General features: G+C 45.3%; 2 protein-coding genes across 2 annotated transcripts in view; one reads left to right on the top strand and one right to left on the bottom strand.

The window, feature by feature from the left end:
• Window positions 1–32,671: 32,671 nt before the first annotated feature.
• Window positions 32,672–64,978, top strand: FAM234B (family with sequence similarity 234 member B; the record flags this gene model as incomplete). The annotated part of the gene is made up of 12 exons (XM_079715714.1): window positions 32,672–32,708; window positions 41,738–42,136; window positions 45,591–45,689; window positions 49,456–49,644; window positions 51,145–51,275; window positions 55,956–56,103; window positions 56,431–56,572; window positions 57,553–57,696; window positions 57,872–57,953; window positions 60,390–60,545; window positions 63,129–63,246; window positions 64,743–64,978. 12 exons carry the CDS (start codon window positions 32,672–32,674, stop codon window positions 64,976–64,978), a joined length of 1,881 nt encoding a protein of 626 aa, XP_079571840.1.
• A 4,637-nt stretch (window positions 64,979–69,615) lies between these two features.
• GSG1 (germ cell associated 1) overlaps window positions 69,616–71,402 on the bottom strand; it is a gene marked incomplete at both ends in the record, with an annotated part of 16,158 nt that continues 14,371 nt past the window's right edge. The window contains 3 exon segments of the mRNA XM_079715214.1: window positions 69,616–69,695; window positions 69,698–69,781; window positions 69,784–69,962. Of these exon segments, the coding sequence (XP_079571340.1) occupies window positions 69,616–69,695; window positions 69,698–69,781; window positions 69,784–69,962 (343 nt within the window).

The raw sequence follows: 71,402 nt of genomic DNA, 5'->3' as shown, positions 1-71,402 counted from the left end.
CCAGGGAATCACCTCCTTTCATTTTTCCTTCCAGATTACAAGATGAAAGTCATCTCCTTTAATTTTCAATGCTTCTTCAGGTCTGGTTTGTGTAGTCTTAAATTCATTTCACATGTTTGTTTGTTTGCTTGTTTATTTTTAAAATTGAAGTATAGTGGATTTATGGTGTATTAGTTTCAAGTGTACAACAAAATGTTATACATATGTATATGTCTATTCATCTTTAGATTCTTTTCCATTATAGGTTATTACAAGATATTGAATATAGTTCCTTGTGCTATACAGTAGGTCCTAGTTGTTTATCTATTTTATATATAGTGTGTGTATCTGTTTTTATAACACTATAAAATAGTGTTTGGTACACACTATTTTATATATAGTGTGTACCAAACTCCTAATTTATCCTTCCCCCAACCTTACCCTTTAGTACCATAAGTTTGTTTTCTATATCTGTGAGTCCGTTTCTGTTTTGGAAATTAGTTCATTTGTATCATTTTTTTAGATTCTACATATAAGCTAAATCATGTGATATTTGTCTTTCACTTAGTATGATAATCTCTAGGTCCATCCATGTTGCTGCAGATGGCATTATTTCATTTTTTTAATGGCTGAGTAGTATTCCATTGTGTATATATATCACATCTTCTTTATCTGTTCATCTACTGGAAGCAACTTAGGTTGCTTCCATGTCTTGGCTATTGTAAATAGTGCTGCTATAAACATTGGGGTGTATGTATCTTTTCAAGTAAGAGTTTTCGTCTTTTCTGGGTATATGCCCAAGAGTGGGATTGCTGGATCATATAGTAGCTCTATTTTTAGTTTTTTAAGGAACCTTCATACTGTTCTCCATAGTGGCTGTACTAATTTACATTCCCACCAGCAGCATTTAAGAGGGCTCCCTTTTCTCCACACCCTCTCCAGCATTTATTATTTGTAGACTTTTTGATGATGGCCATTCTGACTGCTGTGAGGTGGCACCTCACTGTAGTTTTGATTTGCATTTCTCTAATAATTAGCAATATTAAGCACCTTTTCATGTACCTGTTGGCCCTCTGTAGACACGTTTATTTAATACCTGCTATGTTCTCAGGTAGGCTCTGGGGTTATAAACTGTAGCAATGAGCAAAACAGACAAAAATCCTTGCTTTCTTGGAGTTGACATTTCAGTGCAGGAGACAGGCAGGACATAAGTACACTAATAAGTATATAATAGGTCAGGAGGTGTGGGTAGAGACACAGGTGTGCCAGCGTATGCCACTTTAGTTGGAGAGGTGACATCTGAACCCAGACCTGAAGAAATGAGGGTATAATCGAGGAGATAGTTGGGGGAGAAGTTTTCAAGTCAGTGAGAAATGCATGTGCAAGGTCTTGTGGCGGGAGGATACTGGTATGCTGAGGAAAGTGGGGAGGCTGGTGTGGCTGACGTGACAGAGAGGGAGAAGGTAGTAGCAAGGATGGCTAAGCCTGGACCCTGGAGCCTAGCTGCCCGGGAGCCAAGCCCCAGTTCTACTGCTTATGAATCTGGAGACCTCAGGCAAGTTACTTGCCTTCTCTGTGCCTCAGTGTTGTCATCTGTAAATGAGGATAATGATAATATCTTCCTCATGGGCTTGTTACAAGGCTGAATACTTGTAAAGCCCTTGGAACAGTGCCTGACACATCATAAGTCAAGGAAGATCTGTATATATCTATGTATCTCATGTGGGTTCATTTCTCCAGAGAGCCCTGGCTAATACAGATGGGGTGCAGGGCGGATCTTGTAGGACCTTGTGGGTGTGAAAGGAAAATAAACATGGAGTTGGTATTGCTAAGAGAGCTCTCTCTCTAAAATGGAGCCAGGAGGCCATAGAGGAAGTATGACTTATGCACGTCAGCCTGCATGGAATCTGGCCTTTTGACCACTTATTGTCCCAAGGCAGGCATTCAGAACAGCTGGAAAATGTTCCAGAAGCTCAAGATACCTATCAGACCCTTACCCTAAAGTAACTTGTGAACTGTCACAAGTTCTTATGACAACTTATGACAACTGTCATAAGTACCTGCTTATTAGACCCTAAAACAGCTCGTGACAGCCTATCCCTTAGGACAAATATTTCTTTTTTTATGTCAGGCTATAGCTTTGTGGCTTAATAGGCCCCCGACTCTTCTCTTCCCTGGAACACTCTTTCAGTTTTACCCTAATCTGTGTCTCCTGAATTGCAATTCTTAAGACCCCAAATAAACGCTTTTCTTATTTGCAGCTTTCTGTGGGTTTTGGTTTGTTCGTTTCGTGTTTTTTTTTTGTTTTTTTGTTTTGGTTCACATAGGTCTTTCATAAGGACTTTGGCTTTATTCTGAGCAAAATAGGAAACCACTGGAGGGTTTAAAAGGGCCTCCCTTACCCGCTAGGTGGTCGGGGCAAGGGCAGAAACAGAGAGACCAGGAAGCCGGCCCTTGGGTGATGCAGTGAGAGACACTGATGCTCTGACAAGGGTGGGGTCTGTGGGGATGGTGAGGAGTGGTTTTGCTCTGGATGAACCGGGAGGAAGAGCTAATAGGCTATTGCTGGCGAAATGGGCTGTGAGGTGTTGCGGGTGACTCCAAGGTGTTTGACCTGAGCACCTGGAAGAATGAAGAACTTTAAAAATCCAGCAGGTGGGACAGCAGCGGTGGGTGATCTTTACAGCCCTTCCTCAGGAGTGGGTGCCGGTGCTGTCTGTCCGTCTGCCTCTCCTGAATTCTTCTTTGCCTCACATATTCACCTCTGGGTTGCAATTGTTCAAATAAGGACAAATAGATCTCCCCCAAATAGCCATTAGTTCTTAGCTACAGTACAGTCTAAATGGACACTTTTTCCCCCCAAAAGAGATGGCCTGCAGAGCCAGCCTCGGCTCACACACCGACCATGCATTTTGTTAGTGCTCTGACCTCTGGTTCCTGGGAGTCGCGGACCCTCAAACACTGTCATTTCCCATCACGTTTCTGCTTCACATTTGCTAATCTAAGTTGCCCATTTGAGCAGTTTTCCCCAACATAACAGTCTGCACCAGGAGGGCATTTGAGCCTCTAAGGTAACACACACACACACACACACACATGTTTGCAGTGTTTGTAGTGAGTCTTTCAGTATGTACCATTCCTGATAATGGTATTTAAATATTTTACAGTCAGATTTCAGCCAGCATTCAGTCTCTGCTCCACACCAGTGGTCATAGCAAGGAGCACTTTGTCGTGAGTAGCTCAGCCCTGAGGTAATGACCGAGAAGGCCACTTCCTCCCTGCCACTCCCTCTCCATTTTACATCTTTGCCCCCTGAGTCGGTGGCTTGGATACTTCGTGCCGTGAGCACGCTCAGCCCAGGACTTTGGCTGACTCGTGTTCTGGAAGTCTGCCCAAGCTCTAGTCCTCACTCAGGGGTGACATTTCTGAGTCTGGAGAGAACACAGCATAGCCACGACCTGCTGCAGAGGGAGACGATGTGCGTACATGGTTGGAAGTGAGGACCCAACAATTCGAGAAAAGTCGGTGAGCTCGATGTGCCAGTTGCTGGAGTAGAATCACCACCCTGCATGTGTGTCCAGGAAGCTTCTTGATCACGGAATTTCATGCTTGTAAGAACTGGCGAGGATTTATGTTCCCTCGTCATAGACTGAAAGAGACACAAGACATGGCAGCCAAATGCATTGTAAATACTGTCTTTGGACCCTGATTTAAACAAAAAGTTTGAACATTTCCCCAAATAACCCAGAAAATCGAACCCAGGAATTATTGTCTGTTTTGTTGGGTATAAATTAATGTGTTTATGTTTAAAGGGCTCCTTTGATGAGGAGTAAGATATCTACATGCTCTCAAAGTATCATTCCACAAAAAGTAACAAGGCAGTGGAGAAACGAACAATACCTTCCCACAAATAATCACAATTAACATTACCAACACGGGATAGCATGCCTCTGGATTGATGCTCTGAGAACACAAAATCACCCATGGGGCTTTCCAGCCATAGATTTGTAACCTGAATCTAACCATAAAGACATCAGAAAAACCCACATAGAAGCAATGAACTTACTTACCAAACAAACAGAGTTACAGTTGTATCAGTAGAAAACAAACTTATGGTTACCAAGGGGGAAAGGGACAGGGGGAGGGATAAACTGGGAGATTGGGATTGACATATACACACTACTGTATATAAAATAGATAACTAATAAGGACCTACTGTATAGTTCAGGGAACTCCATTTAATACTCTGTAATGGCCTATATGGGAAAAGAATCTAAAAAAGAGTGGATATAGGTATATGTAAAAAAAAATTTAATAAACCCAATCTGAGATAAGCTAAAAAAAGCAAATTCTATGAAATTACTGACCTGTATTCTTTTAAAATGCCAATATCTTAAAAAACAAGTGAAGGCTGAGGAATTGATTCAGGGGGAAGGAGCCTAAAGAGACGTGACAACTAAATGCTGTCTGTGATTTTGGACTGGACCTCGGACCAGAAAAAATGCTATAAAGAACCTAGTGGGATAGTTGTTTACATTGGAATAAGGACTGTGGATTAGAGAAATTATCAACATTAAAGTTCCTCCTATTGATTACTGTATTGTGGTTGTGTAAGAGAATATCCTTGTTCTTAGGAAATACACACAGAAGTATTAAGGGGTAAGAGGGCATGATACATGTAAACTACGATGCAATGGTGTAGAGGTGAGTTATAGTACGTATATACACACGCAGCCGCCTTCTTTTATCTAATATTTTAGTATCCTCCTCCTAGTTTACTGTACTCCACCCGTACTGATCTTTGCACTCCTCAAGAACGTAAGCATGCTCGAGATCAGAGCCTTTGCACTCACCCTTCCTCTGCTTGGAATGTTCTTCCCCCAGAAATTCACGCGGTTAGCTCCTCGTCATTTCAGGTCTCAGGTCACCTCTTCAGAGAGACTTTCCTTGACTACCCAACCTAAAGTGTTCCGTCTCCCCCAGAGCACGTATTACTACCTGAAAATATATAATTTATTTCTATGCTGTTTTCTTTTGTTTGCCCCCTTCCACTAGAATGTACACATCATGGGAGGAGGGACCTTGATCAGGACTCTGTCCCTGGTAACTAGAAGAGCGCCAGAAACATAAGTTCTCGGTATATGCTCGTTGAATGAATGAAGGCGGGACAGGATGGGATGGTGTGGGAGAAGCAGGACGCTAGGAGGAAAGTTAGCACCATGTACTAACATGGTTATTGGAGAGACTCTGTGTGTGTGTGTGTGTGTGTGTGTGTGTGGTGTGCGTGCCGGTGTCTACCACTCCATCCTACACCAAGTACAGTTTTTAGAAGGGAGAAGGAAAAAAGTTGTGCACAGTTCTTATTTGAATCTTAAAGGTTGATTGTCATCAGCAATTTTGGGGAAAAAGAGGAATCCAAAGAGAGGAGCTCTATTGACATGTCTGTAACTTAATTTGTCACATCAGCCATTTCTTTCTGATGACACAGTCTATATTAAAATTGCAGTCAGAATGGAGAAAGGATCTAGTTCTCATTTACATCTGCCTGGATGGATTGTCCTTTATTTTGGAAAATTCCCCTTCCATCTTATCCTATTGAGGACAAGGTTATAATTTCCCCATTCTGAGGGACCAGAGCCTGGAATTCCTCTTTGGCTCTCTTCATCCTCTTTTCCTTGTGCTTCCCCTTTTATAATAATTTTATACGTGGACCTGTGAGGTGGATTTATGTTACTCACAGTGTGCTCCTTGCATCTCCTGTATCACTTGGGAAGCCCGTTAATAATGCAGATTCCTTGGCCCCAAATCAGAATCTCTGGGAGGGGACAACAGGGAAACTAACTTTTAAAATTCCATATATTTTTGGAGTAAAATATATATTTCAAAAATGAAAAACATACTGAAGGATGTGTAGTAAAGCATTTCCATCTAGCCTCTGTTTTCAACCACCCATTTCCCTTTCTCAGAGGTATGTCTTGTTATGTTAGTTTCATATATATTTTTCCGAAGATTTTTTTGTACATAGACAAGCAAATACATGCATATGTTCTTCTCCCCTCTGCCTATTACACAGATGGTAGCCTACTATACTCATGGTTTCTGTACATTGGTTTCTTTCCATGTGCCTATATATCTTAGAAATTATTCCATATTGGTATATGAGAACTGTCCTCATTTTTTCTGCAGCTGTATAGATGCGCATGTGTGGATGTGCCATACCTTACTGAACAAATAGTCACTCAATGGACATTTACATTGTTTTCAATCTTTTGATAATAAGAACAATGCTGTAATGAATAACCTACTACATATATCATTTCCCTTGTTTGCAGGTTTATATAAATAAAAAATTTCCTGGGCTAAAGGATAGGGACATTCTAAGTTTTGATAGATCTTGCTAAATTATCTTCCATATAGGTTGTTAAATTCACCAATGAAGCCATCTGGGCCTTGTGATTTATTTTTTGGAAGGCTACTAACTATTGATTCAATTTCTTTGAGATAGGACTCTTCAGGTTATTTATTTTTTCTTGTGTGAGTTTTGGTAGTCTGTGTCTTTCAAGGCATTGGTCCATTTCACCTAAATTATCAAATTTGTTGGCACACAGTTGTTCATCGTCTTCTTTTATTATCCTTTTAACGTCTATGGAATCAATAGTGATGACCTCTCTTTCATTTCATTTAAAAAAATTTTTTATTGAAGTATAATTTATTTACAATGTTGTGTAGTTTCAGGTGTACAGCAAAGTGATTTAGTTATACATATACATCTATCCACTCTTTTTGAGATTCTTTTCCCATGTAGGTTATTACAGAGTACTGAGTAGAGTTCCCTGTGCTATATAGTAGGTCCTTGTTGGTTATTTTATATATAGTAGTGTGTATTCAATCCCAATCTCCCAATTTATCCCTCCCCTGCTTCCCCCACTGGTAACCATAAGATTGTTTTCTACATCTGTAACTATTTCTGTTTTGTAAATAAGTATGTACCATTACTTATATGGTATGTACCATACCAATAAGTATGTACCATTTTTTTTAGATTCCACATATAAGTGGTATCACATGATATTTGCCCTTCTCTCTCTGACTTACTTCACTCAGTATGACAATCTCTAGGTCCATCCATGTTACTGCAAAAAGCATTATTTCATTTTTTATGGCTGAGTAATATTCCATTGTATATATGTGCCACATCTTCTTTATCCATTCCTCTGTCAATGGACATTTAGGTTACTCTCATGTCCTGGCTATTGTAAATAGTGCTGCAGTGCACATTGGGGTGTGTGTATCTTTTTCTTTCGTTTCTGGTATTGGTAATTTGTGTCTTTTTTCTGTAGGTTGGCTAGAGGATTATCAATTTTACTAATCTTTCAAAAGAACTGGTCTTTGGTCTTGTTGATTCCCTCTATTGATTTCCTGTGTTCAGTATTATTTCTTTTGTTCTTTCTGCTTTAGGATCAAATTGCTCTTCTTTCCCTAGTTTCCTAAGGTGGAAGTTCAACTTATTGGTTTTAGAGCCTTCTGCTTTTCCAACATGGGCGTTCCATTTCCCTATAAGCACTGTTTTTGTTGCATCTCTTAAATTTTGATAAGTTGCAATTTTATTTTCATTTAGTTCAAAATATTTTAAAATTTCTCTTGAGACTTCGTCTTTGACTCATGTGTTATTTAGAAGTGTGTTTAACTTCCAAGTATCTGGGGGATTTTTCAGCTATCTTCCTATTGTTAATTGCTAGTTTAATTCCACTGTGATCTGAGAAATTCTTTTGTGTGATTTTTAGTCTTTTAAATTTGCTAAGATGTGTCTTAGGGCCCAGAACGTGTTCTTTTGAGGTGAATGTTCTTTGTGGGCTTGAGAAGAATGTCTGTTCCTGCTGTTTTTGAAGGCAATGATCTATAATGTTAATTAGATCAAGTGATCGATAGTGCTGCTCAGGTCAACTATCTCCTTATAATATTTTGCCTGCTTGATCTACCAATTGCTAACAGGAAGATGTTGAAGTCTCTGACTATAATAGGCAATTTGTCTGTTTCTCTCTTCAGCTTGGAGTTGAACAGCTTTATGATTGGTATATCTTCTTGGAGAATTGATCCCTTTATCATTATGCAGTACCCCTCTTTACTGCTGAAAATTTTCCTTGTTCTGAAATCTGCTTGTCTGAAATGAATAAGCTCTTCTAGCATTCTTTTGGTTAATGTTAGCATTATCTATATAAATATATCTTTCTCCATCCCTTTACTTTTTTTTTTTTTTTTTTTTGTGGTACACGGGCCTCTCACTGTTGTGGCCTCTCCCGTTGCGGAGTGCAGGCTCCGGACGCGCAGACTCAGCAGCCATGGCTCACAGGCCTAGTCGCTCCGCGGCATGTGGGATCCTCCCGGACCGGGGCACGAACCCGTGTCCCCTGCATCGGCAGGCGGACTCTCAACCACTGTGCCACCAGGGAAGCCCCCCTACAGCCTATATTTTTATGAATCAACCTGTACATCCCATTCCCCACTGTTGTAAACTAATTATTTTGATTTTGCACTTCAGTGTGTTCCCTTAATCTTGGTAAAACGCCTTTGCCAACTCTTTCTGAAACTTGTAGCCCAGGGTGATCTCCCCCTCTCTGAATTTTCTTGAATCCTTGCTTAATCCTTTCTACTTTTGGCATTCTTTGGCCTACTTAGAGGTTCAGGTTTCAAGTATTTCTTAATTTTATTGAATATTATGTTTGTGTTTCTCCTTCTCCTTGCTGTTTTGGGGTAATTTTCTGAGAGTCGATGGATAAATTCTGCTTTTACACCATCATATTTAATTAAAAAGTTGGTGTCCGGGGCTTCCCTGGTGGCGCAGTGGTTGAGAGTCCGCCTGCCGACGCAGGGGACACGGGTTCGTGCCCTGGTCTGGGAAGATCCCACATGCCACGGAGCGGCTAGGCGCGTGAGCCATGGCTGCTGAGCCTGCGTGTCCGGAGCCTGTGCTCCGCAACGGGAGAGACCACAACAGTGAGAGGCCCGCGTACCAAAAAAAAAAAAGTTGGTGTCCGGGGACTTCCCTGGTGGCGCAGTGGTTAAGAATCTGCCTGCCAATGCAGGGGACATGGATTTGATCCCTGGTCTGGGTCTGGGAAGATCCCACATGCCGCAGAGCAACTAAGCCCGAGCACCACGACTAGTGAGCCTGTGCTCTGGAGCCCGCAAGCCACAGTTACTGAGCCTGTGTGCCACAACTACTGAAGCCCGCGCGCCTAGAGCCCATGCTGTGCAACAAGAGAAGCCACTGCAATGAGAAGCCCGTGCACCACAGCGATGAGTAGCCCCTGCTCACCGCAACTAGAGAAAGCCTGCACACAGCAAAGGAGACCCAATGCAGCCATAAATAAATAAATAAAATAATAATAAAAAAGATGAGCAGTAGCTTCTAGCATTCACAAAAGCTGTTTTAAAAAAATAATAAAATAAAAAATAAAAGTTGGAGTCTGCATTTTGAAAGCTCCTCCAGTGTTAAAGCTTTAAAGATGACCACAGATTCTTTGATATTCTTCCCACTGAGAGGTGAGGTCTAATTTGCCTTCCCCTTGAATCTGGACTGGCTTTAGTCAGTCACTTAGAGTAGTTCACTTTTAATAGAATTAAGCAGAAATGACACTACATGACTTCTGAGGTAGGACAAAGAGGCCATGCAGCTTCTGCCTTGTTTGCTGGAGCACTTGCCCTTGGATCCCTGAGCCACCGTGTAAGAAGGTTGACTACTTGAAGCTGCCATGCTGTGAGGAAGCCAACACCACATGGAAAGTCTCCATGAAAAAAACTGGCTTGATAATCCCAGTTGAGCTCAGCCTTTGAGTCATCCCAGCCCAGGTACCAGACATGTTGGTGAAGAAGACTCCAGCTTATTCCAGCCTCCAGCCATTTGCGACATCCCCAGCTATAAGGCTTTTCAACTGAGCGACCCAGACATTGTGAAGTAGAGACAAATTATCCTCACTGTGCTCTGAATTCTTGATCCATAGAAGCCCTGAGAATAATAAAATGGCTGTTGTTTTATGTCACTAATTTGGGGGAAGTTTAGTCTGTAGCAGTAGACAATCAGAATGCCTTATGATACTTTTGCACAATAAAACTTGAGGACTATTGTTTATAATTTACATGGAACTCAAGAAAGTTGGGGGGGGGCGGTGTTTGAACCTAGCTAAGCTAGAACTGCATTTCTTAGAATTTCTTTCCCTGTGTGGTTCCAGGTTGGGGTTGGTGACAAAGGAACTTGTGCAAGTTTCTGAAAGGTGGAAGGGAAGAAGCAGCCATTTTTTTAATGCTCTCAAGGTCAGTGTAGGGCATCAGTTGCTACTGCAACTCAGATGTGTTATCACTGATCTGCTGGTTTACCTTGTTGGCCTGGAGCAGAAACCTGTAGCTCCTTCACCTTCTGATGGACCTTTTCCTTTGACTTCTTTGTGTTTTGGGCAAAGGAAAAAATGCAGCTCCATGATGAAAGATGCCAGAAGCTGGGAGAGTGAGCATACCCCTGGGACAAAATAGTGAATGAGTACTGCTGTCCATCCCACATTAAAAAAAAAAAAAAAGCTTTTGGTCCTCTTTATTGCCAGGAATTGAAACAAATGTGCTTGCCAGGTCAGTAGTGTATACCAAGTGACAGAAACTGTGTTATTCTGGTTCAGTAAAGGTATCACATCTGGTATAGCACCTGTGATTGGAACTACCCCTTGCTTAAGTTTATATCAGTTTATGGTAGTGAACCAGCAGCTGTCAATCTTTTTTCTTTTTCTCTTTTCAGGATTAGAAAGGTAAATTAAACTGGGATGTGATGGGGACCACCATCTCTGCTTTCTTTAATACTTTGAAGGTGGTACTAATTTCTGTAATTCTTCCCAGTATGTGGTATTCCTTCTGATATACTATCATGGCGTTAAGAGGAAGCAGGTAATTTCAGAGGCATTCACTTGGCCCTTTCTACCATAATGACTCTTACTGAACAAGTCAAGGAATAAATATGAGGGGTTTTCCTGTTTTTAAGTATATCCATCCCAAGGATGCACTCAGGGACCTGACAACGTTCATGCCCACATTGTACCCACCATGAGATGAACTTGGGCTAAGACACCATTTCTCTCCTCGCTTTCATAAGCTTCACTCTCACTTGGGAACTATGATGGCATCACTGTCAGTCCAGACTGTGTATCCAGTAGGTCTGGGTATTCCCCTTTCCCTAGTGTGTCTAGAAAGTGGCTGCAGATTCCTTTGGGGAAGGAATAGGGATGTGCTTATGTATGTACTTGACGTGGCATTGCAAGGTGTTTTATCCAGGGGATTAGGCATCCTTTTCAGTCAGTAGGCTCTAGGTCTCAGAACTGTCCTAGAACTGATAAATGAGATTGGAAGTAACTATTGTAGTGACTGATAGCAACCTTTTTCTCATTAGCTTTCAATTTCTGTGTGGTTACATAAACCAAGTAATATTCTAATCTGTTGTCCATCTGTATTGTTCCTAGTAACACCCTGGTCTATTAGCCATTGCCACAGGTCCTGGGAGGTCAAGGGACCTTGACTATCATCCCAAGCTTGGTCTGTATTACAATAATCGTGTTCATCTTGACTCTTAAGTTTAGGTGTCATCATCTGGCCTCTGCTGGTCTGGAATCCCGTCACCCCATTTGATAATAGAGAGTTTGACTCCACGGCAGAATCTCCTGCAATCAGTGGTGTTGTACAGAGGCCACTTATTGCTGGACTTCTCGAAGATGCTGGCGCCCCATGACCAGTGTCATCTCTTGTTGCTCTTGTGATGGGAGTGCCCTCTGGGCCTTCCTGGGGGACCTAGTTAGGTATCAGGTTCTCCGAGTCATATAGCAACCATTCTAACATTTCTACTTTCCTGAACCTTCCTCCACACTCTGTCAAGGCAGTTCTAGCATTTCTATCTCATGGCCAACCAACATTGTGTTCAAGCTTGAAGGAGTCATCCCAACAGCACTTGAGGACTGATTCAGGTGTCTTTGTCAGGACAGTAAGCCCCAGGTCATGAAAGAGTGCTCCCATGTCAACAATTGCTCCCTTATCCTGCCTTTTATTTTTCCCTCTCTGTCTAACACCCTTGAGTTCCATTTCCATACATGCCCCAGCTCCTGTTGCTATATGCTGGCCAGGTATTCATATTCACAGAGTGCATATACAATATGCTTCCAGAGGAGTAATTCCCCACTTGGGTTCCACTCTGACCTGCCCCTAGTCATTGGTTTGAAGGCAGGTAGGCAGGTAGGGAAGATGGAGCCAGATCTAGAAGAGAACAAGCATCATTTTGTGAACTACCTGTCTCAGGTGTCGTCTTTTGGGAGTCTCCATTTTAATGGAGGCTGTTCTCCTTTAGCAAGTGGGGAGGAAGCTGCTTTTGCCAACCTGGAAGATTAAGAGATATTGGGGTTCAAGGTGGTTAGGCTCGTGCACCCAGATATCCCCATGGTAGGTCTCTGATTCTCAGCATCATGATATCGGGTCCTTGAGCTTGATGTGAGACCTGTTTAAACTGTTCTTCAGTATTCTTTGAGCTCTGCTAGCCTAGCAGTTAAATCCTGGACTTGATTTTCAGGCCCCTGTGAAAAAGGGTAAGAACCTCTTTAAACACTGCCATGCAGGCTTTCTCACTTTCACAGTATGTCTAGAGTTGTCTGGTTAACCTGAGCCCACCTTTTTTTATTTTTTATTTTTTTTCTTCAAGGCCTTTTAGGCCATGAACAAAAGTCAGCCAAATCCATAGTCTTTCTTACTTATCACCAGTAGTGGAGTCATTACTGATGTTTGACCTATCAGTGACCCAGTTCCAGAATCTCCTTCTGAGGGAACAACTTTTGAAGAACCCTAGGTTCTTCAAAAAGGCAGAGCCTGTGACAAGGACTTGCATGATGGTCATTGTTTTGGAAAATGATCCTCCAAGGAGCAGGAGAAGGGAGAATGAAGCAGGAAAGGAGGAAAAGATAACCTGAGAGCACCTCACTGAGTTGATCCTGCTGTGGGGAACTAGAAGTTCATCCTGCTAGGCACACCCTGGGAAGTCATGTAGAGTGCCCGTGAAGAACTGTTGCTTGAAAGAGAAGAAAGGGATATTTACACTGACTCCTGTCCTTGTAGGAGGCTTGCTTCATGGAGTATTAATTCTCTTGCATTTCCAGTTTTTAGAAAAATTATTTGGTTCTTTTGTATCCTCTAAAGGTGATCAATGAGGTTTTTAAAAAAGTATCATTATAAACTTGTGGATTTTAACATATTTTATATGTTTCACTCTACTACGATCATTATTCTTATTGATAATGTTGCATCTTTGGCTATTGGGAGCCCCTGCAAATTGTTTTGGTTTTGACCATTGGGAGCTCCTTCAAACTGGTTCCCGTGGACTTTTTTACATGACCTCAGTGAACTTTAATAGCTTCCTTGTTTTCTAGTATGACTAGGTATTCCAGGCTCATTCCTGCTTCTGACAGGAATTCATCCATTTTCCCAAGGAGCCCTGGTTCCTTTTCATGGGAAAAGGTATTTAGAGAATACAGTCTGGGCACTAGGGGTCCTCATTGGGCTGGTCATTGCTTCTAGGTCGTTTCCTTGGGCAGAGCTAGAAGCATTTATTCTTGTATTCTAAGTTAATACTCGTATTTCCAATTCAAATAAAATATCACATTTTCAAAACCTAACTTCTTTGATTTTATATTTGTGTCTCTTTATGCTTACTCATTAGCATAATTACTTAATTTGCCTTAGTTTATTCTATGTGTATATATAATAGTTTCAAACATCATTAATGGATTACTTGTTTTATCCTATTATATATATGTGTGTGTTTAACAGTTTCATACTTTTGTTATTAGCAATATGACTCCTGAATACAATTTAAGATTACTTTGCAATTCTATTTTTCCTTTAGACTACACCTTACAAGGAAGGTACAAATTGCTGTGTTTTGAAGTTATTGAATTAGTTCTTCTCTGTATAGTTAAGCCATCAACTTGATATATTTGATTTTTTTTGTTTTCAATTTTCAGGATTAATATTTTCCTATCTTGATTTATTTTGGTTTTATAATTACCTAAACCATTTACATGGTTTCTAAGTTAAAAGCTGTAAAACAAAGTATATTCAGAGAAGTTTATCCTCTAACACTGTTTCCTCAAACCTGCTTCTTCCTTCCTCTTAAAAGTAGTCATTTCCATTACTTTTTTTTTTTTTTTTTTTTTGCGGTACGCGCCTCCCACCGCTGCGGCCTCTCCCGTTGCGGAGCACAGGCTCCGGACGTGCAGGCTCAGCGGCCATGGCTCATGGGCCCAGCCGCTCCGCGGCATGTGGGATCTTCCCGGACCGGGGCACGAACCTGTGTCCCCTGCATCGGCAGGCGGACTCTCAACCACTGCGCCACCAGGGAAGCCCCTCCATTACATTTTAATTTGTTCTTCCATTTTTGAAAATATATTCATTTTCTCATTTTGCCTCCCTTTTTAGGTAAAGGTACACTGCTATACACTTTATCCTGCACCTTGCTTTTTTCGCTTAGCTATGCATCATGGAATCACTCCATAGTGGTACATAGGAATCATATTTTTTTCCCCACAGCTGCGTAGTTCTCCATTGTATGAATTTATCCAGGTATAAATGGAGGACAGCACCAAGAGATTTGGAATCAGTATCTAGAAGAATAGAATTATCACTTACTGTAATGGGGAAGACAGCAAAAAGAAGAGGTTTTGGGGGGAATATCAAGAGTTTGGTTGAGGACACATTTTGTTTGAGGTGCCTATTAGACATCCAAGGAGAGTTATGAGTAGACTGTTTTGGATAGACAAGTCTGGAGTTCAAGGGCAAGGTCCAGGCTGGACATATAATTTGGAAGTTAATAGCCAGGGATTATGGTGAAGTGGTGGAGGAATAAATGCTCCAGGCTGGTCACTTCACCCCTGTTTTTGTTAACTCCTAACTCTAGCTGAGATCTTGGTTGCCTGATTTTACCCCCTGGACCCCTATTTCACTGATTTCCCTGATGGACAAGAAGGCAGTCATTGCCTCAAAACAGAGTATGGAAGAGGCAGGAGGGAATGTCAACTTGTTTTCTCTAACGTATTTCTCCCAGCCAGTCTTCTGCCCCAGGCTCTAGCCAACCCATATGTCCCCACCCCTTTCAGGTAGATAAACCACGTAAATGGTTTATGTAATTATAAAACAAAATTAAATCAAGATAGGAAAATATTAATCCTGAAAATTGAAAACAAAAAAATCAAATATATCAACTTGATAGCTTAACTATACAGAGAAGAAGTAATTCAATAACGTCAAAATACAGCAACTTGTACCTTCCTTGTAAGGTATAGTCTAAAGGAAAAATAGAATTCCCTTTCAGGTGCACTGTTTCTACCTCCCCAGAGGTTTCTTACCGTCGATGTCATTAGTTCCTGGAATTCATGCTGTCTTGAAGCTTTTCCTTGTTTGACTCTGGGGAAGAGAGCCAGCCATCTGTGCCAGTTTACCATCTTTGCAGGAACCAGAAATCCTATTTGAGTTTTAAAATTAAGCAAGGGAAAAGAATATTTTTTTAAGAGGAAAAAATATGGGGGAACTCTAGTTTATCACCTCTTTTCAAATAGCCTGTGAAAACATCCCAAAGAGATTGAACCTGATTAGAGTCAGGTTCAGGAAAACAAGGATTCAACAAAGTTAGAAACTGCAAACTGAGTGAAAATATAAAAAATTGACTCTTTATGAAGAAATGTTATAATATAAGAACTCTGAAGTTCTACTATGGGTAAAGGTGTAATGTCTCCTTAAGAAGTATTTCCCTGATCTATAGTATGCATGGGAAAGATGTCAAAGTTCATCACTGACTACTTCATAGAAAAGTTACAATCAACCTTAAATATGATCACCATTAAAATAACAAGATGTAGATTATGAAATTAAACTAGATGACATAATTTGAGGTTAATAAAATGTAAATAGTTATTAGAAAAGAATTTCAATGGAAATTAACATCTACATTTTATATAATTTCTCTTGATTGATTCTAGGTTCTTAGTATATTTTCTTTTTTCTTTTCTATTTCTGTTCTGGTGGCAACTTTAACATTTTTTAGAAGAAATATATGCTTATTATCCACTTATACAAGTGAATATGGAGTCAAAAGTGAAAGTTCTCTTATAACACTTCTCTCCTTTCATGGATGCAATGCAACACACCTCCCATAGATAATCATTCTTGACAGTTTTGTGTTTATCTTTCCTGTCTTAGTCCATTTAGGCTGTTCTAACAAAAATACCATAGATTGGGTAGCTTATAAACAACAGAAATTTATTTCTCACGGTTCTGGAGGCTGGGAAGTCCAAGATTAAGGCGCCAGCAGATTTGGTGTCTGGTGAGGGCCCACTTCCTGGTTCATAGAAGGCCGTCTACTTGCCATGTCCTCATGTAGCAAAGAGGCAAGGGAGCTCTGTAGGGCTCTTTTTTTTTTTTTTTTTTTTTTTTTTTTTTGCGGTACGCTGGGCCTCTCACTGTTGTGGCCTCTCCCGTTGCGGAGCACAGGCTCCAGGGCTCACAGGCCCAGCCACTCCGCGGCATGTGGGATCTTCCCGGACCGGGGCACGAGCCCGTGTCCCCTGCATCGGCAGGCGGACTCTCAACCACTGCGCCACCACGGAAGCCCTGTAGGGCTCTTTTATAAGGGCACTAAGACCTTTCAAGTCCTCACCTCCAAATAACATCACATTGGGGATTATGTTTCAACATATGAATTTCAGGGGGACACAAATATTCAGCCCATTGCACCTTTTATACACATTAATCATTTTTACACACACACACACATACACACGATAGAGCATTATAGATTTATTTCTGAAATTTATGATGGGCATGTTCTCATATTAGTACATTTAGACCTATGTCATTATTTTGAGTAGCTAAAATTAATTTTGTACACATATTAATAAATTATATTTTTATTTCATTGAAATGATATACACAAAAATCAAATTGAAATGAATGATACCTTCTTTTATTCTTTAAAATTAAAACATTGTAAATATAAACTGAAGTAGTGGGACTTCCCTGGTGGTGCAGTGGTTAAGAATCTGCCTGATAATACAGGGGACACGAGTTCGAGCCCTGGTCCGGGAATATCCCACATGCCGCGGAGCAACTAAGCCCGTGCGCCACAACTACTGAGCCCCCGTGCCACAGCTACTGAAGCCCACGCACCTAGAGCCCGTGCTCTGCAACAAGAGAAGCCACCACAATGAGAAGCCCGTGCACCACAATGAAGAGTAGCCCCTGCTCGCCCCAACTAGAGAAAGCCTGTGCACAGCAATGAAGACCCAACGCAGTCAAAAATAAATAAATAAATAGTTATTTTAAATAAATAAATAAATAAATAAATAAACTGAAGTAGTACCTGGTCATTGGTGCCAGTTGTATCACTTTTTCTCTAAGTTGCCAGTTTGTAACTTTCGTCCCTTCATTAAAAGGGATAACAAATCCACAGATCTATAAGGCTAAGGTGTGGAAAGCAATACTTTTGTAACGGAAGCAAATAGACTCTTGCATCCCCGATCTTTAAGACTGGGGAGTGGAAGAAAATATATTCAACAATTTTTCAGATAAGAAAACAGAGATGAAGGATTAAAATTAAGGTTAAAAAAAGAATTTGTAAGGTTAAAAAAATTTGTAAGGTTAAAAACAGAATTTGTAAAAAGAATTTATATGGACTAGGCAGAAAAAAGAATTTATATGGACTAGGCAGAAAAACTTCATGCAAAACCCCTTTCTCTAAGGTGCTTTCTCTTATTTAAGGTTGGTCCAGTAAAGAAGAAAAAGAGCTTCATTCTTAGACATGAGAACAAAACCTCAGGTCTTTATGGTTAACTCAGAAAAAGAAACAAGGAGAGAGTTCTGTGATGTCATAGGTAGCAGTAGCTCCAGGTACATTCTCTTCTCTAAATAATCCATTCTTGCTCTTCACTGGGCATTTTCAGCTTTTAGAATACATGTCTAATGTCTAATGTCTTTAAAGATTTAAAGCCCAAGCAGTGAGAGAAGACATTTCTGAGGGGAAGGAGGAATTAATTCCATAAAAAAACCCTTCTCTCTAAGGAATGTGAGTGTTGACTACTGAAAGAGAAATTAATGTCAAAGGAAGCCTCTTGCGTTGGGAGACAAAACTTCATGTGCTTAAGAGAAAGAGCAAGGAGGGGGGAGAGAAAACATTTTTGATAGAAAGGAGGAAATAACTTCCAGCAAACATGCTTCAGTATTTCAGGCCTCTTAAGGGTCGCCATATGGAGCAGGGATTAGGCCTTGTTCGTTGGGGCTTTGGGAGGGAAAATTAGCTTGTGGGCTGGTGAACATGGGCAGCAGTCACATCATCCAGCAGTGGATTTCGGCTGCATACCACGAGCTATCGGGAGCTGATGTTGTCCAAGCAGGGGGGACGTGACGGAGGATTACAGAAGCCATTCCTACTCAGCGGGGATTAGATTTGCAGAGCTCTGAGATCCTGTCCAACATTGAGATCCAGCGCTATTAAAAGAAACAAAACACACACTCTCAAATCCCCTTCAGCCAGGCAGACACCGGACACCGGGGTGGGAGTGACATAGGATGGCTCCGTTGCCATGGAGAGACTGTTGGCGGATGGGGGAAGAGGGGTGGCCTCGGGGAAATGTTTCTCGCAGGGCTTCAACGATATAAAGAGTTTAATTTAAAACGAATGGCAGAATTCGTGGACATGTGGGTGGAGGCAGGGTCAGAGAGCTCCCCTAAGGACGGAAACCGGAGCTGGCATATTTCCACACAAAGACACTTCAAAGCCTGAGGCATAAGGCTCCCAACAGAAGCCCCCTTTGCCTCCATGTGAAGGCTGTACTGTCCTTTCCTCTGAAATTGCCATTCTGGATTTGCATAGAAGGCATGAAATTAAAGTTGGTCGGATGGGGAATTCCCTGGCGGTCCAGTGGTTAGGACTCCGTGCTTTCACTGCTGAGGACCCGGGTTGGATCCCTGGTCCTAAGATCCCACAAGCCGTGAAGTGTGGCCAAAATAAATAAATAAATAAATAAATAAATAACAAATAAATAAATTTGGTCGATGAACAGCATCTGAGGCAAATATATTGCGTGTGATAAAGATGAAAGAAGATTTTTATTTATCATTGCAGTTTAAACTAAATTTTTTTGACACATTTTTTCCTTTAAATGAATACTTAACGAATATCTAGTTTCCCATGTACTAGAAACTGGAAGAGACGGTGTGTCATCAATGAGATTAATATTTTAAAACCTGGATAATGATGTAATGGAAGACAGATTGGAAATTAAATTGTCACTCCACTGGGAAAGGATTACATAATATAAAGCCAAAGGTAATGAAATGAAATTCTTCAGCATCTAATATTTCTATCCCTAGTTTCAAGGTGAAAGAGAAAAGATGTACACAGATTTTCTCAATAAGAGAACTCGATCATTATGTATTGAAGGCTAAAGAAGAAAGAAATTTGTCTTCTGAAAGAACAAGTTAATATTGTGTGAAATGTCTTCTATCAGAAATCTACTTGTCTTTAAAGATTTTGTTAGTGAAGGAGAGAGTAGTTCTGTGTAAATAAAAATCTCTGGAATAAGACAACAGAGTTTCACAACTTTAAGGCCAAGGTATTAAAGGGAGACATAAAAATAAACATTTTTCACAGGGATGAGAAAGTCTAAAAGAATCATATCTTACCTCTGAGGGTGGTAGAATGAAAGTGAAGTGTATGTAATGGTAATAAGAAAACAGCTTCCTGTAAATCTCCCCAAGAATACTACTAATAGTCTTTAAAGCTATTGACAAGGCAAAGACTACAACGACAGAAACGCCCAAGGTCTGTAACTCCAAGGAGAAAGAGAGAATGAAGAAGAAATACGTCTAATGTTGTGGACGAGTAACCCCATGCCATATCATCTCTCCAAAAACTCCTCCTTGGTTTTATTTTTAGCCTCTTCCCAAATTAGGACAAGTGCCCTTTCTCAGCTGGACTGTACCTTGATGCTTTTGATCTTGAGATGGAAATTTCAGACCCTAAATGCCAGAGGCCATCAGAGGATTTCTCATCATCTTTGTGAGCTCTGTGGCTCCTGTTCTCTGCCTGAGGTTGTCTTCCTTAAAGTTCCCCGTGGTCCTCTGCCCAGACTCAGTGTCTTTGTCCATCAGGACATGAACGAGAGAGGGCAACTGTCTGCAGGCATGACCCGGTGACATTTCCAAGGACTTAGATTGTTTTTCACTCCATGTGTTTACTCTTCCCAGAGCAGATCCTGTGGGTTCATGGAGATATCCATATTCTCTACTTCATTTGGGTCACCAAGGGGCAAGTTTATTCCTATCCTCTTAGAAACATGAAAACATACACACATGGTTTTTCCATAAAGAGAGGCTTTTAATGGCGCAGTTGTAAAAAAATTCTGATGCTTGTGTCAGATGTTCAGCCTGGCTTCTGGGAAGAGGTTTATGAATCCTGTTGTACCTTGTTTAAGAACAATAATTAGGAATTATTAGGTCTGTTAATCCCATCTGCTTCCCGTGAGAAGAAAGAATCACTATGGGGCTGGATTAGGGTCCCTGGCTTCACACTGAGGTATCTCTACCTCCTACAGTGGGTGTTAAAAGCCGGACTAGAGAAGAAGAAAGTAGCTTGGGGGAGAATCTTTCTAAGACAGGGCAGGAAGAAGAGAAAATAATATTTTGGAAAACTACTATATATAACAAAACAAAACTTCACATCTATCAAGCAGAGATACACAAAAATAATATTTAAGATCGTTGAAGCTTTGGGGGGCCAATAAATTAATACCCATCTTCCCTGCGTAGCTCCCACTGATGGGAGAGTAGACCAAAGAGATACGCAGATGAAGATAAAAATATCAGCTTCACTATCGAAAGCTAGACTGAATGACGTGGCTTAGATTTGTGGCCAAAGGGGCTTGCGGCTTCTTTCTTTGAATTAGAGAGGCTTACTCAGTCTGGCGTAGCAAGAAAACTGCAGGCTCCTTAAGCCACAGCAGAGCAGACCGAAATGCACGCTCTGAAAGCATGCAGATCACTCCTAGTCTTTCCTTCCTCGACCTCTCTGTAGCATTTAAACAATTGATTAAATACCGCCCCCCTCATCCCCAAACACTTTGTTCTCTTGGTTTCCCGGCCACCAAATTCCCCCGGTCATTCTTTGATCTCACTGGTTACTCCTGCTGGTTTCCTGCTGGTTCTCCCTCTTCTCTGTGACCTGTGAATGCTGATGCTTCACGGCTCACCCTCCCCTCCCCTCCTTTTAGTGACCTCATTCAAATATGGACTATATGCTAATGCCTCCCAAATTTGCATCTTCCCCTAGGACTTCTCCCTGAACTCGAGGTTCTTATATCCAGCTGCCTAGTTCCCACTTCCACTTGCACGTCCGATTGGATGTCCACTTTAGCACATCCCAACCCAAACCCCTGACCTCCCTTTCTAGCCTGCTTCTCCTCCAACTCCCCTTTTCCAGTTTTCCAGGTGCTCAGGCCAAAGCCTCAAGGCCTCCTTGGTTCCTCTTTCTCTCACATTCAGTTCATCAGCAATTCCCACGGGGTCTAACTTCAAAATAAATTAAGAATCTTACCACTTCTCCCCACCTCCAAAGCCACCACCCTTGTCTGAGCCACCATCAGTTCTCGGCTGGATTATTGCAGTGGCCAAAAGCTATTCATCACCGCTACCATCCTGATCCAAAGGGATCCCTTTAAAATCTAAGTCTTACTTATTTGTTTGTTTGTTAATTAATTAACTTTTATTGGAGGAGTACAGTTGATTTACAATGTTGTGTTAGTTTCTGCTGTACAGCAAAGTGAGTCAGTTATACATATACATATATCCACTCTTGTTTAGATTCTATTCGCATATAGGCCATTACAGAGTATTGAGAAGAGTTCCCTGTGCTGTACAGTAGGTCCTTATTAGTTATCTATTTTATATATAGTGTGTGTATATGTCCATCCCAATCTCCCAATTTATCCCTCCCCCTGGCCCTGTCCCCTTTGGTAACCATAAGTTCGTTTTCTGTCTGTGACTCAATTTCTGTTTTGTAAATAGGTTCATTTGTTCCATTTTTTTTAGATTCCACATATAAGTGATAAAATCTAAGTCTTTTAAAATCAACACTTCTGTGTCCCCAAACTTTAAATAGCTCTCTATTTAACATAGACTAAAAGCCAAAGTTTTTGCTTATACCTGCAAAGTCTACATAGCCTGTTTCTGCTCTGGCCATATCTGAGTTCATCTTTTGCGAATTTCCCCCTAGAACCATCCTTTCCAGCCACATTCTTGTTGGTCTTCAAACAGTCCAGGCATGCTTCTGCCTCAGAGGCTTTTCATTTGCTATTCATGCCCCCCTCCATAAATCTTTGTTCAAGGGTCACCCTCTTACTGAGGCCTTCTCCAGACATCAAATTTAAAATTGGGGGCTTCCCTGGTGGCGCAGTGGTTGAGAATCCGCCTGCCAATGCAGGGGACATGGGTTCGAGCCCTGGTCTGGGAGGAGCCCACATGCCGCGGAGCAACTGGGCCTGTGAGCCACAACTACTGAGCCTGCGCGTCTGGAGCCTGTGCTCCGCAACAAGAGAGGCCGCGACAGTGAGAAGCCCGCGCACTGCAATGAAGAGTGGCCCCCGCTCGCCGCAACTAGAGAAAGCCCTTGCACAGAAATGAAGACCCAACACAGCCGTAAATCAATCAATCGATCAACCAATCAATAAATGGGAATCCCCTCCCTCATTGCCAGCAACTTTCACACTTCATTCCCCCTTCCCTATTCTATTTTTCTCCATGAGATTTATCACCACCTGATACACTATATATTTTATTTATTTATCTATCTTCTCCCTGGCCTGGCTCCACTATTTTGTTTGATCTTACATCCCAGCATCTAGAATAGAGCCCAGAAAGTAGCAGTCACTCAAATATTTGTTGAATGAATAATTTAAAAAGTAAATGAATGAATGAATGAATGAGTCCCAAAGAGGAAGCAGCTATGCTAACATGCCCTCCTTCCTTCTTCTGATCTCACCAATCAGAAAACTCACTTCTTCCATGGTGCTGTAGCAGAAATGCCTCCATGTGGAAATATGGGACTGGGAAGTAAGTGTTCCCCCAAAAAGTGATGGGGGAAAATTTAGAAACCCATTACAAAACATCTCCTCAAATCAGACCAGTGCTGGCTTTTAAGACTGGGGAAGTGAGGGCCTTCCCTGGTGGCGCAGTGGTTGAGAATCTGCCTGCCAATGCAGCAGATACGGGTTCGAGCCCTGGTCTGTGAAGATCCCATATGTTGCAGAGCAACTGGGCCCGTGAGCCACAATTACTGAGCCTGCGCGTCTGGAGCCTGTGCTCCTCAACAAGAGATGCCGCGATAGGCCCGCGCACCGCGATGAAGAGTGGCCCCCGCTTGCCACAACTAGAGAAAGCTCTCGCACAGAAACGAAGACCCAACATAGCCATAAATAAATAAATTAATTAATTTAAAAAAAAAAAAAAAAAAAAAGACTGGGGAAGTGGAGGAAAGATTAGCCTCATGCAAAATCTTCCAAGTGAAGAACAAAACTCAGGTTTTTAAGATTAACTCAGAGAAAGAAATAAAACGAGACAGTTGTGTTGGGAAGGAGGAAACAGCTTTATGCAAAATCTCATCTAAGTGCCCACCTGGTCTTTAAGACTGGGGTAAAGGAATTTAAAAAAAGTAATTACTTAGATGAAAGAATAAAATTTACAGGTTTTGATGACTAAAATAAAAAAGAATATTTATGAGAAGGAAGAAGTGAAATAAATGAATGAGATCTGAAGAACTGGATAAATAAAAGGCAGCTTTATATACACAGTTTCTGGAAATTTTCTCAGAGCCTTTAGTTCTTTAAGGACAAGCACTTGGAAGGAAAACAAAGTAAAAGAAAAAAGAATGAATGAAAATATTTGTGGAGGCAAATGTCGAGTAGATTTATTTGTCTCACAACCTCTGCCCAGGCTGTGGTTACATACATCCTCTCGGTTCTGACACTGCTCCTGTCAGAACCTCAGATAACATCCTAGTGATGAACTAAGCATCACATCAAGTACTGTGTTACATTAAACCCCAGGCTAATGAACCAAGCTTGCTGCCAAACCTAGAAGGATGGCCAGAAGTACATGGTGCTCAGGTTTTGTTAGTTTATTTTAGAGGCAATATTATAATAAAAATATTTAAGAAATAATTAGATGATGAAAAGTATGAAATAATTTTTAGATTATTCAAAAGTTACATTATTATAATGTGCTTCAAATAGAGAAAACTGAAAGTGTTAATTGTACAAGAATGTGAATAATGGCTAGTATTTAACATGGTTGTATGTTAGGGAGAACTTACTTTTTATATAGTATATCTCATAGGATGGCCATTCACCTTCCTTTTGTGACAGATTTCCATACGTTGTGTGTTGGGCTGTCATCTAAGGCGATAGTTCCACCTAGCCGGGGGCATCCCTCAGGGCAGAGAGGTCCAGGGAGCCTCAGTGTCTGTGTGTTATTAGGTCCAGTCCTCCAAGGGATAAGAGCCACCTGTGGCTGCAGGGAGCCTGGCTGTTGGAGCCGCAGGTATGCGTCAGACTGGGGGTAGGTAACTGTCCCATCTACAGCCAGGCTCACAGGAGAAGGAATGTGAGTTCTGTAAGCTTCAACAGGGTGTATGATAAGAGGAAGATAAACAGCACCCATATTTTCTTTTTTGCCAGAACAGGAAAGCAGGTGAAAAGTCAGAATTTGTGCATACACTGTGTCTGAGAGACAAAGCATGAGTAACTGGATCCACCATGATCTCTTTTCTTGTAGCTGGTCTCCCCATCTCCACTTTTGGTTTCTTCCAGTTTATTCTCCACATAGCAGCCAACTAGATCATATCCCTTTTTGATCAGAGTCTTTCTAGGTCAAGGCCTGGAGGTCGCTTGCACGATCTGGCTGCTGTTACCTCTTGCTTCTCACCACCAGCTCTCTGCACAGCTGTCCTCCAGGCCCGCTGGTTCCCGCCACAGAACCAAGCTCTTTTCCGACCCGGGTCTTCCCACAGCCAACTTCTGCCCATTCTCCGGGCCTCAGAGAGCCATCTCCTCGCCCCCTCTGCCCCCCGCCTAAGCTATGTTCTCCCCGTAATTGTCTCTCATGGTACTGGCTTCCTCTCAGTCATAGTGCTATTGCCATTCGTAATACTACGCTATTCATAACTTGCTTCGTGTCTGTCTCCCCCACTAGATTGCAAGGTCTTTGAAGGCAAGAATCTTGTTGGGTTTGTTCGCTATTTTATACGCAGCTCTGCGGAAACAACTGGCCAGGAATAGCCCTTGAGAAGGATATAACCAGCGGACTCCAGGGCCCTTGATATCAAGTGTCAGTGTTGTTTATTCTGTATTATGATGCCCATGGAGACACAGAGATGAGGTGATCAGAGGAAATTATCAGAAAAGCTGAGTCCACCTAACTGGAGGGCAACCTGGAGGCATGTGTGGAGTGTATAAGCATTCCTGGGGGATAAACATTCAGAGGGACTGGGTTTCCTGAGGTCAAGTAGTCTGGGTGCTTGGACCATGGCACTGGTATGAAGAGGCGCAGCGAAAGAACCTGAGAACATTTGGATTACAGGAAACAAGGAATGTGACCTTAGAAAAAGAAAGTCTTATAATTATAAAAAGGTCTCCCCCCTGTTTAAAAAAATTTTTTTTCTAAATGATTTTATTCTTCTCTCATAATGTGATAGTCATTCATTTATGAATTCAAATTTATCCAACAAACATCTGGGGCAATGTGCTTTGCATCAGATAGGGTTAAAAAAGATACAAAAATCTCACTTTTTTTTTTTTTTTTTTTGGCCATGCCAGCGTGGCTTGTGGGATCTTAGTTCCCAACCAGGGATTGAAACCAGCTCCACAGCAGTGAAAGTGTGGAGTCCTAACCACTGGACCGCCAGGGAACTCCCTCACTTGTATTCTTAAAGAACTCAGCATTTAGTGTGGGAGTTTTAATATGGTAGACATATATTCAAATCATTACAACACACAGCTGCCTATGACAAGTTCTCTAAGAAGGGCAGAAAAATCAGGTGTTCTAATAGTATGTCGGTTACACAATCAGCAGTACCCTAATTTATTGACTTTCAGAGCATTACTTAGGACTTAACCAGTGAACTAGAATTGCAGAACCAAAAAGACTCAACCAGGGCTTCCCTCGTGGCACAGTGGTTAAGAATCCGCCTGCCAATGCAGGGGACACAGGTTCGAGCCCTGGTCCGGGAAGATCCCACATGCCGCAACTAAGCCCGTGCACCACAGTTACTGAGCCTGCACTATAGAACCCGTGAGCCACAACTACTGAGCCCGCGTGCCTAGAGCCCGTGCTCCGCAGCAAGAGAAGCCACCACGATGAGAAGCCCGTGCACTGCAAAGAAGAGTAGCCCCTGCTCGCCACAACTAAAGAAAGCCCACGCACAGCAACGAAGACCCAACGCAGCCAAAAATAAATAAAAATAAAATAAATTTTAAAAAAAGTCTAAAAAAACAGAAAAAGACTCAACCAGGGTTGTAATCCAAATATTAACAAATCAGTACATGTCCTGGCCAATCAGAACATGTCTGACTAATCAGCTAGGACTCCCAACCAATTAGAACAAATGTTGGCCAAATATCAGCCACACTCAAACACTGAACACCTATCATGAATCAAGTACTGTCTTTTTAAAAAAATAAATTTATTTATTTATTTTGGGGGGCTGCGTTGCTGCACGCAGGCTTTCTCTAGTTGCGGTGAGCGGGGGCTACTCTTCCTTGCGGTGCGCGGGCTTCTCATTGCGGTGGCTTCTCTTGTTGTGGAGCATGGGCTCTAGAGTGCAGGCTCAGTAGTTGTGCCTTGCAGGCTCTAGAGTGCAGGCTCAGTAGTTGTGGCTAGTGGGCTCTAGAGCACAGGCTCAGTAGTTGTGCGTCGCAGGCTCTAGAGCGCAGGCTCAGTAGTTGTGGCTCACGGGCTCTAGAGTGCAGGCTCAGTAGTTGTGGCGCACAGGCTTAGTTGCTACAGGGCATGTGGGATCTTCCCGGACCAGGGCTCAAACCCGTGTCCCCTGCATTGGCAGGCGGATTCTTAACCACTGCGCCACCAGGGAAGTCCGTCTTGAAGGGGTTTTTAGTCTGGTTAGTATGCTATAAGTGAAGCAGGGATTACAAATAGTTTTAAAATTTTAGGCTGAATCAAATTGATAGATAGTGGCTCCCGGGAAAGCTGGGTTAAGGATTCTAAAGCGGTGTGTAGGTTCACGGTGCAGGGTGTGTGATTGACATGTGCCATGGATGAAGAAAGCACAAATTGTAGCACATGTGCCATGTTCTTTCTTATGATGAAACAAACCTGCATTCAAATCCTCCTTCAAGCGCTTAGCAACCCTGTGCCTCTGGGCAAGTGGCTTATTCTATCCATGCTCACATATCCTCATTGTAAGAATTGGGTGGTAATATCCACCATGTAGGTTAGTTGTGAGTATAAACCAACATTGTGTGAGAATCCCCTTGTATGAAGTGACAGCTTCCATGAACAGATTTTGCCCACTGGAGGATGGGGGTGAGATTCCAGCCTCCTGTGGAGGCGAAAGGCAGCAGGAGGCAGGAAAGGGAAGGGGGGAAAGCCTAAAAGTGGGATAGACCCAAGAGGGTCCTCGTGGAGGAAGACATGGTGGTGGAGTGGCAGCAGAGGCCTGGGAGAAGAGACGCGCCTAATGGTTTTTTCGGTGAAATGCTATGCGCCCTGTGACCCCTTCTCTCCCCCCTCGAATCTTCAGGAAAACGACACAAGTCACAATATGCTTGGTCCACTGGATTGTTTTTTGGAAGCTGGTGAAGGGCTGGGTTTTGGATCAAGTTTGGCAAGGGTCCAAAACAGTGTCTTCTCTGTAGGTGATAAGTGCTCAGTAAATGGAACACATAGGGACAAACTATGATGAGGGCCTAGAGGAAGGAGGGCTACAGTGGCCTGGGTAAGTCTGTCCTTAATTACACTGTCATTCATTCATTTTTTTTTTTTACATCTTTATTGGAGTATAATTGTTTTACAATGGTGTGTTAGTTTCTGCTTTATAACAAAGTGAATCAGTTGTACATATACATATGTTCCCATATCTCTTCATTCATTCTTAAATATACATTCCAGCCAGAGACTTGTTAAGCAGCATTTGTTTCAATCTCAGGGTCCAGAAGATGTTTTATAGTCTAGGCTAGACTAGTCTAGCAAGTTTTATAGACTGGAAGTCTGTATGAGTCTAATCTGGATGAGCCCTTGTGTTTTATGAGAGGATGCTCTGGGAACATAAACCCGTTTGTCTTCGTGATAAGCCATGCAACTCCTGGTGGTAGAGTCAGGTTCTCTGTGATGAGAAGTGAATATGCCTCTTGTACCTGCCCTTTTCGAACTTCCTGATCCAAATGCAAGGCTGATGTCATAGGATCCTTGACATTTGCATCTCACCCCCAAATCTTTGCTGAGCTCCTCTTTTGCTTTTCTCCATCTCCCTGCTGTCATTGCTATTTGCTACAGTATTTTCGTTTTGCTTTTTGATCTCATACCCAGTGCTCCCTGATTCAATCTCTTTGGCACCCCTGTAGCAGAGGGTACTGCTCTGAGCCTGAGGTGGGTCTACCAGTGAGTTCAGACTTGTCCAGACCCTGCTGACTGCTAGAGGAACGGCCACCCTTGGAGGGGCTGAGGAACCTCCCGGGAGAGCTTAACTTTAGACGCATGGCAAGTCCTAACTCAGGACAGCAAGCTCAGCTCAGGAGCAGAGCTTTGGTCCCTAGAAGAGAGGGGCAACTGAAGCCCCTCCCCTTCACCAAGAACTTAGGTCTGTATCCTATAAATATGTGGGGTGACTAGTGTAGCAGAGACTGGCTTGATGCTTACCAAACTGTTTCCTTTTCTTCCTGGGCCCATACCTCCCTGGCACACATATTTTGTGTCTAAGTTCTGGCCAAATAAGTGTGGGTAGAAGTCACATGTACCACCTCCAGGCCTGGCCCGTAAAACTTTCTGCATGATGAGAGATGCAATGATCCAGTGGGGGAGTTGAAGGCCCTGGGATGAAGAAGCGCCAGGCAGAAGGAGCTGGGTCCCTGAAGGAACTGGAGGAATAGAGAGTCTCAGGGCTGCCTGTCCCTGCCCTCGCCTTGACCGTGACATGAGCAGAAATGAACTCTTATTCTTTAAAACCACTGAACTTTTGAGGTTGTTGATAACAGCAATAACCTTGCCCCGATTGACTCACTGGGTAAAAATAAATAGCACTGTTTAATGAAAATACTGCATTTGACCTTGAAGAACAGGCAGCACAGCATTTATTTTTCTAATCAAGTGTAACATAAAAAGAAGAAAGAGACAGTCTTCCCCAGTTGTCACTGCACTGAACAGCTCTGACATTTCAACAGCACTCAAATAGGAAGTGGCAGTGACTGGTGGGAGATACAGGAAGAAGTAACGGTTTTTGAAAGGAGGCAGAAATGCCCATGAGGCTTGGCGGTTATGGCAGTGCTGGGGGGGAGGGGTGGCAGCTGTTGTGCACACAGTGGTACTTGTTCCAAGAGGAAGTGGTAAAAGCTAGTGGGAGGGGCAGGACCAGCAGAAGAGGCCACGGTGTCTAGGGAATGGGAAGTACCAGATGATCATATTTGCTTATGAACCCATGTAGGACATTTGGAGATTTTTGAGCAATACTTGGGGCATCACAAAGGTCACAAGAACCAGCAAATATGGCTTCCCACCACAAAGCATCGGAAGCTTGGAAGGTTAGGGAAGAACCATCCCACTGCAGATCCTTGTAGGGAGAAGAAGCTCTTCTGGCTTCAGCTGTGATCTTCAGATATAGAGTTTCTTCTCTTCATGGCAGGCACAGCGGTCAGGCAGGGTAGGCTGTCCACAGGCTTGTCTCCCCAGCCCACCCTTGTTTCACTCCTCTGGGAGGTAAGCCAAGTTGGGAAGTCAGGAAGCCTGGGCGTCCTCAGCGGGTGTCTGTGCAGCAAGGCACTCAGTCAGCCAGGAGACTAGAGAGGATGTCACAGCTTTTCTTTAGGTTAAAGGCTAGGATTCTGATTTGTTGGGTGGCTGCTTTGAATTTTTTCCTTTAATTGAAGAAAAGGACATCAAATGTGAGAATCACTGTTTTAAGCTGTGGTCCCCGTGTTAAAATGGAAAAAAAAATGTGGAGGGGATGGGAGAGATTTCCGGAGGGGGCCAGAGTGTCAAAGAGGAGGAAAGGTCAGGGAGCCAGAGGGAGGGATTCCTGGCATCTGCTTCCCCCTGAAAATCATTTGGGCAAAACTGGGGTGATGATTGGGGGTGGAGAGGAAGTGCCATAAAGATTAGGCATAAAAAGGGGCTAGAGATGTCACATCTAGGGGATGCATATACTCTTACACATGTTTATGTGCACACATGTAAGTGTGTGTACCCACACGGGTGCTTTGGGTGACGATACAGTTTGCAGCAAAGTTGTTTTTTTTTTTTTTTTTTTTTGCGGTACGCGGGCCTCTCACTGTTGTGGCCTCTCCCGCTGCGGAGCACAGGCTCCGGACAAAAAGGCCAAGCGGCCATGGCTCACGGGCCCAGCCGCTCCGCGGCATGTGGGATCCTCCCAGACTGGGGCACGAACCTGCGTCCCCTGCATCGGCAGGCGGACTCTCAACCACTGCGCCACCAGGGAAGCCCTGCAGCAAAGTTTTAATCAGACTTTGTACAATTTTATTTTACTTTCGTCACATAAGAAGGGACTTTCCCTAAGAAAAGTGGACAGATTTTTCTCCTTTCCTTCTCTCCTGTGTAACCTGGCTGTTTCAGTCCACCTGCACCCTCTCCTAGAAACCCAAGTTCCTAGCCTACAGCAAAAACAGATCCTACTCACCTTAAAGGTTATTTTTCTCAGGCTTCATATCTCAAGAATGTGTTCCACTTAGCTAATCTGATTTCAGGCAAGCCTCTACTGGTTTATTGTGACCTGTAATGGTGCTTCTCTTAGATGACCCTCATAGATGTAAAATGTGTTGTTGTTTTTTTTTTGCGGTACGTGGGCCTCTCACTGCTGTGGCCTCTCCCGTTGCAGAGCACAGGCTCCGGACACGCAGGCTCAGTGGTCATGGCTCACGGGCCCAGCCGCTCCGCGGCATGTGGGATCTTCCCGGACCAGGGCACGAACCCGTGTCCCCTGCATCGGCAGGTGGACTCAACCACTGCGCCACCAGGGAAGCCCGTAAAATGTGTTTTTAATCATACCTCTGGAGAAGTGCAAAACAGCAGAAGCTTCAGGTATTGTAGTATGCAGAAAGAATAAACAAATAGAATATTAACCCATTAAAGTGTCATTAAATTTATTATTAAGTTATTAAATTGTCAAAAATAATAAATTGTTAATAAAAAGAAGTGCTAACACTTATAAAACACGAGGTGCCACACACTGTTCTAAGTGCTTTGCATGTATCCATTTAATTCTCAAGACTACTCTGTGGAATAGCAACTATTTCATCCCCAATTTGCAGATGAGGAAATCGAGGCAGAGAGAGATTAAGCAACTAGCCCTAGATCTGGCAGCTAGGAAATGGTGGAGTCCATTTGAACTCATGTGGCCTGGCTCCAGAAATCTGCGCTCAGTCAGAGTGAGTGACATTTTTGCGTGGGGAAAAGGGTGGTGAGGGTCGCTGTTAGAATCTCTGGGACTGTAACCGCGGCACTGTCCTAGGACAGTTTCTCACGGGAATGAAGCGGTCCAAGTGACAGGTATCTTAGAATTTTTGTTTGACACTGAGAAGTCACATCACCTTTATAGATCTCAGTTTTCTCTTTAGTAAAACAAGGAGCCTCTAAGGTCCTTTTCAGTTCTAAGATGAGTAATATCTTCAGCATTCCTGGAGTAAAATGCCGATCTCCTGGTGCCTGTGGGGAAGAAGCAGGCCTGTTCTTGCTTCCTTAGACCCTTCAAGCTAGAAGCTGCGCGGTAGGGTGCTGTGTGGATTACCTGGAAAGAACTGGTAACCAGATATGAGGCTTAGAGCTCCAGGAGACCTTGACTTTTACCTAAGAAACATAGAGAAACACATTTACTAGGTGCCTACTGTGTGCTGCGTGTTTTAAACAGATTATATAATATCATCCTCACAATACGCTCATGAAGTAGGTGGTACTGTCTCCATTTAAAAAATGAAGCTGAATCTTAGCCATACCGAGTGACTTGCCCAAGATGGCCCAGCGAGTGATGGATGCAGGCAGGATTCAAATCCCGTCTGACTCCAAAGCCCACACGCATTTCACAACCCGGCCCTACTTTACTATCTATTATCTCATTCCATGCTCACTGCAAGCCTTTGCGATGTATTATTTCCCCATTTCACTGAGGAGGAGAGTGAGGCTCCTAGTGACCTGCCCAGTAAGGGGTCTGTCCCCGAGGAGGCTGAGTAAAGCGGAAGGAGTGCTCACGTGGGCGCGGATGCCGCAGCCCGGCCCCTCCTCCCGGCCCTGCCTCGCGGTCCGGCTCCCACCTTTCCAGGTCCTGACCCCGCGCACACCGACTGCGAACTACACTTCCCGGCAGGACGTGAGAGCGCGCACGCGCACCGGGGCCTCCGCCATGGCGACCGTGCTGTCCAGGGCGCTCAAGCTCCCGGGTAAGAAACCGCAGCCCCGCGACCACCCCGCCCCTGCCAGGCCTGGGGAGATGGGGCGGCGAGACTCCGGGGGCGAAGCCGATCGGGGTCTGGCCCCAACCCGGGCGCAGCTGCCGGCGCGGGGAGGCGAGGCGGTGCAGCCCCCGCGGGCTGGGGTCCACGCGCCACCAGGGGGCAAATGAGGCGTTCGGCGGGTTGGGGGTCGCTGGCGCTGGGCGAGCCTGGGAAACACGGAGGGAGGGACGCTGGAGGCGCGTGTGGATGGTGGCTCGGCGCTGAGGCGGCGGCGAATGTCAGGGCGCGCGTCGCCACTGTCCTCAGGGCAGGGCGGTGAGGTTAGCATCCTTTCCCGAGCTACGCGAAGGTGGTACATCAGGGTCTCCAACTCCTTCCGTCTTGGGCTGGACCTGGGCGGGGTCAGGGAGCGGCAGGATGGCGAGTGACCCCTTGGAGCAGCTTCTCCACTTAATGACAACATTGATGCTGCCTTGAGGTAGGTGGGACAGGCATTTCCCCTCCTAAAAAATGAGTTATTTGGCAAATTGACCTGTCCAGGGTCGCACAAGCAGTATTGGAAAAGCTTGGACTTGAACATGGGGGGGTCTTCTGACTAGATACTGGGCTTTTGGTTCCACTTGTTCGGCCTCTGGCTCTCGAGCCTGAGCATTTATGAGGGAAATTATTTGGCACCTGCAAGTTGCAGATAATGGATGGAATATTCTTTCAGGAGGCACTCGTGGTGATGTCAACTTCCAGAGCTAATTCAGTACTTTGGGCAGCAGCTCCAAGTTTTTTGTTTTTGTTTTTCCTCTTAAACCTCCAGCATGGGACTGTGCTACTAGAAACGTGCTATTTTAATAAAAGTATATTTATTCTACCCAAATAAATTTTAGACGTTAAGGCTTTAGAAAAATTTATGGTTTAACCTAAATAAGTTTTAAATATTAAGCTATAAACATTTGTTTGTTGGTAACTTAAGGTGTTAGTGGGAAAAACAGTTGTTTTCCCAGCTTGGGCAGAAAGTGCTAGTTGGGTTTCTGGCGGACATCCAGCATAAGGCTTCAGGGGGATTACCGGGTCCTGTTTCTCAAGGATTTCCCAGTCTGCTACATTGTGCCACGGATGACACTGGGTTGGCTATGATTTTGGTATGAATTTTCATTTCTGTTCCCAGATTTCATGACCTCAGAGACCTTTTTTTTTTTCCCACATGTGCTCATTAGAACATCGGAAGGAACACTGATAATATCTCTCTTGGAATGTGTATGTAACATTGGAATGGAATGGGGGACATGTCCCTCTGCCTGCAGGATTAACTTTGAAGAGAGTAGCCTTGTGTATCCTTAGTGTAGGATGATATCCTCCCATGATAATGGGATGTCAGACATATTTAGCTTTATTTCTTGTTTTCTTTTAGATTCCTTGCCCCCCTGCTTCCCCTCCAGCATAGGTAATTGTCATTCTCAAAGGCTGGGAATGCAGACAGAATCCTGCCCTTTCGAAACTCTTGAGCTCTTTTGCATGCGGAGGCTTTGGTATGATTACTCCTGGAGTATTCAGTTGCAGTAACTTGGTCAGCCGACAGGGTAGGGGAAGCACAGTCTGGTCGTTGGGCCTGTGTTTTGGTGGCAGCAGGGCCCTGAGCACTCAGGAGCGTTTGACACTTTTAGGCCCAGGTCCAAAGGCCATATGTTCTTTTATGTGATGTGGGTTTTTTTGTATTTTGCTTGTGCTTTTGCTTTTCTTCCTCTTGCCCTTTTCTCCCCTCCACCCCAAATACAATTTTTAGGTAGAAGTTGCTTTCTTATAGCTCTTTTTGGATCCCCTGTAATTGGGTCTGTGAAGCTACTGTCCTGTTTGGGCTACTGTATCATGTTACCTTCGTTAACATTCTCACTATTTTTTTTTTAATTGAGTATCATTGACATATAACATTATACTAGTTTCAGGTATACAACCTCATGATTTGATATTTGTAGATACTGCAGAATGATCACCACAATGACATCCTCACTATTTTTACGTGTAGGGAAGCAGAGTAGAATGGTGGTGAAGAGCATGCGACAGACTTGGGTCAAATCCACTCTTTATCAGATTAGTTACTTATTCTCTTTAACCTTTAGTTTCTTCATATGTAATAATGTTATTGTGGAACATTCACTGTATGCCACACAGTAGGGTTATTTGGCATAGTAACAGAGATGGATGTCCTTAAGAAGTTTGTTGACATTTGACATGTGTTAAGTATTCAGTAAGTGTTAATTAACCATTCTTATCTTCATCATTAGCACCATGATCTTTACAAATGTGTTACCTTGAGGAAGACCTGATGTAATGTGCATATGACAGATGTCCATCAACCTGGTGAGAAAGAAAAGTTGCTGGGGACGTATTTCAGTCTCGTAGCCTTTCACCAAGCTCAAGATGGAAAGATGTTTGGTCCACGTGCATAGAATGAGGTTAATTAGTAACAGAAGGGCAGTGTGACAGTCATAAAGCAGGGGGTGGGGTAACTTATCTCTTAAGAATATATATTTTTAGTCCATTTAAAAGTTTAACGGTCAGGGCTTCCCTGGTGGCGCAGTGGCTGAGAGTCCGCCTGCCGATGCAGGGGATGTGAGTTCGTGCCCCGGTCCGGGAGGATCCCACGTGCCGCGGAGCGGCTGGGTCCGTGAGCCATGGCCGCTGAGCCTGCGCGTCTGGAGACTGTGCTCCGCAACGGGAGAGACCACAACAGGGAGAGGCCCGCGTACCGCAAAAAAAAAAAAAAAAAAAAGTTTAAAGGTCAAACACTGAAGGGAGTATAAGAGCATAATGTTATTGTAATGGTTTGTTTCATTATATGTAACTTGGAAAGATTATGTGCCCTGGATAAACTAATTCATGATGCAAATGATTTACCTTTAGTTGCAGTAGAGTGTATAGGATAGTCTATGTAAAGTGTAGTGTCTTGGAATAGTATATATTATAGTATGTTTTCCTGAAAACACTTGGGGGTGGTACAGTTGCATGTCTTTCCTACTGATGTTTTCCTCTATCCCATTTTGGGAATGCTATTTAGCTAGTAACCCCAGTCTTCCTATAAGGAAAAGTGACAATCATGGAAAGCTCATTTACGTTGATTTATTCTGAAATCAGTGTCCTCTCTTTATTCTTCGAAAACCTTTGACTAAAAATGTGAGTGGTAGCTGAAATCAGCAGACAAGAGGGTGGGAAAGTTGAAGCAAGGATTTGGTGTCTACTCCTCAGCCTGAGTATAATTTTAGGCAAGTCAGCGTACCGTATACCTCTTTTTCTGTGAATAGACAGAAAAAAAAATATTTACTTAGGACTTCTCTTATTAAAACTTGCAGTCTAATAATTAAGCTGAGGCTTGTCTTTGCAGTTTCTGGAAAAATATATATTAATAGTGTTAAAGTCAATATTTATCTTCCTCTGTAATTTGGGCACGAACACGTCGCAATCTTCTGTGATCCCTTAAAGAAAGCCTCTGCGTTCTTGCACGCTTGCCTCTGTACTTCAGAAGTGTCGTGTGTGGGTCAGTTCTTGGACTTTGTGGCCCCCTCTTCTTTCTCTGAGGATTTTTCTGTTTTGCCACAGTGTCGTTTAGAAACGTATGTTACTGTGGAGAAGGCAGCCTGAGTTTTGTCCCATCATTAGTGACTTGATTCTTTTTCCCTTGGCCTGCCTGCTCATATGATTCCTTCTTTGTCCTTGAAGTTCAGTGCCTTTACTAGGATATGTTTCAATATTGATTATTCTGTATCAGTTTTTCTTGGGACTCAGTAGACCCCTTATTCTGCAATTTTAGGTCTTGCTTTACTGCAGAACCTTTTTGGTATATCTTTTATTTTATTTTATTTTTTTGCTGTACACGGGCCTCCCACTGCTGTGGCCTCTCCCGTTGCGGAGCACAGGCTCCAGACGCGCAGGCTCAGCGGCCATGGCTCACGGGCCCAGCCGCTCCGCGGCATGTGGGATCTTCCCGGATCGGGGCACGAACCCGTGTCCCCTGCATCGGCAGGCAGACTCTCAACCACTGCGCCACCAGGGAAGCCCTGGTATATCTTTTAAATGTCATTTTTGGTTCCATTTTCTTTTCTGTTCTCTTCTTTAGTTATGCATATATTGGATCACTTTTGTTCTTTATATCTATCCCTTTCTCTCTAGTCCTTTTTTTTTTTTTTTTTTTGCATTACGTGGGCTTCTCACGGCTGTGGCCTCTCCCGTTGCGGAGCACAGGCTCCGGACGTGCAGGCCCAGCAGCCATGGCTCACGGGCCTAGCCGCTCCGCAGCATGTGGGATCCTCCCAGACCAGGGCACGAACCTGTGTCCCCTGCATCGGCAGGCGGACTCTCAACCACTGCGCCACCAGGGAAGCCCCCTCTCTCTAGTCCTTTTAAAAGCTTTGATCTTTCCCATGGGAAGCACAGAGATAGTTAGTCCAGGCTTCAGGCCAGACTGCCTGGGTTTGAATCCTTGTACTATCACTTACTTGCTATTTAACTATGGGCCAGGTACTTAAACTTCCAAACCTCAGTTTCCTCATCTTTAAAATGGAGATAGTACTGTGTCTACCTTTAAGAGTTGCTATGAAGATTTACTGAGCTAAGACAGTAAAAGGGTTTGGAAGAGAGCATAGTAAGTGCTCAAAACTGCCAGCCACTGTTGTTATTTCCATTTCATCCTGCTTGATTTTCACAGTCTATCCTTTAAGTCTCTGACGCTGTTTTTAGCCATGTCGGTTCTTTTTGCTGATCCCAGTAAGGATATCCTTTCTAAAATTGTTTTTTTTTTAAATTTATTTATTTATTTAGGCTCTGCCACATCTTAGTTGCAGCACACGGGACCTCGCTGTGGCACGCACGTGGGATAGAGTTCCCCGACCAGGGATTGAACCCGGGCCCCCTGCATTGGGAGCACGGAGTCTTACCCACTGGACCACTAGGGAAGTCCCTAAAATTGCTTTATTTTCTTCCATCGTTTTCCTGAGCTCTCCTTGTTTACTTTTCATCTTCTCTATTGCATTGTCATTTCTTCTTAGAAATACTATGTTTTTCTTATGAGCCCTTATTTCAGAGAAGACTATTTCTTGAATTTCTTGGATCCCAGGGGGAAGTATAGGTTCATTACCTCTTCCGTTTCGTGGTATAATTTGTCCAGCATTCATTCTGTAGCCGGTTTCGTTCACTAGGTTTTGTTGTAACTTCTTTCTTAGGTATTTGTAAAACTTTGCAGTAGCTTATGGACCAAGTACTGATGATGGCTCCTTTCTGATTTCTCTTCATGTCTAAATGGGTGGCTGTTTTACGGCCAGCTATTGGCTGACCCGTGGGCAGAAGCTGAGGGAGCTGGGGCAGCTGGAGGCTGGAACCTAATTTAGGCTGTCAACTCAGATCCCTTTCCCGTCGGTGCTCTTCCTTTGCAGATGTTCCTCTCCTGGCTGGCGTTCGTCACAGGGCCTTAGAGTGCTGACTTAGTGTTTACTTCTCTTTGCTTCTTGTACCAGTTATCAATTTATTGCCCCTGAGCTGCACATTCAGTTTTGTTGCCTGATCCGTGAAAGTGGATCTGGACCCTTTAAATACCAAGTTTGTCCTTCCCGGGATACAGTCTCCCCATCCTAGGATACCTTTTGGATTTCTCTTCCCATATTTATATTTACTCTCCTTTCACTGTCTAATAATTCTTTATATGAAAGTGTCCTCTTTGAATGACTGTCTGCTTTCTGTCTCCCTGTTGGACCCACACTGTCCAAAAAATCCTCCTCTCGAGAACTGACAGTGCTCCAGCGCTTTTTCTAACCTGCCGTGCTGCCAGCCTGCTTCTTATAGAGACAGAAGCTTGTGCTTTTTCTCCTTCAGTCTTAACCTCGCTTTGACTCTGTGGTGTTGAATGGGGCTCATTGGTGCTTCTGGGACCCCAAACTTTGTCTTTCTGAGCAAGAGATTATTTGGTTTGGCTTCATATCCGTGGAACAAGGGAGGCAGCATAACTGATTGGTTAGGACGACTGTGGACTCTAATCAAATTGCCTGAGGTTGAATCCCGGCTTTTCTTGTTAATTCTGTGATCTTAGGCAACTTACCTCTCTATATTTTCATCTTTTTGATGAAAATGGGAATAATAATAATACCTACCTCTTAGAGTTGTTGTGGGGATTAAATGAGCTAATCCCTGTAAATACTTGGACCAGTGCCTGGCATAGTAGCTCTCAGTACATTTGCAGTTGTCATCCGCGTCATCACCATTATTAATTCTGTGAACTCTGCTCATTGCTGGAGACTTGAAATGTATGTCCCTATTCTTACTGTACTTACTCAGTTGGATACAAGTTTCACTGTCTTTGGCAACGGTTTTTCATAAATTCTAGTTTGAGAATGTGGCTGTTTCCCTTTTTCTTTTTTTCCTCCCCCTAATTTTATTTTTTTTTATCCCCCCACCCCCTGGTTTTAGGAAGAGACAGACAGAAAGGCCTTCCTTTGCCATCATTAACTAGAAGCACATAATTTTGTTAGAGGGGTCAGTTCAACAGTGGCTTTGTTTTTCAAAGAATGACAAAGTGAGAGAGTGGCATGGACATATATACACTACCAAATGTAAAATAGATAGCTAGTGGGAAGCAGCCGCATAGCACAGGGAGATCAGCTGGGTGCTTTGTGACCACCTAGAGGGGTGGGATAGGGAGGGTGGGAGGGAGGGAGACGCAAGAGGGAAGAGATATGGGAACATATGTATATGTATAACTGATTCACTTTGTTATAAAGCAGAAACTAACACACCATTGTAGAGCAATTATACTCCAATAAAGATGTTAAAAAAAAAGAAAGAAAAAAGAATGCTTGCAATTTATTTTTATAGATTTATTCAAGAATTTACAGATTTCTGCAGCGTGTGCAGTCGAGCTTTCTTCCTGCCTGTGATAGTATATCATATAATGAAAGTGCATTTCCTTTAAACCGTTTTGTTCGCCAGTATTTCATTCATGATTTCACTTTGGCAAAGGGGCTGTTGTAGGCTGTGTTTGTTGCAGGGTGGAAACTGACTAGCAAGATTGACTAGCAAGACTGAATTCAGTAAGTGTCGATGCTGAATTTTTCACTAAAAATTGTGCAATTATAGGACAGCTTGAGTGTGTGTAGAAAGTGCATGGGAGTTTTAGTTGAGTCAGTTGTGTGATGGGGCTACCAAGGAAGCTGGCCTGATCCTAGGTTACAGGAATTGAACTGTAGTGTCCTCTCTGACTAGGGAGGACGCCGTGCTGCTCTTCTCTGCCCTGGTCACACTGCACCCTGGGGACTGTATTCACGTCTGGGAACCATCTTTTTTTTTTTTTTTTTTTGCGGTACGCGGGCCTCTCACTGCTGTGGCCTCTCCCATTGCAGAGCACAGGCTCCGGACGCGCAGGCTCAGCGGCCATGGCTCACGGGCCCAGCCGCTCCACGGCATGTGGGATCTTCCCAGACCGGGGCACGAACCCATGTCCCCTGCATTGGCAGGTGGACTCTCAACCACTGCACCATCAGGGAAACCCCTATATGTCTTCTTAGCAAAGGATTTAACAATAGAGTTTACATTAGTGTTAGCTTACCAGGTAATTTCCAAAACCAGAAACTTTTTCTTGGTTTTTATTTGGCTATAGCCTAAAATAAAGGCATAAACTCATCCAGTCGCTGGCTGCAAGGGCCAGGGGTGGCTCAGGAAGAGGTGGGCTTAAGCCTCCCGTAATGTCCGCCTCTTGCCACCCCTGCAAAGATATGGTCTAAGTCAAACCATGGTTCTTGTTGTGTAAACCAGCCTCAAGACAAGTCCTCCACCTCCTTGTGCCGGCTGGATCCCAGTCCTCTCGGCATGCAGGCTCAGAATAGCAATTTTAAGGTAACTACTGTTTACTGAAACATGTACTGAAAGGGCGATAGACTTGCAGGAAGTAAGTTTTTGGTAAGACATCTCCAGATGACTTTCAGCATTTGACTTTCTATGTGTTTTCCATAGCGACAACAGGGAAGCCACACATATTGGCCTGTGAGGAGCCATGTGCAGAGAACAGTTGTTCTAAAGGTTTAGTGGAGGGAATTACCTGGTGGTCCAGTGGTTAAGACTTTGCCTTCCAATGCAGGGGGTGTGGATTCAATCCTTGATCAGGGAGCTAAGATCCCACATGCCTGGGGGTCAAAAAACTGAAACATAAAACAGAAACAATATTGTAACAAATCAATAAAGACTTTAAAGAGGGACTTCCCTGGTGGCGCAGTGGTTGGGAGTCTGCCTGCCAATGCAGGGGGCACGGGTTGGAACTCTGGTCCGGGAAGATCCCATGTGCGACGGAGCAACTAAGCCCGTGCGCCACAACTACTGAGCCTGCGCTCTAGAGCCCGTGAGCCACAGTTACTGAGCCTACGTGCCACAACTACTGAAGCCCGCATGCTTAGAACCTGTTGTCTGCAACAAGAGAGCCACCGCAATGAGAAGCCCGCGCACTGCAGCGAAGAGTAGTCCCTGCTCACCACAACTAGAGAAAGCCCATGCGCAACAATGAAGACCCAATGCAGCCAAAAATAAATAAATTCATTCATTTAAAAAAATGTTAAAAAAAAAGTTTAGAGGAGTCTCAGGAAAGATCGGCATATCACCAATCTAAGGTAATCGAAGGAAATATGCACATCAGGTGTATGGAAGAGCTTTGATCTTTTTCGTTAGTGAGAGTCACACAAATTAAGAGAGGGCTTTTTAAAAAAAAAAAAACAGCTAAAATGTATTTGAAATTTGCTACTTTCTCTGTTTCTTTTCCAATGTTCTTAAGCTCATGAAAGCAATAATTCTAGAGCACTGATTTTCTTTTTTTCCCCCATTCTTTCCCCCTTTTCGCTGGAATCTATTTTATAGACGGCTCCAAGGTTCAGGCTTGTCAACGTAGATTTGTTCCGTTCTGTTCTCTGTGTTCTCCTAGGTGTTTACTGTTGCTGTGTGTTTGCCGAAGGTCCCTCCTTCCAGGTTCTCCTTGACCGGCTGGCTTTCTGTGTTTTCAGGGAAGAAGAGCCCGGACTTGGGGGAGTATGACCCCCTCACACAGGCCGACAGCGACGAGAGTGAAGATGATCTCGTGCTTAATCTGCAGCAGAAGAACGGAGGGGTCAAGAACGGGAAGAGTCCGCTGGGAGAAGCACCAGAGCCCGACTCGGATGCTGAGGTCACAGGGGCTGGGAAGCCCCATCTCTCGGAGGTCACCACAGAGGGGTACCCCTTGGAGCCGCTGGGGGGCCTGGAGCAGAAGGCGGCCTCCTCCATCGTGTCCTACATGCGCACATCCGTCTTTCTGCTGATGCTGGTGATCTCCATGGTCCTCGTGCTCGTGTGTGCCTTCCTGATACCCTGTCCCCCCCGAGACCTGCACAGCACGTGGAGCCGCCACTTGGGTCCCCAAGGAGGTGAGCTGCGGGATTTTTAGCTCTAAGTCTGTAAAACTTCATGATCGCATGTCATTCCGGCAAGCTTCTGATTATGTTGAAAATTTCCTCCAAGTCTTTACAAATTAACGTGTGTGTCATCTAGCATTTCTCCTCCTGTGTGTGGAGGTGGTTAGGAGGTTAGGATTTGAAATGAGACAGAAAGATGGATCTGTATGGCTCCAAAAACTTGGGAGGATCGCTGCGCTGTGTGTCTCTGGGGAAGGTCTTAATTAGGCGCAGGGAGGAGAGAACCCTGGTTTGCTGAGTCCTGCTGTGCAGCCGAGGCTACATCAGGGGAGAGCAAAGCTGTGCGAAGGGCGGTTTACAGAGAAAAGTGAAGCTCCCATCCTGGCCAGGCCAGAGGCCACAGCTCCTGTAGGGCCCTTGGGGTTTTGTTGATTGTAGAAGCCTGATCTAAATTGAATTTTCAAATAATTTCTTTTTCTTTTTATTTTTTATCGAAGTATAGTTGATTTACAGTGTTGTGTTAGTTTCCGGTGTACAGCAAAGTGATTCAGTTCTGTACACATCTTCTTTTTCATATTCTTTTCCACTATGGAAAAGATTTATTACAGGATATTGAATATAGGTCCCTGTGCTAGACAGTGGGACCTTGTTGTTTATCAAATAATTTCTTTTCAAGGAAAAGAGAGTTGCTTCCTTGCTGCAACTTTTCTTCCTTGCTCGTAACGGTTGGGATGGTGCTACCCAAGTCATTTTGGCTATTTTGTCTCATTTTGGAGCAGGTTTCTTTATTTTTTATTATTATTCTTTTTATTGAATGAAAGAGTCTTTAAATTTTACCGTGCTTTCCAATTTTCAACAGTCTCACACACGTGATTTCTTGTAAACCCCTTTTTTTAACCCCCGCCCCCTACCTTGCCTCTCCCCCTTCCCTCTCCCCACTGGTAACCACTAGTTTGTTCTCTGTATCTGTGAGTCTGCTTCTTTGTGTTATATTCAGTAGTATGTTGTATTTTTGAGATTCCACATATAAGTGATGTACAGTATTTGTCTTTCTCTGTCTGAGTTAGTTCACTTCGGATAACACCCTCCAAATCCATCCGTGTTGCTGCAAATGGCAAAATTTCTTTCTTTTTTATGGCTGAGTAATATTCCACTGTATATGTGTACTGTATCTTCTTTATCCATTCATCTGTTGATGGACATGTAGGTTGTGGAGCAGGTTTCTTTAAAACAGCTTGCTCTGGGTCAAGATTGGGGATCTCATCTAACTGTCGGTGCTGAACAGTCCCGTCCCTTGAAAACTGCACCAGGCTGAAGGGCTCAGAACACACCAGCCCACCGTGGCGCTTTGGTGTATTGACTATTTTGAGTTAAAGGCATTTGACCAATAGCAGGTGCAAGAGGGCCACTCTGACCTTCAGTTCTTCCTGAAAGCAGGAGATGAAACTCCCAGGTGAAAGATGCCCTCCCTATTCCAGGAGGAAAGAACACTGTTACCACCAGAGACAGGGGGTTGAGGCAGAGAGGCATTTGTACAAACAGACCTTGTTAGAATAACTCTCATCTTCCTGTAGTTCCCTCATACCTTTTAGTTACTTTTCCAGTCGCCACTCTTCGTGCTATGCGGGATATAAACACTGCGGCCTGGCCACGTCTTTGGGTCTTCATTTAACTGTGGGAACTCCCATGCACATGCACAATTTTATTAAATAAAATTTGAGTGCTTTTCCCTTGTTCATCTGTCTTATGTCAGTCTCAGCTAGAAACCTTAAGAAGGCAGAGGAAAAATTTTCCCTTCCCTACAGTATGCCCACACCCCTGCATCATCTTGATCTAGAAACATTTTCTCTCTGACCCTTCTCTGATCCCAGCTGAATTAGCTTCTGATGAGCTCTTTGTTCTCATCTTTACTTTCTCTTAAGGCAAAACTGGGTGGATATGTCTTACGATATGTTCCTACACATAGAATGTCTCTCTCTCTCTTCCTTCCTTTTTTGTTTTTTCTGAGTTGGCTCTTGTAATATTTACATACAGCGTAAAGACTAGTAATGAATTTTTGGTGTATCCACCACCGAGTTTAAGAGATAAGACCTTGTAAAGATCTTTGCAATTCCCCATGTGTCGCTACTCACCGTATCTCCCTCTCCCCGCTAGAGGGTTCTCCTCTCCTGAGTTTTGTGTCGTTATTCCTTTACTTGTGTTTAAAGTTTTACCACATAGATATGCATCTCTAAATGATACATTCTTTAATTTTGCCTGTTTTTGAATTTCATATAAATATTGATATAATCATGTAGTTGTCTGTGACTTGCTTTTTTGTTCAGCATATTTAAATAATATGTCTGAGGCTTATCCGTATCAATGTACTGTCACTGGAGTTTATTTTCACCACTAACTTTCCATGGTATGGATGTCCTATGATTTATCGATCCACTTTACTGTCGATGAGCATTTAGGTGACTTCTGTTTTCTAAATAACAAGTAATGCCACTAAGAAGATTCTTGTGCATGTTTCCTGTTGGAGTGTGTAAGGATTTCTCTAGGGCATAAACCTGGGGGTGAAATGGCTGGGTTACAGGGTATGTGCATGTCCAGCCCTAGGAGTTTCTGTTCAATTATCTTCCGTAGTGGTTGTACCAGTTTACACTTCCACTAGCCATGTGTGAGTTCTCTCCGAATTTGGCAAGCATCCTCTGACTCCACACTGTTTGGAGGTGTGTGGGGGCATGACACTACCTACCTTGTCACTGCCGGGTGGAGATGGAGGTCCAGGCTCCCATCAGGCCTCTGCTGACACTAGGGCTGGGTGGCTGCCCTGTTAATGCTTGGTGGGGATAGAACCGTAGGCTTCCCTCATGTGTGGAGGCCTGAGTGCTGCTAGGTGGGGATGGGAGTCCAGCCTCCCCACCCGGCCTTCTCTGACCTGACCCTGGTGGGGTGAGGGAGACCTTGTTATAGCCCGGCAAGGGTTTCCTCTTGGCCTTTGCTATGGGGCTGCCTGGGACCACAGTTTTATCTGTGGTGTTTGGTTGGACTAGAGCAGTTCTTGTGGAAAACTTTTCTGTCTTGCTAGGCTGTGCCTTTCCTGTCCTTTGGCTGGTGACCATCTCTTCTGGGGCCTTCTGTGTGTCCCTGTTGGCATTTCTGGGTTGCCAGCTTCTGCAGCACCCTGTCTGGGATACGAGGCCAAAGAAAACCCAGGGGAGCCACCAGCTTGTCCTTCCTTGGGTCTTGCCGTCCCCAGCCGGTCTGCCTTCTCTCTGCTTTCCAGAGTCTTCTCATGTTGGTTTTATGTTTAATGCCCAGGGATTCTAGCTGTCCTTGCACAGGCAGAAGTGGCTCTGTGTGTCTTATCTAGGACCCAGAAGTCTGCCTGGTTTTTATGGAGCATTCCCTTTCCAGCCTGGAGCAGGGGGCTGGTCTGTGTAACTTGCTGCGGACCCTGTGTTTCTCATGTGTCCATCAGGTGGGGACCTGTCTCCACTGGACCTGGCGGACGTGAACGGAGACGGCCTGCGTGACGTGCTTCTCTCCTTCGTGACGTCAGGGAACGGGAGCACCACTGGTAAGAGGGGGTCTTGGGAGGCCTCGGCGGGAGAAGCTGGTTGACTGGAGGGTGTGAGCTCAGAGGATGCACTGGGGCTGCCTCCTGAGCGGGCTGCAGTGAGGAGGAAGCCCTCGGGGACCCGGCACACACGATGGGCCTCGTCGGGAGGCTCCTGCATGTCTGTAACGCCTGGTTCAGGGAATCACAGAGCACGAGAGCTGGAGGGCGCCCCGGTCCAGGGACCAACCTGAGACCCAGGGAGGAGGTTCCTTGGCCGCACGCCTGCCCTGAACAGCACCAGCACTTAGGTTGCTTGAGTTTTCTCTGAGTCGGTTCTCCCTGGCCTCTTAGATGATGATAAACATAGACTCTATTTACCTTCCCCTCCCTGGCAGAAAGCTTTTGCTCACGTTCTAACATATCTTTATACACATACCTCTTGGCTGGGTGTTTTCCTTTGACTCCGTCTGTTTGCTCTTCCATCTCCGCTCTCTATCCTGCTCCCCGCGGGATGGGAGGCTGACCCATATGCATCACGTCAGGTCCCAGGCCTGCAGACTTCCACTGGGTTTGGCCAATGGGGAGCACAGGCCAGAAGCTGGAGGAGAGGAAGAGAGTGACCAGAGGGTATTTATTCCCCTGGCTCCCCTCTGCCCGGGCCACCTCAGGCTGGCTACATCCTTGATCAGAGGTCACAGCCTCTCTCAAGGTGGTCCTCTTACAGGACTTTCTTTTTCTGGATTCCAGGAAATGCTTCCTCCCCCTGTCTCTTTGGGCCTGGGCGTGGCAACAGTTCTGAGGGGCTGTACTGTCTCTTGTGGTTTCCCTACACCTCGACCACATCTTTGTAAACAGTCTCTTTATTAAACCTCCACAGCTTACCCTAATTGAGTGAGCTGGGTTTTTTTGGGACCCCAGCCAATACATGTCAACTGCAAAAAAAAAAAGTTGCATTTTCATTATAGGTACATGGGGGCTTTTGGTTTGTCCTCCGTTTAAGTGCATTCGAACTGAAGTCTGTAAACTGATACAGGAACTCTGGTTTGAGGCTGAGGATGGCCTACCAACTGTTTTTTAATCATTCAGGCCTTGGAATAAACATTTAGGTATGTTATAGAGAATTCTAGGCTGCATGCCTCTCTGACGTTATTAGAAATACCTTTCTGGGGCTTGTGTAATATGCAGAAGCGATTTGGGCATAGATTTGTTTATGGGAAGAACCTCCAGCCTAGAAATTGACTTTTATATGATTCAACCTTAATTATGTTTATTTTCTGCCTATGACTCATTAGCCTTTGAAGTAAAAATTGCCCCCATCGACTTTTAGAGATTTTTTTTTCAGTCATTTGGTATTTTACATGGTTTGCTACATATCAGGACTCATGATGGCAAGGCCATGAGTTTGGACACAATATGGACCAGCCTGATTTGGTTATAGATTATAAAAATAATAATAGCGCTAACTAACACATGGTACTTTGTATGTGCTATGCACTGTTGTAAGTACATAACATATTATGAACGAATTTATCCCTCAATGTACCTATAATGTGGACTAATATTATTATCCCCTTTTGCAGTTGGGGCAACTAAGGGACAGTGAGGTTAAGGAACTTGATCAGTCTCACAGCTGGTAGTGGTAGAGCTGGGATCCAAATGGTGTAGCTGGTAGACTCTGGAGTTCCTGCCCTTGACCCTTATGTCAAATTGCTGTGCCCATAGCCCCAGCCAGTGGGTTCAAAGATCTGTGCCACTGAACATGAGGAGGATTGTGTTTCTTATTTGTTTGTTCATTTGTTCATTCATCCAACAACCTGCTGTGCACCTTACATAGAGCTGCACTGGTTCTTTTGAGCTAAACAAGAGGAGTGTGGTCTCTGCCTCAAGGGGTCGTGGTGTGAAGGGAAAAGGATGACCCATCACCACCGGGAAAAAGACGAGTCACGCAATTGATGTGGAGTCCACAGGGTCATGAAGGAGGAAGGACAGCACAGTCTATTAATCAGAACATCCCTGGGAAGTCCGGGGGGTAACATACATCACTGAGATTTGTCATGTAAACTGCTGCTTCTGGCAACAAGGTCTGAAAGGGCAAACCAGTTTGTCACTTGTTTTTAGGTTGTATGTTTAATTAGCAGTTCTGAGGAATAGGTACAATGAAGCTCTAAAACCTACGTGTCCCTATCCTTAGTAGCTGTTGCTAGAAGTGAAAAGTGGAAGTGTGTGAGGTGGGCCGTATCCCTATCCTGAAAGTGAATGTGAAACTGGCAAGAGAGAAAGTTATTATTCTGATAGGTTAACTGAGTGACATAAAGGATTGTTTGTTAAAGAGGTGAGCTGCTCGGATCCTTTGCCAGCTGGTATTAAGTTTGCCCAAGTATTCTTTCTTGACTGGGGCCAGAGCAGCTGATTCCCTGGAACTCTAGACCAGGAGGACCTCCTGATCTTTGCTAAGTATAATCGTCAGGGTTTTTTGTTTGTTTGTTTCACTTTTTGGCTGTGCCACTCGGCTTGTGGGATCTTAATTCCCTGACTAGGGATCAAACCCATGCTCGCTGCATTGGAAGTGTGGAGTCTTAATCTCTGGACCGCCAGGGAAGTCCCCTCGTTTAATTAATTAATTAATTAATTTAAACATCTTTATGGGAGTATAATTGCTTTACAATGGTTCTGCAAAGTGAATCAGTTATACATATACATATGTTCCCATATCTCTTCCCTCTTGCGTCTCCCTCCCTCCCACCCTCCCTATCCCACCCCTCTAGGTGGTCACAAAGCACCCAGCTGATCTCCCTGTGCTATGCGGCTGCTTCCCACTAGCTATCTATTTTACGTTTGGTAGTGTATATATGTCCATGCCGCTCTCTCACTTCGTCCCAGCATACCCTTCCCCCTCCTCATGTCCTCAAGTCCATTCTCTAGTAGGTCTGTGTCTTTATTCCTGTCCTGCCCCTAGGTTCTTCATGACCTTTTTTATTCCCCAGGTTTATTTTTTAAAGAGATTGTTTTCTGCTCTCAGGGAGCATTTGCTAGCGATGATTAGAATTCAGGTACTTTGCTTCCTGCTCTATACATATTCTAGATCAGTGTCAATTTTCTGAGCCTAGCTTTGCTTCCCGTCTTTTTTGTTTGTTTGTTTCCAACCACTCCTTTTCCATATTCTTTTTTTTTTTTTTTTTTTTTTGCGGTACGCGAGCCTCTCACTGTTGTGGCCTCTCCCGTTGCGGAGCACAGGCTTCGGACGCGCAGGCTCAGCGGCCATGGCTCACGGGCCCGGCCACTCCGCGGCATGTGGGATCTTCCCAGACCGGGGCACGAACCCGTGTTCCCTGCATCGGCAGGCGGACTCTCAACCACTGCGCCACCAGGGAAGCCCTCCATATTCTTGATTTTGCTCCTTTTATTCAGAAAGCACTTGGCTGCTAGATGTGCTCAGCGCTTTGCAGAGCACGGAGGATGCAGAAGTGAACGTGACAGGCTTTAGCCTGAAGGATGTCCCTGTTCAGCGGGGGCTAAGGTGACAGACACGGCAACAAGTGTGTTGGGAGAGAAGAGGTGCACATGGGTTGCCTGGAGGATGTCGTCTTACATGCGAGATGTGTTGAACAGGTGTGACAGGTACTCTGTTTGCAGACCTTGTTGCCAGAAATACAGGAGGGAGCTGAGCGCACAGGTCTGAGCTGCTGCCTTACCTCTGTTTCCTTTTGGTTTTCTAGCCCCCCGCTCATCTCTCCTTCTTATCTCCTCTGCCTCCTGCCCTTTCTTGTCTTTTGTGTGCTTTTAGGTGTCTCAAGGCCACCTGCTGTCCTCGTGTGCCTTTCGGGGATGAATGGCAGTACTCTCTGGTCTAGTCCCCTCCCCGAGGAGGCCCGAGATATTACCTGTCTGGATCTAATGCCAGGGAGAGTGGCCGAAACCATCTGCCTTGTGACGGGGACACACAAGATGTTCAGCGCATTCAACGCAACATCAGGTAAACATCACTGACTGCGAGGCTTCCCCGGTGGCACAGTGGTTGAGAATCTGCCTGCCAATGTAGGGGACACGGGTTCTTGCCTGGTCTGGGAAGATCCCACGTGCCACGGAGCAACTAAGCCTGTGCGCCACAACTAGTGAGCCTGTGCTCTAGAGCCCACGAGCCACAACTACTGAGTCTGTGTGCCACAACTACTGAGTCCGCGTGCCGCCGCTACTGAGTCTGCGTGCTGCAGCTACTGAGGCCCGCATGCCTAGAGCCCGTGCTCTGCAACAAGAGAAGCCACCGCAGTGAGAAGCCTGCGCACTGCAACAAAGAGTAGCCCTGGTCGCTGCAACTAGAGAAAAGCCCGCGCGCAGCAACGAAGACCCAACACAGCCAAAAATAAATAAATTAAATTAATTAATTAAAAAAAAAAGATCACTGACCACAAGAGATCCCTGTTCCTGGGAGACCTAATCTCAGGTTAGAACAGTCTGGTAGGGAAGGGACCGTTCCACTCTCCCATGGTGGGAGGTCTGATTTCCTGCTCTGCAAGGTGGATATTAAGGGAAATAAGGAGAAAGGGTTTGAGCAGAGTGAGTAGTAGATCCATGGTTCAACCTGCTTGGTGATAGGATGGGGCTAAACTCAGTTATCCAAACAGAACCTATCCCAAGGCTTTCCGTTTCTAAGTAATCTCCCTTCTCTGTTCTTTGTATAGAAGACCATGGAGCTTTTTCTCTTTGTATTCAATATTTGACATGCAAGGGTTCATGTGTAAACTTGGGTGTTAACCACTGAAAAATATGCCAGCGAAGAAACTAAGGTTTGTGGAGGCATGTTGATTTGGCCTCTTTTATCTTTTTATCACATTCAGACATACGTGACAAAAGGAATGGAAGAGAATCAAATATAATGAAGGCTCCTTACAGAGTCTTATACTTCCAGTATGCTCATTAACCTTCGACTTGAGTGAAGCTGAGTAAAATAGCCTCCTTCCTAGTTGTAAAGGTTGGAATTTGGGAGTGGGGTTCTTCTGAGTGAAAAAAAATTGCGTGTGAGTTAACTCCAGCACTGAATTCATCTTGAAACCCTTTTATGATTTCTCTACTTATATGAACACATGGTAGAAGCAGCGAGTTGAGCTTCTGTTTGGCTGCCCAAACAGAACCCTGGATGGTTCCTTAGGAGTTGGAATCATCTCTAACAGATCAATTCCTCCACCCCAGACAAGTGGGCTCTTCTTTCTTAGAGAGTCTTCAGCATGTCCATGTTACCTAAAAAATTCAGGTGTGAAGTTATTACATGGGCTTGTTAGCCAGATACTTGAGGATTTCAGTTCATACCCCCTGCTCCATTTCTCCCCAGTAAGATAAAAATGAAAGGAAAAAGTATGTAGGAGTTGCTGTCTGTCATTCAGCCTGTTGAGTCTCTTTTCTGGCCCGGGAGCATTGCATCTGCCTTTTGCAGAGGCAGAAATCCCTAATTGTGATGAGTGTACTTATCTTTCCCCAGGGAAAGCCATTTGGACTTTAGACCCACACTCCTTACCCAACGGTACCCTGGCTGCCCCAGGCGTGGTGCTGCCAGACCTGGATGAAGATGGCATTAGAGATCTCGCAGTTCTGGTCATTGGGGAATTGCAGGTATGCTCCATGTTAGGTGGTCCTTGTCTCTTACAGGGAAAGTGTCAACTTTGGTCATTTCCTAGTATCATCATTAGAAATGCTGCTTGAAACCTTCTCATTACAAGGGCTTAGGTTTAAATAAATTCTCTTTGTGAAATTAAGTGAATAAATTACCATTATGAACCCATTTTCCAGGTTCCATTGACCGGCATGGCAGAGCTTGGGAGCCAGATAGGTCTATGTTTGAATTCCTGCTCTACTGCCCTGTGGCCTTGGGCAAGCCATAGAGCCTACCCCAGCCCTGGTTACTTCGTATGTAAAGCAGGGATGTTATTCTACTTGCAGGATGGTTATGAAAATTAGAACTAACATATATGAAATGCTCAGAGTGGCGCCTGTTTTTCACCAAGTGTACACATTGTTGGTTTTACTATATATATTTAACTTTTATTGCAATTATAAAACAATGAGACAGACGGATAGAAAGCTCATAAGATATATATAGAAAAAAAATTATAAGTCAAACAAGTAACAACTACAGCAACCAAAGAAAGAGTTGTCGTTTAAGCTGTGCCTGCAGATTTTGGTTCTGGTACAGTGGTCCCTAAATCATGCTTCTCAGTTAGGCTTTGCTGGAACTCCAGTGACCTGGAACTAGTTATTCTCTGCACAGATAAAATAATAGTAGGTTTTTTTTCCCCCCATAAATCACAGGAAAGAATATATTAATGGACAGAATTATCTCAATTTTAAGTTTTTATTCCTGAAGCTTTTCTCAGGGCTTCTGTCAAACTTTCTCTTAGACTTTTTCTCAGACTGTCTAGTGTGAGTCTGCCAGGAAAGGCTCGTGGACAACAATCAGCCAGGAATATTTGTGGGAAAATGTGGCTCCCGATCGTTGTGCCTCATTTGATAGCTTATTTTAATGTTACTAGACCTTGTTGTGATGTTTGTAGTGTATATATGGAGTGGAGTTACAAAATCTGCAAGTAAAATTATTTAGAATGGAATGAAATCTATCAGTACTTTACGGTTTTCTGTCAAGAGCACCACCAGAGAGCTCCACCAGTCACAGGTGTCAGGAGCCTTGCTCTAGTACCTCAGACAAGGCTTTACGTTTGTGAGGTGAGAGAAAAGAAGATAGACAGTGAGCGACATTTCCGAAGGCTAGTCACCTTTAGGGGTCCTTTCTGTTTGTTTTTCTTCAACTGGTCTCAAAGTAGACCGAAGCAAAATGTCAGGAATTCTTCACATAATCTTTTTGCATTCCAGTCACTGTGAATAAAGAGACCTGGGAGTAGGGAACATTTTAATGATGACATCCATCAGGGAGTGATTCTCAGAAGGTCCCAAAGTGGAAAGTATGGGGAGTTTCTTTTTTAATTTAATTTTTATTTTATATTGGAGTATAGTTAATTTCCAATGTTGTGTTAGTTTCAGATGTACAGCAGAGTGATTCAGTTATACATATATATTATATCCATTCTTTTTCAGTTTCTTTTCCCATATAGGTTATTATTATTTTTTTTAATCTTTATTGGAGTATAATTGCTTTACAATGGTGTGTTAGTTTCTGCTGTATAACAAAGTGCATCAGCTATACATGTACATATATCCCCATATCTCCTCCCTCTTGCGTCTCCCTCCCACCCTCCCTATCCCACCCCTCTAGGTGGTCACAAAGCACCAAGCTGATCTCCCTGTGCTATGCAGCTGCTTCCCACTAGCTATCTATTTTACATTTGGTAGTGTATATATGTCCATGCCACTCTCTCACTTCGTCCCAGCTTACCCTTCCCCCTCCCCGTGTCCTCAAGTCCATTCTCTATGTCTGCGTCTTTATTTCTCTCCTGTCCCTAGGTTCTTCAGAACGTTGTTTTTTTTTTTTTTTTAAGATTCCGTATATATGTGTTAGCATACGGTATTTGTTTTTCTCTTTCTGACTTACTTCACTCTGCATGACAGACTCTAGGTTCATCCACCTCACTACAAATAGAGGAGTTTCTTTTTAAAGGAATTATGGTTGTTAGAAGCATAGCAAGACAGTGAACAGGTTTATGTGTCCCGAACAAGTTTAAAAATCTTGGCCTTGACATCACTCTGTCTTCTAGCCAGCGATGGTGGACGGGCTGACAGTTCAGGTCTGACTGAGGGACCCTCCCTAGCAAGGGGGCTCTGTTACAGGAATGGCTTCTCACCTGCTTCTACTCTGTGCCTTTTTTGGTGGTGGAGGGAGGGGATATGGTGGTGGAGGGAGGGGATATGGACTAGTCTCCATTCTGCCTGGAAAGTGATAGGCAAGACTAGAAAAACCTTGGAGAAGTGGTGGGTTCAGAGCAGTAGCTTCATCTTCATACTGACTTTTCTGACCTCTATACCAGCAAAAAAGAACCTGAGGAATGTGTTTGCTCTGAACTGCAGATGTGGAAGGAGGAATGAGACGTATTAGGTCTATGATACAGAGGGGTGGCATTCTTAGATCTGGGGCTGGAGTGAGGCGGGCTTGGGACAACTGGACACGGTTGGGGTTAGAGAACAGATCTGGGCTAGCATGTCAGTGGGAAGGGACCTTAGAGGCCGTGAAGTTAACCCTCTCACACTGCGCTACAGTCGCTGATACACTGTTCCAAATACATTGGCACCCATTCCCTCTGAGTCCTCAGGCTGATGGCAATAGTGCTCTTTTGTGAGACAGTCCAGTTTGTTCTTGGCCCACTCTAGAAAATTCTTATTGGTGAGAAATCTGCTTTCTCATAGCTTCCATTCATGGTGCCGGCTTCAGCTCCATAGAATACTCTGAATCTAATCCTCTTTCTACATGAAAGCCCTTTTGCTGGAAGCCTGGTCTCTCTAAAGCCTGCTATTCTCAAGGCTAAACAGTCCCAATTTCTCACACTGTTCCTCATGCAAAATGATCCAGACCCCTCTCTTTCTTGATTTCTTTTTTCACTACACTTTCTCTGTATCTCTTTTATAATATGGTACCCATAAATGAAAACAGTATTCTATTTGTAATATAACCAGTTATATCAACATAAGGACATTGTTGCTTCTTTTGATATAGACTCTGTATATCTATAAATGCAGCCAAAGGCTGTGATAGCCTTTCTAAGAATCAGTTTTTGTTTATAACCCGTTAAAATGCCCACGTCTTTTTTCCCTACTTCTTTCATTTTTTTCCTTCCAGTTTTATTGAGATATAATTGGCATACAGCACTGTATAAGTTTAAGGTGTGCAGCATCATGATCTGACTTATGTACATCATGAAATGGTGACCACAGTAAGTTTAGTGAACATCCATCATCTCGTATTGATACAAAATTAAAGAAATAGAAAAACATTTTTCCTTGTGGTGAGAACTCTTAGGATTTACTCTCTTAACTTTTGTATATAACGTACAGCAGTGTTAATTATGTTTACCATGCTGTGCATTATATCCCTAGTACTTATTTATCTTATAAGTGGAAGTTTGTACCTTTTGGCTGCCTTCATCCCATCCTCTCTCCTACCATCCCTCCCTCTAGTAACCACAAATCTGATCTCTTTTTCTATGAGTTTATTTGTTTTTGAAGTATAACTGACCTACAACACTGTGTTAGTTCCTGGCGAACAACTTACTGATTTGATATTTCTATACATTTCAAAATGATCACCACGATAAGTCTTGTTACCATAAAATACCCACGTCTTAATTAACGGCCTAATCTTTTCTTCCAGATTTTGACCCATCTTCCAGTCTAAGACTTCTTGGAATTTTGAGTTTGTCAAACAGCATATTACCTATCGCTCTCAGCTTTGTGATAAACTTGAATTCTGTTCATTCAGGTCTTTGATAAGAATGATTAATAGGAATGAGATAATAGCTGGGTGCTGTGACATTCCACTGAAACCTCCGTCTGGGTTGGCATTGGCCCTTTCTCGGGGTACACTGAGAACCACATTTCTTTATCTTGTCCATAAGAATTCATGATGATAAACTCTGTCAAAAGCTTTACTGAAGTCAAGATATCGATGTAGTCCTTATATTTCCCAACCAGTGACTCTATTCCCAAGAGAAAATCCTCTAGTGCAGGGGTTGGCAAACTATGGCCTGCAGTTTGTTTTCATTAAGTTTTATTGGGACGCAGTCACGCCTGCTCATTCATGTATTATCTATGGCTGCTCTCATGCTAGAGTGGCAGAGTAGAGTAACTGCTACGGAAACCATCTGGCTGGCAAAACATAAAATATTTACTGTCTGGCACTTCACAGAAGAGGTTTGCTGATCTCTGCTTGATAGTGAGGTTGATAGTGGCCGGGCCAGACGTGTATGTCATGATGGGAGCACACTGCCTGCGCTGATTCTGCTGGGACCAAATGTTACTGGGGATTTCTGGGTATGGGGGTAGAGACCGGGGGTCGGCTGTACTCTGTTTAGCTCTAGGCTAGAGTTCTTTGCCTCAGGAGACTGCTTGTCAGCAACAACTGTGCTTCGGAGAACTTGCCCGAGCTACCATCTAACAAGGGAATGGGGCATTTGCCCCACTTTCCAACTTCCAGGGAAATAGAACGAAGTGGGCTTGGCTTTGGGTTTTCCAACTTCGGGAGGCGTTTCTCACCTCTTAGCTAATGAGGAAACAATGACTATCTAGAGAAACGATTTGATTCAGAAACGATAAGGCTTCTATGGATTCAACACCCGTCTTTCACTTCGTCAGCCAGATCTGTGCTTTCTGCTGGTGTCTGGCCGGACAGGGAGTCCCATGGGCCGACCCGTGAAGTACAACATCGTCGGAGTGGGGAACCTGATCGGCCCTCAGGTTTACATCACCACCAGCGGGGCTGCCTACATCCTGTTTGGCTTTGGTAAGAAGCAAGGCTCATTTTTGCTACTGTCCCCATGGGTGTATGGTGAGGCCTCCCTGTGTGACGTAGAGAAAGCCTGGAGTCACTGACACCGGCCCTCTGTCACCTTCTCTGCCCGGGCCCCCTGCCGCAGGGCATTCACTCTTCTCCAATGAGAAGCTCTGCCCAGCGTCCACTTAAGCACTTCCCCACTCGTCCCCTGCTGGGCCGGGTGGGCTGTGTTGGACCCATCCACCTGCCCAGGCTCTGGGTCTCTCGCTCCCATCCTCACCCTGGGAGAGTGCTGTAAAGTTCACCTTCTCCGTGTTGGTTCTTCTGTGCTGCTAGGAAATATCCAGGCTGTCGCCCTGCGGGACATTTTTGTTCAGGCCCAAAATCGAGACCGCTTACCACCTTCCCTGCAGATAGACGAGCCCGAGTGGGAGAGGCGGAGATCCACCAACCTGTCTGAGCTCATTGACATTTACAGGTGGGCAGCCGTCTGGCCCCGTCCCAGTGAGACCAAGTCATTGTCTGGTTGGGCTGGTGAACACGTGGGCAGAGGTTTGGGGGGAAAACAGTGCTGGCCTTCATATACCACCTTCTGATCTGGTTTAAGTTTCTCTTGGTGACCTAAAGCATTGACGTCTACGTGTGGGTAACCATGGCGTGTGATCACTTCGCACCTGGGCGGCGAAGAAGGATATTTGTTTGGCGTGGCAGTCAGAGCAGGGCAGGGTGAGACTGGGGAACCTCAGGTAGGGAGATAGATTTATTTAACACAGCTGCTTGTAAAACTGTGCTGAAGGATCGGCCTTACTTTTCTCTTAGTTGAAGAATCACTTTGGCAGAAGCAAGGGCAGCATCCATGAAATCTTATTTTTTTTTCTTGTTTATTTCTTAACTAAAAGCACATTGTTTGTTATCTACCGTGGATTTTACTCATTTCACCCCAGCCCTGGGTAATAATTGTCATCGTTCTTTTCCTCCCAGAAGCTTCAGATCATTTTCTAGCATTTTCTTAGGCAGTATCACATTGTGTCAGTGCATTTGACAGATGTTAAATAGAGTAGTCCCAGTTGTACAGAGGGAGAAGTGATTGGATGCAGTGTAGAGCATGAGCAGCTGTCCGAGCTTAATGACAGTTTCAGGCATCCTGTCCCGACCTCCGTCTCCTTCCGTGCCCCTGTCCTCAGCTGTGTTATCTTTCCCAGAGCATCCAGTGCGAGATGCACTTCTCCTGTCAGTTTCTTCTGAACTTGCCTGAATTTTCTAGGGCTCCTCGGTTTCTAAAGAAACCAAGAAAAGGAGATTCAACCGGAATGACAGAGTGCCCTGCTTGACAAGACACTGGTGGAAGACACATGCAAGGGTCTATACAAATATGTACGCCGAGGAGAAAAGCCAGAATAAGCAGGGCAGGAATCTCATCCAAGCCTGAGACTAACTGTTGGGTCTTGTTTAACTCAGTGATGGAGTGGAGCTCCTCCAGACGGTGAAGGTGCCGGATTCCAACAGCAGCAACCTCCTGATCACAACCAGACAAGGCCTTGTCCTGCTTCAGGGGCAAAATCTCACACCTTCCTGGACCTTGAGCCTCCAAGGCCTGCGCAGGTTGGCAGTGTGCTCCTCCTCATGTCTGCTTTTTGTTCCACTTGCCCACGTTTCAAAATCACCCAGAATCCTTGCTTGATATCTAGGGCTAGTGCAAGGGAAGGGGGCGGGAAGGAGTTCGGTTCTCCTCTTTTCCTCCTTTGCTTCTGATCACTCACGTTGTTCTCACTTGCAGCCAGCCTACTCCTGGGTATTTCACGGATGATGAGACGTTAGACTTCCTGCTGCAGATACCGAATGGAGTTGGGCTGAAAAAGGTAAAACCTGGGGACTCAAGATCAGTCAAAACCTATATCCAGTATAAACCTGGTGTCCAGCCCTGCGCTAGGCATCGTGAGAAATAAAAGGAACCTAAAATATGGTCTCTTCCTTCAAAGAGCTCCAAGGCTAGCTGAATGGATAAAATGAAAAGTCACAATGCAGTGCTAAACTCCACAGCATCAGAAGCTTTTCTAGTTGCCCTCCTTCCTATGCAGGCGTTCCTTCTGGATTCTCAATGTACAGGAGCCTTCTGAAGTCTCTTGATGGGGAAAGGCAGGTATAAATAAATGTACTACTTCAGCACACATACTCCTAGATTTCACAGAAGGTGGGCTAGCCGGGGTGGCTAGGCTGTTACGGAGAACTTCATAAAGGCAGGAAAGGTGAGCAGAGCCTTGCAGCTGAACTGCGTTTCTGGAGGAGGGTGGGCAGGCAGGCAGGCGGGGGCAGGGGCTCCAGCTCCCTGAGATAGACGGTAGGGTGTGTTCCAAGGACACAAGTAGGTCATTCTGATTTTATGTCAGGTTGTACATTGTGAGGATTTAATGACTGGATAGACAATTGTCATTCCTTTAACATTACAGGCAGAATTCGAGTTTTTTAATTTTCTTTTTTTTTATAACCGACTGAGCGTTTTGGTTCATCTTCAGCATGAAATATGTATTTATATACGATCGTACCCTGTTCCCTGAGAGTGACTTCAACAAACACTTAATCACTGCCTCTCACGTATGCCAGGTTCTGTGCCAGGGGCACAGACGATGGCTGTGGAGACACAGCATCAATGAGAACAAGCCACTGCCTCGTGTGGTTCAGTCACCGGGGTGCCTGTGCCGCGTATGTCGTGGTAAGTGCTGGAACGGAAGTTCGCACGACGCCACAGGGACGTGGGGAGCAGATGGAGGGAAGGGTGTCGAGAGATGCTTCCAGTCGGTTGGGCTCTAGATGTGCAGAGTCACGAGAGGAGAGAAGACGTTTGCTGGATGGATATAGGAGGCTGGGCGGAGGGGCCTTCCTAACAGAGCGGTCAGGACGCGCTCAGCTGCTGGAGGGCCTGAAGGCCAGGCTGCGGAATTCAGATGAGGCGTAGAGCCTAGGGTTATTTAGTCCTGAGTAGGGGACAGATCCGAGGACACAAGTGCCGCTTCGGGGAGAGCCTTCCAGCAGTGCTAGACAGGAGGGAAGCAGTGCCTGAGTGTGTTTCAAAGATAATTCAGGTAGAGACTGAAATGTCCGTTGGCTTTCCCAGCAGGATGAAGGAAGAAGGGTACATACGGGTTGGTTTAGAGCTGAGATGCTGAGGGTTCAGGCTTGGGTGTTAGTCCCTGATCCACTACTAATTGGTGACCTTGGGCAGATGACACAGTCTCACTCAGCTGTAGTTTCCGCATCTGTGAAACGGGAGTAATAAGATCACTTGCCTTCATAGGGTTGTCGTGACAGTTAAATGGAATAATATGTGTCACTGGCTAAAGTGTTTTAGTGTAGTATCTCTAGACTTCTTTTCTCCCCGAGACTAATGAAGGGAATTGTGGACTGCTGGCCTGCTTCCCCGCTGCTTGCTCGCGGCGAAGCGGGGTCTGATCCTGGGCAGAGAACGGCAGGCCCAGGACACTGGGGGCACAGGGAGGGGACTGTCGAAGGAGGTGCAAGGCAGAGACACTGAGGAGAGAGGCCATGGAGATGCTGGGGCTGCAGGTGGTGGGGGAGTTTCTCGGGGAGTTTGGCAAAGGAGAGGCTGTTTTGTTCTAGAACTGTGCGGTGCGAGGTATTTGGGGTGACAGGAGACACAAGTGTTGCCGGGGATTATAAATCTAATCCCCTTAATTATCCCTTGAGAGATGCAACTAAGGAGTGAATGTTTCTCTTCATTTTATGTTTTTGTGCCTGTTCAGACTACGCTCTTTTAAATTTGAGACTGCCTTTAGGCTGAGCTGCACCTGCCAGGACGCACACGACAGAGTCAAACTTGTAAAGCTTTTAGCCCAGGGGACAGGACAAAGCTGTCACCGAATCATGTTCCCCGTAATCATAATCGTGACAGCTGCATCGCTGGAGGGAAGGGATGAGGGTCGGGTTTCAGCCCCTCCATGGTGGGATGGCTGCTCCGTCCAGGACTGTCCCGAATGCAGAATAATCAGCGTCAATTCCTGTCCCTGAGCCTCCATCTCCTCATCTGAGGACATGAGGAGGCCTAGATGACTTATAATGTCCCTTCTCACCTGGGAAGGCTGCAGTCCTTTAGACTCTATCTAGGGTCCTGGGCTTAGCTGCTATTTAGCGCTCTCTGAACACCCCGTTGTTTGCATCTGGTAAGCCCCGCCTGTTAATATATGTGGTATTTGCATGTCCGTGGGTTTTTGTTTGGGTGCGCCTGTGTTTTCCGCTGTCTCTCTGAGGATGGCCTGTGCTCACCGTCTTCTCTTCTGCAGGTGATGGTGGTGGATGGGGACTCTGGCATGATCGCTTGGAGTTACAGCATTCCGTGTCACATGGAAGAAACCCCGGCCACCTCAGCAGCCGCTGTGGACCAGAAGTCTGTCTTCCTCTTCTGGGCTGAAGGGCTGTCAGGTGCATCGCCCAATCCTGTGAGTGAGCCTGGGAGGGTCCCTCTGTCACTTAATCAGATGGCAGCAGCTCTCGGGGCTGACTGGGTCCGGAGGTGTTATTAGACCAGCCGCACTTCCAAGCAGTTGTGGGTAGAGATGAAACAGCCCTCAGGTGGGCAGGACAGGAACCTGCTTCCTTCTGAGCTGTGCTCCGTCTGCTTTGCCTTTCCGCTGAGCAGCGAAAGCTGACAACGGCTCCCAGCTACTGGCTCCTGACAGTGGGAGGTGTAGGTAGAGGGTGAAGTCTAGACTCATATTTACAGATGATTCCTATGTGCTGCACCTGTTGAAGAGAAATAACCATGCCTGGTCCGCAGTGGGCAGGGAGGGTTTCATAGGGGCTGAGGCTGGGCTTTGAGGTGAATCAGCTGAGATTTCAGAAATGGGCGGGGCCGCAGGGTGGCAAAGCAGAGGTGGTGGGGGACGCTGGGCTGAAGGTGAGGGTTCACCTGGGGGATCACGGGAGAGAAGCTCCGATACACGGAAGGCAGGTTTGAGAATGTCTTAAATGCTGTCCTGCAGCACTTTAACGGGGTTGAGGAGGCACGGGGCCACCTCTACAAGGTGCCTGGGGATTTTGAGTAAGACTCATCCTGATTTAGTCCAGTTAAACACAGCTGACCAGCACCTACTGTGTACCAGGGACCTCGAGGTAAACTAGGAACAGTGCTGCCCTCTGCAGGAGAAGACGGATGGTCCCTGGCGATCGAGTAGCCTGACAGAGGGAGAGTCCTGCGTTCATTAGCCCTGTGCTCGAGGACTTAACTATTTTGAGTCTCATGCTCTTTATTCGTTAATGAAGATGCTAACATGGTCCCTTGCTTTCGGATCAGATTTCCATAAATGGTTGTCCTAACTCTGCGGTTCCCTGACATGTGAACGTGGGCAATCTACCTAACATTTAACTTCCCGGTTTCCTCCTTTAATAAAATGAGGGGCTCGGATCAGAGGACTGTCAAATGTAAGTGTCTATAAATGACCACAAAACAAAGGCATGGGGCTTCCCTGGTGGCGCAGTGGTAGAGAGTCCGCCTGCCAATGCAGGGGACACAGGTTCGTGCCCCGGTCCGGGAAGAACCCGCATGCCGTGGAGTGGTTGGGCCTGTGAGCCATAAAAAACAAAACAAAACAAAAAAAAACAAAGGCATGTTACCAGTGCTGTAATAGAGGTGCACATAGGAAGTTTAGATGGACGCACAAAGGGAGGGGGGTAGTCATTTTGTTGGGGGCGATTAGGGAGCTTTTCTTGAAAGAGGCGGGATCGAGTTGGGGACCTCCGGACAAGAAGTTTTTTCATGTTTGGAAATGGGCTCACGAGGAAGACGTCTAAGGGGGAATAAGATTGGCCAAGGTCAGGTAAAGTCAAGTGAAGCATGTGTTTGTTTCACAGACGTTCTTAGAGCGTGGGGTGCATAGGCATATAATTGTAGGAGGCCAGAGAAGGCAGATTGGGGTTGAAAGGCATAAGACCTTGGTTTTCACGCTAAGAAGTTTGGACTCCATGCCACGGGCAGTGAGGAGAGAGTTGGGCTATTTCCTTGTCGTGTTAGCTGAGCCGGTGCTGGGATCCTGAGGTGTGTGGGAAAGCCCTCTTCTGCTCTGTGACAGCGGTGGGAGCGCACCGCGAGCTTCCCGCACACGGGTCCCCTCCCCTGCTGACAGTGTGGAAGCAGGGCTGACACTCACTTCAGTTGTGTCGAGTGGGGGCTACTCTTCGTTGCGGTGCACGGGCTTCTCACTGTGGTGGCTTCTCTTGTTGCAGAGCACGGGCTCTAGGTGCGCGGGCTTCAGTAGCTGTGGCTCGTGGGCTCAGTAGTTGTGACTCACGGGCTCTAGAGCGCAGGCTCAGTAGTTGTGGTGCACGGGCTTAGTTACTCTGCGGCATGTGGGATCTTCCCGGACCAGGGCCCGAACCCATGTTCCCTGCATCGGCAGGTGGATTCTTAACCACTGCACCACCAGGGGAGTCCCTGATGTGCATTTTTTTCTGCCGTCGGGGGTCAGGAGATTGACACTCAGGCCTTGGAATTTTTATTTTATGATTAGTGAGTTCTGTTTGGTCCATTCCTGTTTATTTCAGGAACAGATAAGATTTTTGTGATTTTTTTTTAGCCTGACTCTTGCGATTGACTTCAATATCCAGTGAAAGCAAATGTCTTTGGCTCAATATATATTTTTTAATATGCAGAGTTTGCCTCCACGAAGCCCCCCTGCCTGCTGTCAGGGAAGAACCTGTTCCTAACACTCTGTTGGCACCAGACTGCGAGGGCCCCCATCAGTTTCTCTCCTGGGGCATGCCCATTTCCTTTCTTCCTTTCTTTTTCTTATAAGCGAGAAAGCATTTCCTAGCTCTAGTGGTTTGAAGAAGTTAGTGTTTAATCAGTGTTTTCAGCTCTTGGAAATGACATGTCTCTGGTATGTGGGAGTTTCTCTCAAACACACCCTCATAGCTGGGATCGCAGGGGATGAGTAATCACCACCGTCTCCACCACCCTTTGATCTGAGGGACATCGTACGCTGGTGTGTGGACTGACCTTTGCTCTCACTGTTGCTCGTTTTCAGGATGTCGTCCTAGGAACCGAGCCACCCAGCCTTCACCACCTGTACCTCCTGCATCCAGCCTTCCCCTCCATTCTTCTGGATCTGGCCAATGCCACCGGCACCGTGACGGCTTCAGAGGGTAAGTCCCAGGGACGGTGGGGTCTGTGTACACAGAGGAGGGGAGGGGATGTGCTGGCCGTGGTGAGGGTGATACCATCGTCCCACCAAGGGGAGGGTGTGTGCCTGCAGGTGACAGCAGGATGAGTGTGCCGAGCTGCTCCCATGCATTTCCCCTGGTGGCCCTGGTGCCCGGGGCAGTCGCCTGAGAGCGCCCTCTGGGGGGGAGCACCCGGCTCACGGGGTGAGGGCCCGCAGCCTCCAAACATGCTGGAAGCTGCGGGGCAGTGTTATCCCATCCCCAAGGGTCCACGGAGCTAATGTTTCAGCAGATGTTTACCGAGCATCAGCCATACACCAGGCACTGTGCCCGGTGCTGGGAATACAAATCAGACTAGTTTCTCGACCTTGTAGAAGCTTAGGACCTGGAATTCACTGCAAAGGATAAAGCAGAGGCAGGATGTTTCCTCAGGGCATTCGTTTAGGCTCAGTAGAGACTTTCTTTGGACTAAAGTGCACATGACCATCGCATAGAAACCGGCGCCAGGAGAAAAAGGGAAAAAGGAAAATCACCCGTAATCTGATCACTCATAACCGCCGTTAACATTTGGAAGTGTTCTACCTTATATGTGCATCTAAATAACACCACAGAGCAAAACTGGGATCACATATTAGAGACCTGTAATGCAAAGCCCTGGAAAGTCGGCCACCGCAGCAGGTCTGGGATCGTCCGATGGTCCCTTCCTTAGAGGGTCCCGTCCCACACTGGCCTCTGGGAGTCTGCAGTCCTGCTGGGGCCGGCCAGGCCGGCCATGGTTCCTTTCTTTACTTCTTTTCTGTATTCGCTTGCCATTCAGAGACTTGCTGTCTCCTTACAAACTCGTTTGCCTTGAAGGTGAGGTTGGTGCTGTGACTCTGGGCCCACTGGGCTGCACTGGGAAGAACAGCTCATCTGGAACTTGCAAGTACTCCTGCCCACCGGCTTTGTGCTCAGCAGGGCCGTGGCGGGGAGGTGTGAGTTTGCAAAATCCTGTGACTGGATCTAAATGACCTCTTTTTCAATAGTAGCATAAATTGTTATTCAGTGAACGTTACGTAATGGTAATTAAGAATCAAGACCATTTTTATTACAATACCTGGTTTATAGATGAGGCACAATAAACACGGGCTATGTCCATAGCTTATGCCGCCAGGTACTGACAGTCTAGGAATTCTCAGAATTTCTAGTTTGTTGTGCTCACTTTTCTACCAAATTGTCACCACAGTTGGCCATTCCTCTCACTTCCTGATCTGGGGCCTTCTTAGAAGTAGCTTCAGAGAAGCACAGGTACAGAGGCTGAGAATTTGCTGCTTTGCACCCCTGGGCACCCATGGTCTAGTCAGTGCCTTGCGTTGATTAGGTGCTCAGTCAACTTCTTCTATGAATTAGCGAAGGAGGAAATGAGTGAATGAATCCAGTTGCCGAACCAAACCAGTCTCCTGTCCTTGTTAACTGCTCTTGCTTTTGTCTTTCCTCAGTTGGGATCAACGACCTCTGGAAAGATGCCTTTTATGTTACCAGGACAACAGGGCCAAGCTCTGAAGGGCATCCAGCACCCCTGGTGGTCAGCAAGCTTAGTCTGCGGTGGGCACTGATGGAGGGCCAAGTGGTCCAGCTGAAGGAGACGGCCCCCAAAATTGGCCGCGGGGAGCTGCGAAGATTCCTCTCTAGGATAAAGTTCGTTGACTCTCCCTACCAGGTGAAGAGCTTGTGAAAGAAATGTTTGGTTACTACTGAGGGTTGAAGGCAGATAATACCAACCCCGAGTCTGCTCTTTAGAAGATGTGGGGAGTGGGAGCCTTCTTGAGTAGCTGGGTATCAGGAAACAGTTATTTTCAACCAGTGTTATTTTGTAAGGGTACCTCATGACAGTGAACTACTACTCAGTTGCTTTGAGCTGGAAATGGTACCGTCTCTCTTAGGAGACATTTGGAGGTGTGGGATCCTGGCTTTTACTGTTAACCCCTGGCCTTTTCCGGGTGAGGGCTCGTTGCGCCAGCATTGTGCAGGGCTTGTGACAGTTACATACCACGAAGAATTATCTTGCTCAAAATGTAGCGCTCCCTTCCACCCCTCTGAAAATACTATGGTCTAGTTCAGTGTTCAAGGGCGTATCATGGCAAAAGGTAAAGTCTCTGGGCCTCTCTGGAGGGACACTTAAAAACCACTGGGGCTAGACAAAAGGACAGGAAAATAGAGGGATATTCTGACATTTAGGGTCCCTCCATGTCTCTCCCGTGAAAAAAATTAAAGTCATTGGATATGGGGAGGGGGAAGGGTAAGCTGTGACAAAGCGAGAGAGTGGCATGGACATATATACACTACCAAACGTAAGGTAGATAGATAGTGGGAAGCAGCTGCATAGCACAGGGAGATCAGCTCGGTGCTTTGTGACCGCCTGGAGGGGTGGGATAGGGAGGGTGGGAGGGAGGGAGACGCAAGAGGGAAGAGATATGGGGACATATGTATATGTATAACTGATTCACTTTGTTATAAAGCAGAAACTAACACACCACTGTGAAGCAATTATACTCCAATAAAGTTGTAAAAAAAAAGAAAAAGAAAACTTGGGTTAGGACCCAGGTTCAGCCACCTACTGGTTATCCAAAGTTATACCTATCAACTTCCCTCTTAGTGCCAGCGTTTCCTCATCTATAACATGGAAAGCATACCTTTCTCTCATGGTGTGAAGATTAAATAAAAGTCCTACCACAAAGTCAAAAAAAAAAATTAAGGTCATTGGTACTTGCACTCTTCTCCCTAGATCTAGGCTGCTGGACTCTGCAGTTTCAGAAGAAGTGAACTGAATGGTACCGTCTCTGCCCAGCCGGGGACGATGACTTCTGTCAGCCACTCCACCACGTCTGCGTGAATGTTGCCGAGCACTTGGGAAGGCACGTGGAGGGTCTTGGATAACAGCACGATCCGTTCGGCTGGGGTGCTGCCCTGCCAACCCCCCAATGAACCCCTTCTAGGTGTTCTGTGTGGATAGTTTGGAAATGTGAATCTTGTGTTATTTTTTGTGTGTCTAATTTATGAACCCTTGCTGGGAAATTCCAGTGAAGTCCTTCCCTGGAACATTTTGTCGTGCGTTACGCCCTGAGTGTGTATCTGTTGGTGTGGTGACGAAACCTTCTCTAGATAAGTATGTCCTAAGCTCCAGGGACCCAGGTTCTCATCCGTCCGAAACACATCTGGTTGGTCTGGGCCCTTGAGACTCCCAGATAGCCTACCTCTGACTTGGAGGGCCCCTCGGCATTTCTCCCGTTTGTCTCCCTCTACCTGTACCTTGGCTGCAGTAGCGAGAGAGGCTGACACGGGGATGGCGCGAGCCACCCAGAATCCTCCTCTCTTCCTTGCTTTGTGGCTCCTGTCTCCTCTCTCCTCACATGTTCCTTTGCTCTGTATTCAGTGACCATAACAACGACCCTGTTCCTATCAGAAGGGGAACAGGAGAAGTTTAAACGCCCCACCTCTGACAAGGTCCATAGGTTATGACGTGGTTCGGGTATTTCCTCCAGTCACGACTGTTTTACCGTGGTCACTTCGGACGTGCTCAGGTGTGCACCATCCACAGCTTAGAGGAAAACTCAAGTCAGGAACGCCTGCGGCTGGCAGCCTCAGCCCCTTTATCTCCGCCCTGCTTTCTCAGCATCTTCTCCTGGTGGGCCTCCTCCTTTCTGCCTCTCATTTTGCTCTTTTTATTCAGGGATGTTTTTGCTTTGATCGCATGAGAGCAAAGCTGTTTCTGGACTTTGGCTCCTTGAGTCCAGCATGCAACCATTCTGCCCTGTAGCCCCCCTTCCTTGTAGAGCCTTTGAAGCAGAGTATTTTGAGAATATGGCTGTGTAAATACTATGCTTTTATGAATGGAGAAGTTCTTTGCGATTATCCCCAGAGCTTGCTTCTTCCTTCTTCTGTGTGGATATGTTACTTTATCAGGTTCTCCCCTAAACTTCTAGGTCATTGTTTCTATTTTGAGAAAATGTCTATGTTAAATGCTGTAGCTTTTATAAATGGAGAAGTTCTTTCGAATTATCTCCAGAGCTTATTTCTTCCTTCTTCTGTATGAACATGTTACTTTATCAGGTTCTCCCCTAAACTTCTAGGTCATTGTTTCTATTTTGAGAAAATGTCTATGTAAATACTATAGCTTTTATAAATGGAGAAGTTCTTCAGAATTACCTCCAGAGCTTATTTCTTCCTTCTTCCGTATGGATCTGTTACTTTATCAGGTTCTCCCCTAAACTTCTAGGTCATTGTTTATATAGCAGAGAATCCCACGTTAGCTGGGGGAGAACCGCTGTTCTTCTCGAACAGTTTTGATAGGTCATCCCTGAGTGCACTCGGTTTCTCTCCTTACTTGAGCCTGTGTCTTTTAAGCTTGTGTTACTAAAGAGATTCCAGAAAATCGGGATGCCAGATTTAAAGGGGTATGTCTGAATTGCCCACTGGTAGGCGTTGTGACGTAACCGAAGGTTGGTAGCCAGAGCTGTAAGCAGGCACGTTGCCTGGCCTGTAGACTGGCCTCGCCAGGTTTCTGCCCCCTTCCCGCCCCCCTCCCCACCTGAAGTCCCTGAAAGCAAATTTGGTTTCAACACTTTGGAAGGCACGTGTGGGTCCAGCTTCTTGTGAACTTGGGAGAACAATCAGGAGACACCCAAGAGTCTGGGATTGATTCCGGATTCACTTCTAGGGTTTGAATCTGCCTGGCTAGAAGGGCGTAGGATCTAGTTCAGTCTAATAGAGAATTCTAAGGACTGATTCACAGTCCACCGAATACCTGAAGCCTGAGTGGCGGCCTGGGCTGGGCCACCTCGTTCTCTACCACGTGGAGGCTTTCAGGGCTGCCAGCCACTTCAGGCAGGAGTCAAATGCAAAGTTGTTTACGGAAGATCTGGTTTCGGAGGACTGTTTGGGGCAGGAGACTATATTTATGCTGGACGAGTCCCAGAAACACCTAAGCAGCAGCCAGGGAGAACAGCGGCGCTACATTCTTTGTGGCGTGTTTGCAGACTGACTTCATATAGGTTGTCTGGACTCTCATCAGTTTGAATCTCTCTTGCTAAACACAGGACACAAGCTCTAGGTTTTCCTTCTTCCTCCTGCAGCCAGTACAGGGGGAGTAAATGGTGGCTGAAGATCGAGGAAGCTTCACCGGATCGGTGTGCGTGCTGGTCTCTTGTCAAATGTGTCCCTAAACTTCCTTCTCCTCGCAGGCAACCCCCCAGCCAGACGTCAGAGATAGGAAGTGCGCCTCTCTTTCGGGGTTGCCAGCAGAGCCGATCAAGCACTACTTGGAAAGCGTATTGGCTTCAGTGGATGCCAGGGTGTTCCTTCTCCCAGTCTCTCCTCTCTCCTTCCCGTACCAGCCTCTACCCTCGACGACACCCTCCCCACCCCCAGAGGGACTCCGCTCCCCTTCTAGTGCGGTTCCCCCCACCTCGAATGTGAATGGCCGCCCTTACTGCCTGTGTTAAATAAGAGCCAGCTGGTACATTGTCAGGAAGCGCTGTTTAAAATGTGAATCGTTACAGAACAAATAAACACTGTGTATAGGAGCATACGTGTGTGCTGTTCTCATTCTTCTCAGCCATCAAGGATGGTGGGTTTTCCCTGACGGAAAAGAGAAAGGGCGAGTGGATGGATGCAAGGTGGGGCTCAGAGGGGAGGGTAGGCTGCAGCCTGGTCGCTGGGGAGCCGCCATCCTGTCTGCATGGCCTCAGTGGGCCGTTCTGGGGCTGGCCTGTCCCCGCAGGCTGCAGGAGCCTTGTCATGTGTCCTAGTCTCCTGATGGCTCTGAGGATAATGTGTAATTAACGTGATGTGATATGTTCCCTATTGCGGGGATGCAGGACACCGTGGTAGGCAGTGCGGAGGATGCCCGTTCTACAGGTCAGGGCTCCTAGGAGAGACTTCCAGTGTGTGGCTTCCAGGAAAAGTCAAGTGCACCACGGAAAGCTGAGCCACCACCAACCACCCACCTCCATTCTTCCAAGTCCAGGGCAGATGAGCAAGTTGGTTGGCCTCTAAAGGGCAGGAACTATATTTTACTCCTCTTTTTATCTCCCAGAACCTGGCATATAACCAACAATCAGAAAGGTGAGAAGGAACTTCTGAATGAGTGACACGGGGGGCGGGGGCGGGAGGTGGGAGTGAGACCAAGCTGTGACAGAAAAGGGAGTGAGGGCACCGGGCACCCGGGCACACCCCCCCTGGACTTGGACTTGAAATACCCTTGTTCTTAACCTCTGAAAATCATGCTCAAGAAACAGACTTTGGCTTAAGCACATGTTGATAACAAAGCAACATGTAAGGTAGGGCTCAGCCTGTCTCCAAACCCACCAACCCCTAACACTGTTCTTCCTCTACAGATAACCCGGCCGCCTCTTCCTGAGGCTCCCAGCTGGTCCCGTGTTGAAATTCCTTGTGTGTAGCTCTGAGGAGAAGTCCACTCCTCCAGAGACGGAGCGGACGGGCTGATGGTGGTACTGGGGGTAGCTGGTCAAAGGCCCCTCGGGTGGGCTGTGCACGCCAGCTCCTGAAGGAAACATAGGTGGTGATGCAGTAGGCAGCTCAGCGGGGCTCCTCTGAAGCTCTTACTGTGCTTGCACTTGAACTGCAGCACCAGCTGGGTGTATGTGTTGAAGGTGGTGACAGCTGACGCCATGCAGCAGGTGAAGGAAACCCAGGCCGTGCTAGGGACAAACGTACAAAAAAAACCCTGGAATGTAAGACTCTGACTTTCTTACGGGTTTGAAAGAAAAATACCGGGATCCCTTCCTACTAGTCAGCGAGGCCGATGCCGCCTTAGGGATTTAAGGATCTTATGGTGTTGCCTTCCACCACGTTGCAGGTAAAGAGCTGTGGGCAAGAGGACTGAATTTGGTCTGTCTTAGGGTAGGTTCTGGATGTTTCCTAGTAAAAGACAATGACTCGTATAGTGTTAAAGTCAGGCTAGGAGTTTAACGGATTCATTTTCACTGCACTGATGAGTGTAAGTGCTGCGTTCTTTTATGCCTGGTGGCTTATTTTATGTGTTTGTGTACACACACACACACACACACACACACACACACTCCCGCCCTGCCACACAATTTTTTGGATGGTTGTTTCCCAAGCTACAGTTACCCTTGTATAATCTCCAAGATTCCATAGAGCTGTAGCTCAGCTGGACACAGTGGACACAGCCCGAGGCACGACATTCCTCCTTTCCCTGACACACATACTTCCTGCCAGGTACCTCTTCCATCTTCCTTGGCTTTGCACCTAGCTGTCTTAGGGCCCACAAAGTTGAGCCTCTGAGAGGCATTCAGGAAACACTGACCACACATCTCGAGGTATTATTATAGGCTGCTCTAGTGGAATTTGCCTACTATGGAAACAGTGTGGTTCTTGGCTTACGGGAGTTTGTAAAGGATGGAAGAGATGCTGGAGATGAAGAGAAGCTGGATGGATTCAACAAAGAGAAAAAGACACCAGGGAACTGTATCAAACACATTCCTAAAAACTGGGGAAGTCCAACCCCTAAGTCTTCCATGATCATGGGAAGCCCAGGACACCAGGAGTGGTGTAGGTTGTGTGTGGGGGGGGTTATTTCGCGAGGCCAAGTGATGCTTAGAGGCTACGTGCTGCTACTGCGTGTTCCTCTCTGCTGCCTCTGATGGACTAGACTCAGGCTGAGGATGCTTCTGATGGGAGTTTTGAAGTCTGAGCTCTGCAGTTGAAATGCCCAGAATGGCTTGAAAATGGATAAAAGGTGAGAAACGATGAGTCTGGAAAATGAGCTAAACTGATCGGGTGGCTGATGGAGAGATCAAAGACCCCTGAATCCAATAGCACATATTACACCATGAGAAAAGGGGATGAGATCCTGTGACGGACATATATAGGCTTCCATATGCCTCTTCGGCACGGACCGTCTTTCCAGCGCTGTTAAGTGCTTAGCACTCAGCCCAGACGGTTCATGTAGGTCCAAGTCGGCACCTGTGCAGTGAGCGGAGAGCGTTCCTCAAGGGAGAAGGTAAGGAACCCAAACAAAGGGGGTGTTTCCCTTGAATGTGTGTGTTTCATCATGGTTGCTGCTTCCCTCTTTTTTAAGAGAAATCTAAACTAACTGAGCCCTTAGTTCTTTAAGG

This window comes from Hyperoodon ampullatus (genome assembly GCF_949752795.1).
Source record: "Hyperoodon ampullatus genome assembly, chromosome: 11".
Taxonomy (NCBI): Eukaryota; Metazoa; Chordata; class Mammalia; order Artiodactyla; family Ziphiidae; genus Hyperoodon; species Hyperoodon ampullatus.
This window is presented reverse-complemented; position numbering and strand designations above follow the sequence as displayed.